The 72,089-nt window shown below is 44.2% G+C and overlaps 1 protein-coding gene across 1 annotated transcript; it reads left to right on the plus strand.

The window, feature by feature from the left end:
- Window positions 1-45,356: 45,356 nt before the first annotated feature.
- SOX11 (SRY-box transcription factor 11) lies at window positions 45,357-50,368 on the plus strand. Its single transcript, XM_075598302.1, has one exon. The coding sequence runs from the start codon at window positions 45,576-45,578 to the stop codon at window positions 46,686-46,688; it is 1,113 nt and encodes a 370-aa protein (XP_075454417.1). The 5' UTR covers window positions 45,357-45,575; the 3' UTR covers window positions 46,689-50,368.
- The last annotated feature ends 21,721 nt before the right edge of the window (window positions 50,369-72,089 follow it).

Here is a 72,089-nt window from a genome sequence, read left to right on the forward strand (position 1 = left end):
CCCTTAGCAGAGGCCGGTCTACTAGTCCTGAGGTCTGTAGCTCTCTCTCCTTGCACAGGCTTGTTCTGGACTCCTGCGCTGAAGCATTGGTTTACCAGTGCTGCCCGGCGGTGTGCCCACTCCGGCCTGCCTACCCTTTCCGGAGACCGGTACCATGGGCCATGGTCACCGCTCGCGCAGAAACCGCTCCCGCCCTGCAGCTACTTTGCTGAAGCGGGACCTAGTTGACTTCCTGTTACCGAAACTCTGCTTTGATAGCGTTCACCCTGATGTCTCATATCCTGACCCTGGCTCGCCCACTGACTATGCTGCTCTCTCCAGTCCCGACCCTGTTATTTACGACTATGAACTACGCATTCTGGATCAGTCTGCGCGGTCTAAGGTCGGTGATTATACAACTCCACCTCAGCCCCGCGGTCTGGTCCTGGTTTGTGGCGAGCACAACCGTGACACTAATGCCCATGAAGACAAGGGTACAGTAAGAGCTTGGGACACTGCTCAACTGCCAAATGGGATTGCAAAGTTTGGACTGCCTGAACAAACACTAGCTAAACCTTCAGCTGTGCAACAGGCAACAAACAAAGGTATGAGTGCAGAATAAAAACCAAAAGAATCCTTATCTGCTGAAAAGATAGGATGTTCTCTGGAAATGGATGTAGAATCTGCTGCTCCTATGTTGAGTATATTGAGTGACATGGAAGAGGAGGTGGCAACATGCCATTCTGCAGGCCTAGAAAACATGGTAATTGCACCAAAGAAAAAAAAACAAGTGACTGGTTGGAGTGAAAAGGTGCTTGGGAAAAAAAGTCTCACCAAGGAGAGCCCATGGGTCCTGCTGGAAGGTGGACCCAGATAAGATTGGATGGAAGGATGAAAATCTCTTCAATTGAAAGTCGAGGAAGAAGAAGTATGGTAGTCCAAATGACTCCCCCGTGGGGCCGAGCTGTTTCCCGAGAAGGGGGGGACGTTTAAATGGCCAAGTGTGCATGGGGCTACACTCTGAGGGGGAGCCTTGTAAGGTAGTCAAGGAGTTAAACTCCCTAGACAGGGCTGGAAACTGCACTGGTGTCAGGTTTCCTACCTGATCTGGGAGGTTGTGGTAATTACACTCCTGATTGAATAGGTATAAAAGACAGGAAATGAGAACCTGTCACTGTCCCTGTTTGGAGTCTGTTAGGAGGATCACAGACAGAGCTCCCGCCCGCAGGGATCCAGGCTGGTTGACATGAGGATTTTGCCTGGCAACCGGGAGGAAATCACAGCCTCGCCCAGCAGAGAAGCCTGTACCAGAGAAGGGCAAAATGACTTATTGGGAGCAGCAAGACTTCAAAGCTTGCAGATAGAGAAATCGGAGACGCCGGCCCAGCATCAATCAGATAAGACTGTATACATTGTTTCCTTGTCTTGCTAATATTGTTTATATGTTTTGGAGTTGGTAACCAGTTTAGTTGGCCAGCTGTCGTTAGAAAGGGCCACAGTAATGTTTTGTTAGTCTCCTGAAAGGATTAGGTGTTTATTTTATGATTTATGTTTGTGCTTAAAGGGGCAGTAACCCAATGATTTGGTTGCTGTTTTTTGGAGAATAAATAAATAAAAGTTTGGTTTACCCTAAAAATTGCATGTGTGGAATCTGATCTGACCTCGCTCACAGGGGGTTTCAGTAAATGACGCTTTAGATCAAGACCAGTATTGCATGCAATACCAATCATTTGATACTGCCATTAACATAATCATGTAATGTGGCAGAAGGGTTTCATTGGCAACATTGGACATAAAAGGGGCATTTAGGCTACTACCACTTTGCCCCGACAGTTTCAGGTACATGAGTGGCTGTTTTGATGGGCTGTACTTCATAGACAAATGCCCCCAGAATGGACTGCACCATATCATGCACCTATTTCGAAGCATTTATCTCTTTTTTACCCTGGTGTATAGTAAGAAAAATGGGCATGTAGGAGATGTGTGCTGAGTATAGACGTTTTAAGAGTAATAAACGTAGGCTTTATTAGCCAGCAGCTTGAAACAAACAGAAACCAGCTTCATATCAGCAAAACAAAATTAGAGCAGAAAACAACAAACAGGCCTAACCCCATGTAGGGAACCGACTAAAAATCAGAAATCCCTCTGAGGGCTGGAAGTCTAGGCTTCTTACAAACTGTTGACACAGTCCAAAGAGAGGGAGCTGTAGCCACAGCACAGACTCTCACTGTGCTACAGATCCCCTGCAGTCTGTGTGCATACTTTTCAGCAGGCTTGATGAGCAAGGTGGAGACTGGTCAATTAACGCCTGCTGAAATTAACCAGCATCCTGCTAGACTCATTAGCTAAAGGCAGGCTTAATTTTGGAAGCATTTTAGACAGGGGAATGCCCTGTTATATATCTCCCCTGTTTGAGGGCAGTTGGGGAACAGCGGTTTGAAAGAGAATGACTGGAGGGAGGGAGCCCTCTGTCATGCTGGGATTGGAGTCCTTCCTCGATGTAACCTTCACTCCTGCCAGTAAACTTTGCTTTCACCTTCAGGCCCTTACTTGGTATTCAGGGAACAAATTACAGAGGGTTGCTCCTCTCGGTCAATTTGTGGCCACTCTATGTACCAAAGTTCTTGTGGCTGGTGTAGAAAACCAGTGTCTCTTCCATTATGTGCTTGAATTCAGCGTGCTTTAGTCACTCATGGAGGAATTTTTCCAAGCACAGTCTTTCCATGATGTGTTTAGCTTCTTCACCTCTGTGGAGGACTCCACGGTTTAGCTCCTTTTTCCATTTTACCCAGTCTTGCTTTATTCGCTTGGCAACTGATTTTTTTTACGTGTTTTACAAACTTTTCTTCCACTTCCCTAGGGTAAACACTGGCATCTGGCTCAGTATCATTGTTCTCAGGCAGTTCAACCTTGGCGGAATTCTTATCAACTCTGTTTGAACCCTGTGGCATATCTGTTTTGTAATTGGTAGACATTGTCATAAGCTCTTCTTTTTTTATGCAGTAATTTATCCATCCTGTCTGCATCTCCCATATGTGGCAGTGTCCCCAAGTGATGTCTGGCAGGGTATCTATGCTATAGTAGCACTGTTTGTAAGCTCCTTCAGTACCAGGGACCCCAGTCTACAGCTTTCTTATCCATCACGGGCTAATCTGCAAAAATCATGACACCCTTACCAGTAGAGAGATAATTTGTGTTGGGTATCCTTCAATTCCAGTACATCCATTTTGTTGTAGTTCTCCTCATATCTAACCATTACCCTTGACCTCTCTTTTTTGCAGTTGGTAAACCTAAAGTCTTATGCTTTTACCCCTTGCAAAGACGAGTAGACAACTAGTGTTGCATCTTTAGGGGTGTGATCACCCATAAAGTCCCATCTCAATCTAGCCAAAGACTGAATCTTTAGATCAGCTGTTTTCATCATGAGGAATCTGGTTTGGGCCACGTGGGAACAGTAGCACGACTGGATTTGTATTGTACTTTTTAGTTCTAATTAGGTTCTTCTTTCCTGGATTTTGTGGAAAGCCGATTGTAGCACTGAGACTGTATTGCGGAAGCGCTTATAGCCAGGGCTCGACAAATGCACTCGTCCGCTCAACACGGGCGACTACATATGGTTTCAGAAGTGGGATAAGAGGTGGCCTTTGAATTTAAAAGGGGCCCCAGATACTGCCAGTGATTTTTTTTGTGCTTTTGCCTGTATACAGTTCCTGCAAACAGCCTGAGCAACAAAACAAAGAATCACGTGCAAAAGTGACCAGATTTTAAAGGCTACACATCCAGACAGGAAAGCTACAACTGCACTGGAAAAGCCACAATGCCACAGTTTGACTGGGAGGCCTGCGACAGATGGTGACCCTCACAAGGGACTGATGCAGTGACCAGAGTCTACCCCACCACTTGTGAAAAAAAATTAACCCCATGGGATTTTCAACCGGCTTCCCAGCTGAAGTCAAATACAAACTCTGCAAGAATGAGGAAAAAAATATGTTCCTGGTGTAAAGAGACCAGCCACACGGAGCAGTGTCCTTTCAGACCTTATTACGATGATGAGGATAATGCCTATGTGGCCCCAAAAAAAGGGCAGCATCCAGGGGAATATTTTCTCAACATGCCAAGAAACTGCAGCAGCAAGCAATGCGCTGTGGTCACAAGGAAGATACAAAAGTTTTACTATAACGGCACATCCAGTATAAATTCTCTGTGATCACGTTAGATTGGTGATGCTAATTTTAGGAACATAACAACATACATACAGGTGTAGATTTGATTAGTCTCTCCTGATTGGTTTCTGGGACTATTTAGTTTATGTACACATCACCAGAACCCATCCCCTGATGAATTCAGCTTGACTGAGGAAACACGTAGGGCTGTGTGCTGCTGAGAAGCAGTGTCGCTTACAACTGAATCACTATGCCGGAGAAGGAGTGTGTACTCTACCCTGAGGATTGGGAACTCCCCTGACTTTAACATTGCCTGCCTGATTTGGGTTGCTGGTGGACTCTCTAAGAGATAACACCTACTGGGAGGACACGTGACTCATGATCGCTGGAGCAGAGCAATACAAATGGATCAGTGTCCTGGTTCACGTTGGGGCATGAGTATTCTCATAGCACGCACTAATAATTCGGATGTTTGTGAGTTTTAAATTCTCTATGTTCAAGTACATTACATTTATATCAATGATATTACACTAGGATCAGGCACTTTTTCTTCTTCTTTTTTTTTCTATTCAGGTCGTGTGATGGTATGTAGTTGTGGTCTGCCTTCCTGTGATAGCATCCCTATGACATCGGAATTTTTATGATTTTTTTATTATTATCTTGGACATTTTATTTGTTGTATATTTTTTCATCCACACATTTGATTAAGCATATCAGAAGCACTCTTGTTGTAGCATTAGCATAGATCCTGGCTTTTATCAATTTATACTGATTTACTAGTTTGTATACGTATCTACTGTATATATATATATATATATACAGTGTTCGACAAACCTATACATTTGCTGGCCCAGGGCGAGTGGATTTAACATCGTGGCGAGCTCCTTTTGGCTGAAGCAGCACACGTGTGGTACTAGGTGGCGAGTAGATTTTATTGTTCGGCGAGTAGATTTTTTGGTGATTTGTCGACCACTGTATATATATATATGTTTAGTTTTTCTGTAATTGAGACAGTTGATATTTGATCATAAATCAATTTCATCTAATACATATTTTTCTCCCTTAGGCATTTGCTTTTGCATATATTGTTTTGTGCTGAACTAAACAAGATAGTAAAACAAATTGTCATGTATTCCATAGAAACAGACGTACACAGTGGATTACAAAATACAGAAGAAAACACACTTACTGGGGGACAGGGCTACAAAACTAGACTTTCCTATTTATTCATAGGTAAAATAAGAAGTAAAACAAAGTTTTTAAGTTGACCGGGACTTGTCCCGAAATTTCCTGGAACACAAATCGGCATGAAGTTCCTGACAACACCGCTGTATCTGCTCCAGTGATGCCGAAATCCCTTGACCGGGAGATAGTACGAAGGTCCTGGTACTCTTTTTGGCTTAGAAAGGAAGGGGGGTGTTATCTATTAGCGCTTATATCTAAACACATTAATTAGTGAAACACAAATGTGAAGTGACTTTGAATCAAGTCTAAGTGAATACACAGTGAATATGTGAATAAATAAATGAAGTGGATACAAACAAATCGGTTGGAATGCAGTTCAACCCAAGATAGGATTACTTTCTTTAATCCAGAAGAAGTCGAAGTCCAAGGTGATCAGGGAGCGCAAAGACCATGAAAAATAAAAAAACATATCCAACATAGTGCAATATGCCTGATGCTAATGTAGAAACATCCAGACCATAGACATCCAATGATTTATATACTCACAGAGTAACCTGTGTTAAGGTGTATGTAAAGGTATCTTTAGGTGATGATGAACTCCCAAATGGAAACTGACTCTGCATGAGTCTTATGGTGTCATCATCGCTTGCATAAGATTAAAAAAGAACAGGCATAGTGTAGACTGCACCCAAACAAGTTTATATGCAGTAGAATGATAAGAAATACACTCACATGGTTTTTCATATGAAGATCGCGGTTAGATCATGTGATCATGAGGTCTGCACCCACAATGGAGGTCCCTGAGCCGTCTCTCCGCTCGATACACCAAACAATCGTGTCTTCCCTCTCCTGCACTTCCGGGTTGGTAACTCGTGCAGGGGGCTCTCGCGGTGTCTCGGGACTGGTAGCTGTACGTCTATGGAACCTCCCTCTTTGATCTGACTGAGATTTCCGTCTCTGGCAAACACTCTACGCATTTCTCCTCATCCGAGGTTTCTTCAGGACTCTTTTTGGCTTGCAATCCCAGCCACGACCGCTACGTTGTATTCTCAGAACTTGGCCATGAAAAGTGGAACATAGAAAATTTCTAGAATTGAAATTTCGAAAGCCGGTTCGCTGCTATTTCTCAAAGAGCATCTTTCGGTGATTTTGAATTTGCCGCTGCAGTCGTGGCGCTTAGAATCTGTGTGAATCTATTTTCCGGAATGACTGAGGGTTTCTTATAGTATTTCAGAGTTCATTCATTAAATACTCCAGCCAATCTGAGCGTGGGAAGAATCCTTCCAGCCTATCAGAGGGCTGCCAGTCTATCTAAGCTGGGCAAGCTCAGATTCTGAATCTTACAAGGGCATGCGCCAACCTGGCACCTCTGCCACTTGTCAGTCAGAAGCCACCCACAGAGTTAGGCTCCTCAAAGTCTGGGCTGGGCAAATGGTGGTCTGATGACTTCCATTCAACCAGGGATTTGAATACTTGAGGCTAACTCTGCTTCCCAAATGGCTTTCACACCTTGGCAACCTCTGAGGCTTTCATGTCTAGGACACAAGCAGACTTGGTGGCACCAAACTTATTAGCCGCATGGTCTCTCGGAACCATGGACCTGGAAGTCCCCAGCTCATAATACCGTGCTCATATATACCTTTAAAACACCATTTAATAAAATATACTTTTCACATATTTTTTCTAAGTCCTTTCGGTAGAATGAAAACACGCACAGGTTCATTTTCACGGCTGTTTTCTCTAAATACTGAAAACCGGACCTAGGTTTCTTAAAATATGGTTGGAGTACCCCCAGAACCTCTATACTGGTTCTGTGTAACCGGGCATTGAACTGGGGATCCCTCTGTTACTGGGGTGACCCCGGTACCATTCAGGGGATACTTTACACCCCTATTCCCCGCTTACCTTTCTGGTCTGTGCTGAAGCAAGTAGTCCTAGAGGTGAGTCGCAAAAGCGTTTCCAGAGCAGGATTTTGACCGGAACCTTGTGCCTACATGTATCCGGGCTGCCCGACCAGACTCCTGGGTACGTTATTGGGGCACCCAGCAAATTTGGACCCCGACTATCTAGGCACAATCTGATAAGACTTTCTCCGCAAAATCCCCCCATAAACTCATAGCCTAGTAATCTCTGCTTGCTGGCACCCCTGGAAAGGTAAAATACATATAAATTCTTTATTGTTGCACAATCACATATATTTCATGTACAACAATTGGGATGACCCCGGTACCATTCAGGGGATACTTTACACCCCTATTCCCTGCTTACCTTTCTGGTCTGTGCTGAAGCAAGTAGTCCTAGAGGTGAGTCGCAAAAGCGTTTCCAGAGCAGGATTTTGACCGAAGCCTTGTGCCTACATGTATCCGGGCTGCCCGACCGGACTCCTGGGTACGTTATTGGGGCGCCCAGCAACTCTGGACCCTGACTATCTAGGCACAATCTGATAAGACTTTCTCCGCAAAATCCCCCCATAAACTCATAGCCTAGCAATCTCTGCTTGCTGGCACCACTGGAAAGGTAAAATACATATAAATTCTTTATTGTTGCACAATCACATATATTTCATGTACAGGTAAATCCCGTTATAGCGCGGTCCTCGGGGTCCACCCCGAGACCACCGCGTTAGTAACGGGGTCGAGCTAATTTTAAAAAAAAATGGCTGCCGCGTGCCTGATCGGGAGTGAGGAGGGAAGGAAGGAAGAGGCCTGCACAACATGCGGCCCGTCTGGCCTCTCTGTGGGGCCCGCAATGACTCTGGCCGGGCGCCAGTTAATTAAATAAATAAATACAAAAAAAGTTAAAAAAACGGTGGCGATTCATCCCTCCTCCCTCCCTCCAGCCCCGTCTCTCCCTCCCTGCCCCCTCCCTCTCCCTCCCAGCCCCCTCCCTCTCAGCCCCCGGCAGCCGTGTGTTTTTTTTCTTCCGGAGAGGTCAGAGCATGAGGGGGCGGGGCTTAGGCTTAGGGGAGAGAGGATGTGCTGAGCTGATCTAAGGTAGGGGGTAGGTGTGTGTGTGTGTGTGTGTGTGTGTGTGTGTGTGTGTGTGTGTGTGTGTGTGTGTGTGTGTGTGTGTGTGTGTGTGTGTGTGTGTGTGTGTGTGTGTGTGTGTGTGTGTGTGTGTGTGTGTAAAACGGGCTGGTGGGGCTGTGTGTGAAAAACAGGCTGGAGGGGGTGTGTGTGTGAAAAACGGGCTGGTGGGGGGTGGGCTGCTGACATGTGAGGGGGGGTGGGCTGCTGACATGTGAGGGGGGGTGAGCTGCTGACATGTGAGGGGGGTGGGCTGCTGACATGTGAGGGGGGGTGGGCTGCTGACATGTGAGGGGGGGTGGGCTGCTGACATGTGAGGTGGGGTGGGCTGCTGACATGTGAGGGGGGGTGGGCTGCTGACATGTGAGGAGGGGGTGGGCTGCAGACATGTGAGGGGAGGTGGGCTGCTGACATGTGAGGGGGGTGGGCTGCTGACTTGTGAGGGGGGGGTGGGCTGCTGACATGTGAGGGGGGGGTGGGCTGCTGACATGTGAGGGGGGGTGAGCTGCTGACATGTGAGGGGGGGGTGGGCTGCTGACATGTGAGGGGGGGTGGGCTGCTGACATGTGAGGGGGGTGGGCTGCTGACATGTGAGGGGGGGTGGGCTGCTGACATGTGTGGGGGGGTGGGCTGCTGACATGTGGGGGGGCGGTGGGGGGCTGCTGACATGTGAGGGGGGTGGGCTGCTGACATGTGAGTGTATTGTGAGAGCTGTGTGCAGTGAGTGTGTGTGCAGTGAGAGTGTGTGCAGTGAGAATGTGTGCAGTGAGTGCTGGGAGTGTCTGATGTGTGCAGTGTGCAGTGGGAGTGTGTGCAGTGGGAGTGTGTGCAGTGGGAGTGTGTGCAGTGGGAGTGTGTGCAGTGGGAGTGTGTGCGTGCAGTGGGAGTGTGTGCGTGCAGTGGGAGTGTGTGCGTGCAGTGGGAGTGTGTGCGTGCAGTGGGAGTGTGTGCAGGCAGTGGGAGTGTGTGCGTGCAGTGTAGAGTGTGTGCGTGCAGTGTAGAGTGTGTGCGTGCAGTGTAGAGTGTGTGCAGTGTGTGCAGTGTAGAGTGTGTGCAGTGTAGAGTGTGTGCAGTGTAGAGTGTGTGCTGGGAGTGTGTGCTGGGAGTGTGTGCAGTGAGTGCTGGGAGTGTGTGTAGTGAGTGCTGGGAGTGTGTGCAGTGTGTTGTGAGCAGTGTGTGTGCAGTGAGCAGTGTAAGTGCAGTGTGTGCAGTGTGTGCAGTGTGTGCAGTGTGTGCAGTGAGAGTGTGTGCAGTGAGAGTGTGTGCAGTGAGAGTGTGTGCAGTGAGAGTGTGTGCAGTGAGAGTGTGTGCAGTGAGAGTGTGAGCAGTGTGTGCAGTGAGCAGTGTGTGCAGTATGTGCAGTGAGCAGTGTGTGCAGTGAGCAGTGTGTGCAGTGATTAGTGTGCAGTGTGTGCAGTGAACAGTGTGTGCAGTGAGCAGTGTGTGCAGTGAGCAGTGTGTGCAGTGAGCAGTGTGTGCAGTGAGCAGTGTGCGCTGTGTGCAGTGAGCAGTGTGGGCAGTGAGAGTGTGCAGTATTTTTTTTTTCTTAAAAACGGGAGCCACGTGAAAACCGCATTATAACCGATTCGCGTTATAACGGGTCGCGTTATAACGGGGTTTACCTGTATAACAATTGGGTCCAAGAGCTGAAACTTTAAACCCTAAAATATGGTTCAGAGGTAACCAGCCGGGCATAATACCTTTATTGATGGCCTGGCTACCCCCTCACCATCAAGTTTATATATGGTTCATCTGCACAAATATTAAAGAAAACAGTTATAAGATCCTATTCATGTTGTACTTGGGTCCCAAAAAGGCTACACACAAATTGTCCAGCACATGCTGAAGGGGCCGTGGGGAAGTGGGCTCCATGTTACATATGTGGTGGAGTCATCCAATAATTTCCCAGACTTGGGTCCATATCGCTAAGAACATCTATGATATTTAAAAGTAAAAATTCACCAAGAACCTAGCATGGTCCTTTTAAATTTAAACATAGATACCCCATACATTCCAAATATTTTAATTATTAATATCTCAAATTCTCACTGCTACCAGGTGTTCAATTGCAAGCAACTGGAAACAGACGAACCCCCCACCAATTCAGATTATTATAAATAGAATTGACAATGCTATGTTAATGGAGAGGCCAGTTATCTCTCAGGAACTTTTGACAGCTTCTGTGAAACCTGGGGTCCTTGGATTAACTCAGCATACGCCTAATTATCTATCAATGTAAACAATCATGCACTTTTCCCCCTGACTTGCAAAACGTATAAAGTTAACTAGGTGGATCCTATTTTTGTATTTAATTAAGTATTTTCTAGTGAAGCGTTCAACCAGATAAACTGACTGTAATATATTAAACACCATTGTACCCCTCTCTTTTTTCTCCTTTCTGTACCCATCCTTTTTTTTTATTGTCCGAGAAAAAGTTCAAATAAAAAGGTATTAAAAAAACAGAGATGCCCTCATGAATATAGTGAAAACAAATTCAAAAATCAATTCTACTTTAGGTCACTATCCCAGTAGCACTTCAATTGACACAAATAAATATATGTAATGTAGTGGGTTTGGAGCTAGCTATAACTCTGTATGTGTAAATGTAAACTGGAAACATTTTTTGGGAAGTCTGTGACCGCTCCTGCTTAGTTTTAAGCTCTCCCGTTCCTCTTTTAATTAGTAGGTCCTGGAACACACATGCGAACGAGCAGTCTATTGAGAGATTTCATCCCCCAGGAGAGAGGTGGAGAGAACATTTGTTGTTGCCACAGGCATGGGAAGTATATATTTTTCCTTGCAGTTGATTTTTTAGATTATTTAATTTCACTATATTCATTGAGGAACTTCTGGTTTCTACCCAGTTTTTTAACTGCACTGAAGCACATACATATCGCATCCAGTGTTTCTTACATTTTAACCCTTTAGGCACTGTACACATGTCACAAATCCCATGCTGTTAGCTATAGTGTTGTTTTGCTTCCTCTTATCTCTATTCAGTGGAACAAATACCAAAGACAGTAAATTATTTGCTAGTGGAGGACCTGCTGAAATGGGTTTACCTGGATGTTGTTGCAGGCTTACAATGTTTTGGCCAACGTATTTAACAAAATGACCCATACTGTAGTTAGGAGATGAAAAAACAGATAGTAAATAATTTGTCATATTGGAGTACTGTCAGCACTGAACTTACCTCAGTGCACCGCTTCTTCGTTTGGCTGTCAGCACTGAAGCCTTATTGTCTATTGTTGTATACTATTTTTATAACACACGACAGCAGAATGTCTGACTTCCTTATTTCACGGGGGAAGGGGGGTGGATCTGGGGATAAAGGGAATGCAGCTGAACAGGCCTAAAATCGACATCATAAGCCCTTTAGAACAGGCAGAGATCCCCAGCATGGAGCCATTGCCCGCATAAGGGCTGGGGGACAGTAGTAGCCTGGCACCAGGTCGGACAGAGCCTTGGTGATCCAACTAGGCGTATTACACCCTGGGGATCTGTCTGGCCATTAGACCTGTATCTGTGCAGAATGGTAAGCTTCTTTGCACATAGCCAGCTGGGAAAAATGACCAGGCCTAAGAGACTTAAAAGAAGTGAGGGTGGCACTAGGCAGTACAGTGAAGTATTTTTGCGGGTTTCAATGTCAAAGCAGGCGGAACTTCCGGGCCAGCAGCATCTAGAATGCAAAACACTAAGCGATTTAGGCGCCGATTGTACAGTCGAGGTCGGCTCTGCCCAAATATCATCTATGTGGACAAGCGGGAACAAGCTGTACAGTTGGAATCTATCAGCCACAGTTAGTTTTAGTAATGGTGCTTAGTTAGAGCATACAAGGGAGGTGAATGGAGTTAACTCCACCACCAGTGCATAGTGGGGGCTAGCCGGCAGTCTCATGGTTTCGCTAATTTGCTGTAAATTAGTAAATAAAGCTGTAACCATTTTTATTACCCATGACAGCAAAATATCTGACTCCATAATTTTTTTTAGTGGGGCGGGTCGTGTAGTAAGATTTGCACCATAAATAACAAAGGGGAAACAAACATTGCAATTGAGGGGATTCTTTCTTTCATAAATCTTGTGCAGTTTTTTGCACTGTTCCTGTCCCAGTTCTGCAGCCAGGAGACTTTAGGTAAAAACTTTAGTTTTTTTTCTGGTGTGTGTGTGTGTGTGTGTGTGTGTGTGTGTGTGTGTGTGTGTGTGTGTGTGTGTGTGTGTGTGTGTGTGTGTGTGTGTGTGTGTGTGTGTGTGTGTGTGTGTGTGTGTGTGTGTGTGTGTCAACATTTACACATCGAGAGCTATAAAAAATTTTTTTTAAAAAGATGAACTTACTTTTCTAATTATATAGGAGGGGTCTTCAGAACACAAAAAAAAATAATAAACGCTCAACCGAGCAAAAATAGAGAAAAACAAGGGCTGGGCAAAAACGGGAAAAATGACAAGGGAAGTGAAAAAGCAAAAATTCACAAATAAATGGAGTGAAAAAAACACTACCAAAAAAAGAGGGTAAAAACACTAAAGGTAAACAAAAGCCATTTTAAAGATCCACTTCCACAGGCCTCTTTTGGACTGGCAATTCCCTTCTAATTACTGTATTTGCAAGAAGTCTTTTAGTCTGGAAATGCTTTAGAAAAACATCCCCCTGTAGCACAGCAATGAATCCTTGAAAGCGCCCCAGTTCTGTAGCCAGGGACTTTAGTAATAAGCAGGTGAAGAGCCCAAACAACCAGGAGGAAAAGAGTACAGCTTGTTGGCAAAAATGAGAGAACCAGAGTGAAGTGCCGATAAAAAGGTAGGTTTTATTTTTTACCCCTATTGGATTTGAAAGTGATTTATCCGGCTGAACATTTGTTCATCTTATTAAAGGGGCACTATTTCTCAGAATATTTATAGGTAACACATACTCACTAAAGCACCAAGAATGAAAATAATCAAGTTCCCTTTCATATCATAAAGATGGGCATATCTACTATATCTGTGAAGATGTTGCTGTAGGTTGTGAAGCATTAGTCTTCACTCTGACTTTAGTAATAAGATCCTAAGGCCTCGCATATAGTAGGTGCGCGTGACCGCGCGCCTGTACGAGAAACGATCTGTGGCCTGTAGGACTCCTATAGTGCGATACGGGGAGTCGTGGCAGAGGCATGGCTGTGACTTCACGTGAGCAGCTCACCCTCATTGGCTGAACCGCGCACATGACCCGACCGTCGCCCGACACAATTAAAAAATGTCGTCTCGCAAAAAAAAATTCGGCCGCTCCGTCGCTCTCCATCGCGCGCTCTCCATCTATGGCCTGCCTCATTAATGTCTGGCCTTTTATTCACGCCACGCGTGACATTGCACACTCGGTCACGTGGAATATATTCGTGGCCTTAGAATTTTTGTGCTCCTTCTCACATAAGCACCTATTTGTGTTTCACTATGATCTGATAACTATCAACAAGAGAAAATAAGAGGCAGGATAAATGGGCCCAAAAAATATATATATAAAAAAATTCCGCATTTACACCTCTAGAGATATATAATTTAAAAAAAAGTTGAACTTACTTTTGAAATCATTTTGTAACTGAAATCAGCAGGACTAGTTCTTTATTGCAGATGTCAATGTTTTATACAGATCTGAGTGTATATTTTAAAAAGTTATGGGGTTTCATGTTCTTGAGGTTTTAATATTCATTTTCATAGTCAAGTATCATATAATGAAAGCAACAATAGATTGAATTTGTTGCATTCAATAAGAAACACCAAGTGCAATATTAAAGGGAACATGTGGCCATGTAATATCTTCTGAATGAGTCAGACTTGCAAATCATAACATAATCAAGACAAGGTATCTTCAGGTCACTGCAAGGAAGCGGTTAAATGCATGTCTAGTCTAAAAACAACCCCACTTCTTTGAGAAGAGTGCTGTATAAAAATAATCACTTCTGGTTTCTTTTTAGCACAGCTGCATAAACCGTACGTTCACAACGCCCTCTTATGCCATTTTACTGTCAGAACACCGTTGTTTCATTGTAGGAGAACAAGAATTCAGCAGCCGCCTAAATGGTCTGAACCTGAACGTAAATGTGGATGTTAGTTCTTTTATCTGATAAAGATATGTAATCTCAAATTACTGACAAGTGTTGTCACTTAGAAAAGTCACTACTGTCACGTGAATGAGTATTACAAAGATCAAAAAAATATCTCTCGCAATTAGTAAATAAGTTATGACATTTTAGAACAAGCAATAGCTGAAATGTGATTCCTCTTCAGCACAACTTAGGCATGTTTTATAGGTTGTCACGTGATTGCTAACCTTTAATTTTCCCTAGGAACAGGAACCTCTTGGGAAATGTAATAAGAAGCATCTTGAAAAGGAATATGTTTACCTTTTCTTCCAAAATGACAAATAATACTAAACATTATTTGTACTATAGTACAAATTAACATTAATCCAACCAAAAGATATGGAAGAAAGAAAATGTATAAGGCAAGTATATAGTCATGGTAGGTGATTTTAAGGACATCTGTTCGTATAAATGTTCTTCACTTACAGTAGGTGGCAACTGATAACATAAATTAATAGATCTTTGCTGAATTCATGGATACATAGGATAATTATTCCTGTAATTTACAAAATGTAGTCATCACGTTGAATATTCTCCAGCCATAGAAGTACATAACTCAAATAAGCAGCTTTACATAACAGGTAAATAAATGAACAATGTATCTGTGTTATTTGTTTCATTTGAAAAATTCACCCTTAATGTGAAACTTGTACATTCTTGTCTCAAGTTAGATGGATACATTTTGATTTTCACTGGGTCCTCTGAAAAGCATATGTTTATTCTTAAGGCTGCGTTTCTAGAAGGAGCGCATGGCGTTGTGTGCGCCTGTCGCTTGAGCGATCTCTGTACTGTGATCCAAGGTGAGGGGGAGGTGTGGCGGAGGCGTGGTAGAGGTGCGGCCATGACGTCATGAGGCCGGTTCGCCCTCTTTGGCTGAACCACTCACGTGACCCGGCCATCGCGACAAAATCAAATTTTTCTGTCTGCTCAAAGTTCTGCCGAGTGGTCGCTCTTCATCGCGCGCTCGCGCTTGGGCTCACTATGGCCGGCCCTATGGCCCAATGGCCCTCTAGTGCCACTATGGCCCTGCACTTTGTTCGCACCACGCACACCCTATACACAGGGCCTTATGGTCCTGCAGAGGCACTGCTTAAAAGAGATGTACGAACATGTCGAGATTCACTTCACCGCTCTTTCTTTCAAACTTTCCAAATGGTTTGAACTGCCCACTAAAATTTAGATTTTACTTTTGGCATCAAAAGTTGTTGCGAAAAAGACCAAATTTTCTATTAACTTTTCAGTGGCGAATTAGCAGCCCGGCAAATTTTATTGTTGTTTTTGAATCGAAAGTAATTGCAATTAATCAAATATCCAATGCACATTGACGTTGAAGCGTTATTTGTACTGTACATGCTGCAATTTTTGGGTTCGAACCAAAAAAAATTGTTGAAACTAAAAGGGTAACATTTTCAAAGTTCTCTAATGCGTGCAAAAAGTTCACACATTTTAGGATGATGTTTTACAGATAAGTGATCTTCCATGTTCTTCTCACTTAAGTATAGATGTCTGACAAAATAGATGTGTTCATTACCATGTTGTTCTCACTTACCTCAATAGGTCAACAGTGTAAAACGCAACAGTCCCGTTACACCCCATTTTTTTTAACATAATATTTTACAGTAGAAAGCCCATGCACATCTATAAAATATATTAAAAATAATCAAAGAAAGAAAATTGCAATCAACAAAAAAGCCATCTTCAATGCCAAAGCCTGGTAACAAAAAAATATTTCTGAAAAACTTTATGTTTAATTAATATAATGTGCAAAATTAAGGCAAATGCTATTCGCCCCTAATTGGTCTGCACATTGCTATGATTGCTAAATAATTAGTAACCTTATTTAAAGAAGTTTGTACACAGAAAATAACAGAAGACAGAATATACAATAAAAATATATTTTTTGGGAAATGTGTAATATCAAATATATGAAATATCTTAACTACTCCATGATTTGGCAGGACCAACATTCTTGAAATTGTTCTAGCTACTTCTGTATTCTCAATTGTATTCCCTTGATAAAAAAACTGCACATTAAATACTTCTATTTTGACAACATCTCTATTGCAGTTTGCTAGTTACCAGAATAGGGAAATGCAGTAGCAGAATATATCTATGCGTGGGATGCAATTCTAGTTCATCTTGCTCCTATCCCAGTATGAATTAAGTAGAAATAGCTGTCTTAGTCCAGTTGTGATAGTCCTATCCCAGTTAAACACAGGTGGTGTTCTAAAACAAGAGAGGAATGCAGACTCCGGAGGAAGCTGTATATTCCATAAACTGTGAGTATCTTCGCTGAAGCGTGTAACTACAACACTACTACAATTGATTTCAAGATAGTTACTCTTTGAAATAATATCTGTATTGTCACTGTTTGATACGTTTGACTCCCCCCAACCCCCCCCCAACCCCGCTTTAAAATAAAATATATAAATAAAATACATTTAATAAATTCCTTCCTAGTCAGAACAACATTCGTTTTTGACATAAATGTATTTATTGTATTACATTATACTACAATTAGTCCTTGTTACGTGTGTGTGTGTGTGTGTGTGTGTGCGTGCGTGCGTGCGTGTGTGTGTGTGTGTGTAAGTAAATGTTGGATCTAGAAATAAAAGCCAGATGTGAATGACTAGTTTCCTGAACCCCTTAACTAGTGTCTGGATGCCCCCGCTTCACAATATCTAAAGCAGCAATCCCACCTGGGATCTTACCTGATCCAAAGTCCCTCAATGTCCAGGTTCCCGCATTCCCGCAATGTTATACATTGGAGGGGTTGTGTTCCTTACCTGTCTTCTGGGTTAGGGGGGGTTCCGATGTTTCCTGTGTGAAGCTTGAGTCAGATCTGGAAGAAAGCAGTATAAGTTATGTCGGTGTAGTATAGGGCAGTTAAGATATCCAAATCCAGAGTGTGAGACAAAGAGAGTGTGAGACAGAGAGAGAGAGTGTGAGACAGAGAGAGAGAGTGTGAGACAGAGAGTGTGAGACAGAGACAGAGAGAGAGAGTGTGAGACAGAGAGAGTGTGAGACAGAGACAGAGAGTGTGAGACAGAGACAGAGAGTGTGAGACAGAGAGAGAGAGAGTGTGAGACAGAGACAGACACACAGAGAGAGAGAGAGACAGAGAGTGTGAAACAGAGACAGAGAGAGAGAGTGAGACAGAGAGACAGAGTGTGAGACAGAGAGACAGAGTGTGAGACAGAGAGAGAGAGTGTGAGGCAGAGACAGAGAGAGAGAGTGTGAGGCAGAGACAGAGAGAGAGAGTGTGAGGCAGAGACAAAGAGAGAGAGTGTGAGGCAGAGACAGAGAGAGAGAGTGTGAGACAGAGACAGAAAGAGAGTGTGAGACAGAGAGAGAGAGAGTGTGAGACAGAGACAGACAGAGAGAGAGAGACAGAGAGAGAGAGACAGACAGAGAGAGAGACAGACAGAGAGAGACACAGCGAGTGTGGGCGAGAGACAGAGAGAGTGTGGACGAGAGACAGAGAGAGTGTGGGCGAGAGACAGAGAGATGTGGGCGAGAGACAGAGAGATTGTGGGCGAGAGACAGAGAGAGTGTGGGCGAGAGACAGAGAGAGTGTGGGCGAGGGACAGAGAGAGTGTAGGCGAGAGACAGGAGAGAGTGTGGGCGAGAGACAGGAGACAGTGTGGCCGAGAGACAGGAGAGAGTGTGGGTGAGAGAGACAGGGAGGGGAGAGAGACAGGGAGGAGAGAGAGACAGGGAGGAGAGACAGGGAGGAGAGAGAGAGACAGGGAGGAGAGAGAGACAGGGAGGAGAGAGAGACAGGGAGGAGAGAGACAGGGAGGAGAGAGAGACAGGGAGGAGAGAGAGACTGATGGGGGGGAACTGGGTGGGGAGATGGTGACTGACTGGGTGACTTTAACTGACTAGGTGGGGGTGGTGACTGATTGGGGGGTACCTCTGGTGTCCTACACACACACCCACACACACTCCCCCATATACACACACACCCACACACACTCCCCCATATACACACACACACACACACACACACACACACAGACACACACACACACACACACACACACACACACACACACACACACACACACACACACACACACACACACACACACACACACACACACACACACACACACTCCCCCATATACACACACACACTCCCCCATATACACACACACACTCCCCCATATACACACACACACTCCCCCATATACACACACACACTCCCCCATAAACACACACACACACTCCCCCATATACACACACACTCCCCCATATACAGACACACACTCCCCCATATACACACACACACTCCCCCATATACACACACACACTCCCCCATATACACACACACACTCCCCCATACACACACACACACACTCCCCTATACACACACACACTCCCCTATACACACACAGTCCCCTATACACACACACACACTCCCCTATACACACACACACTCCCATATACACACACTCCCATATACACACACTCCCATAAATACACACACTCCCATATACACACACACACTCCCATATACACACACACACTCCCATATACACACACACACTCCCATATACACACACACACACGCACTCCCATATACACACACACACACACACTCCCATATATACACACACACACACACTCACTCATACATACATATACACACACACACACTCCCCCATATACACACACACACTCCCCCATATATACACACACACTCCCCCATATACACACACACACTCCCCCATATACACACAAACAATCCCCCATATACAAACACACATTCCCCCATATACACACACGGACTCCCCCATATACACACACACACTCCCCTATATACACACACACTCCACCATATACACACACTCCCCCATATACACACACACACTCCCCCATATACACACACACACACTCCCCTATACACACACACACTCCCCTATACACACACACTCCGCTATACACACACAGACAGGGAGGAGAGAGAGACAGGGAGGAGAGAGAGACTGATGGGGGGGAACTGGGTGGGGAGATGGTGACTGACTGGGTGACTTTAACTGACTAGGTGGGGGTGGTGACTGCTTGGGGGGTACCTCTGGTGTCCTACACACACATCCACACACACTCCCCCATATACACACACACCCACACACACTCCCCCATATACACACACACACACACACACACACACACACACACACACACACACACACACACACACACACACACACACACACACACACACACACACACACACACACTCCCCCATATACACACACACACTCCCCCATATACACACACACACTCCCCCATATACACACACACACTCCCCCATATACACACACACACTCCCCCATAAACACACACACACACTCCCCCATATACACACACACTCCCCCATATACAGACACACACTCCCCCATATACACACACACACTCCCCCATATACACACACACACTCCCCCATATACACACACACTCCCCCATATACACACACACACACACTCCCCTATACACACACACACTCCCCTATACACACACAGTCCCCTATACACACACACACACTCCCCTATACACACACACACACTCCCCTATACACACACACACTCCCATATACACACACTCCCATAAATACACACACTCCCATATACACACACACACTCCCATATACACACACACACACTCCCATATACACACACACACACACTCCCATATACACACACACACACACACACACACTCCCATATATACACACACACACACACACTCACTCATACATACATATACACACACACACACTCCCCCATATACACACACACACTCCCCCATATATACACACACACTCCCCCATATACACACACACACTCCCCTATACACACACACACTCCCCTATACACACACAGTCCCCTATACACACACACACACTCCCCTATACACACACTCCCATATACACACACACACTCCCATATACACACACTCCCATAAATACACACACTCCCATATACACACACACACTCCCATATACACACACACACTCCCATATACACACACACACACACACACACACACACACACACACACACACTCCCATATACACACACACACTCCCATATACACACACACACACACACACACTCCCATATATACACACACACACACACTCACTCATACATACATATACACACACACACTCCCCCATATACACACACACACTCCCCCATATATACACACACACTCCCCCATATACACACACACACTCCCCCATATACACACAAACAATCCCCCATATACACACACACATTCCCCCATATACACACACGGACTCCCCCATATACACACACACACTCCCCTATATACACACACACTCCCCCATATACACACACTCCCCCATATACACACACACACACTCCCCCATATACACACACACACACACTCCCCTATACACACACACACTCCCCTATACACACACACTCCCCTATACACACACAGACAGGGAGGAGAGAGAGACAGGGAGGAGAGAGAGACTGATGGGGGGGAAATGGGTGGGGAGATGGTGACTGACTGGGTGACTTTAACTGACTAGGTGGGGGTGGTGACTGATTGGGGGGTACCTCTGGTGTCCTACACACACACCCACACACACTCCCCCATATACACACACACCCACACACACTCCCCCATATATACACACACACACACACACACAGACACACACACACACACACACACACACACACACACACACACACACACACACACACACACACACACACACACACACACACACACACACACACACACACACACACACACACACACACACACACACACACTACCCCATATACACACACACACTCCCCCATATACACACACACACTCCCCCATATACACACACACACTCCCCCATATACACACACACACTCCCCCATAAACACACACACACACTCCCCCATATACACACACACTCCCCCATATACAGACACACACTCCCCCATATACACACACACACTCCCCCATATACACACACACACTCCCCCATATACACACACACTCCCCCATATACACACACTCCCCCATATACACACACACTCCCCCATATACACACACACACACACTCCCCTATACACACACACACTCCCCTATACACACACAGTCCCCTATACACACACACACTCCCCTATACACACACACATACTCCCATATACACACACACACTCCCATATACACACACTCCCATAAATACACACACTCCCATATACACACACACACTCCCATATACACACACACACTCCCATATACACACACACACTCCCATATACACACACACACACACACTCCCATATACACACACACACACACACACACTCCCATATATACACACACACACACTCACTCATACATACATATACACACACACACACTCCCCCATATATACACACACACTCCCCCATATACACACACACACTCCCCCATATACACACAAACAATCCCCCATATACACACACACATTCCCCCATATACACACACGGACTCCCCCATATACACACACACACTCCCCTATAAACACACACACACACACACACACACACACACACACACACACACACACACACACACACACACACACACACACACACACACACACACACACACACACACACACTCCCCCATATACACACACACACTCCCCTATACACACTCCCCTATACACACACACACTCCCCTATACACACACACAGTCCCATAGACACACACACACACTCCCATATACACACACACACCCCCATATACACACACTCCCATACACACACACTCCCATACACACACACACACACTCCCATATATACACACACACACTCCCATATACACACACACACACTCCCATATATACACACACACACTCCCATACACACACACACACACACACACACACACACACACACACACACACACACACACACACACACACACACACACACACACACACACACACACTCACACATACATATACACACACACTCACTCTACACACACACAGGGGTGGGTCGGAAGAGAGGAAAGGCCGCGACCAGCACCACCACCCCGCTCCCCCTCCCCCACGGCAATCTCCTGCCCTGCGCAGGCAGCGGGAGTGCCGGGCATGTGGGGGGGAAGAACCCCCCCCCCCCGCTACCACCTCCATGCAGGCAGCGGGACCGCAGGGGACCATGGTGAAGCGGGACCTGAGGGACATCCCCGCTCCAATCTCCCGGCCCCACGGGATGACACGGAGATCGGGGTGAAGCGGGGACCTGAGGGACATCCCCGCTCCAATGTCCCGGCCCCGCGGGCTGACACGGGGACCGGGGTGAAGCGGGGACGTGAGGGACATCCCCGCTCCAATCTCCCGGCCCCGCAGGCTGACACGGGGATCGGGGTGAAGCGGGGACCTGAGGGACATCCCTGCTCCAATCTCCCGGCCCCGCGGGCTGACACGGTGGGAAGCGGGGAAAGGAGAACAACCCCGCTACCACCTCCATAACTGCGGGCAGCGGGAGCGCCGGGGACAGGTGGAAGGCACAGATAGTACTTACTGTGTCCTCCATGGGAAAAGAATGGCTGCTCGTTGGGGGCAGGCTCATATAGAGCCTGGCCTCGCACCCACAAAGCCTGGGAGCGCGCGCCAATCAGCTGTCAGGCAGGGGGAGTTTTTTTTTTTTTTTTTTTTCCCAGCGCGAGCAGGGAAAACGTCAGCGCGAGCAGGGAAAATTTAAAAAAACAAACACGTGTGCTGCTTGGGCCAATATTTACTCGTCCGGAGGTTAAATCCTCACACCACGGGCGTGTAAATGTATATGATTGTCGAACACTGTATATATATATATATATATATATATATATATATATATATATATATATATATATATATATATATATATATCCATTTTAATCATGAGGATTGTTTCCGGAGGACGCTAACGACGGCGGTGTTGTTCCCTGAGTTCCTGCTGGACGGAGGCTCAGAAGGGTCCGGACGGACAAGACCAAGAGGCGGAAGAACGGAGGAGCAGAGTTCCAGTGCTGGGGCATGAGTATAATCTCATAACACGCTATTACTCTTTGTTGTTTGTGAGTTTTAATTTGTAGATTTTTGGGAACATTAAATGTATTTTTCGACATATTGCACTAGGATCGGGCGCTTTCTTTTTTCTTTTTGTACAGATTTGCCGTGAATTCGTTGGTTCCATATAGAAGGCTGCCAGTATCCTGTTCAGAGTGTCATTATTCTTGGGAACATCTATTCAAGTGGACTATATCAACTTATGGTTTTTTTTGGACTCTATACATATGGTTATATATTTGTCCATTCATAATTGTCTTTCACCTAATATTGAATACCCATTCCCAATCTATACATTTGTAGTATTTCATCCCAATTTATACATTTTTACTTATTATTTCATTTTCACATATATTTTTTAATTGATCATAATCAGTCACATGTGTGATTTCATTTGGTCAGACAGTCATTGATAGATTTGTTCACAAACATCATTATTATTTTTTTATACATTAGCAACACACTGTTCTATCAATACTATCTACAATAGAATGCTTATTTAATATTTCTCTGTCTATTTACATCGGAGGTTTATTGGTCAACTAGTTTATTGTAGCCCAGTCGTAAGGGGCATAGAATTAACGCATTAGTGCATTATTTATACCAGACTTATAGGCGCAGTCTTTTTTCTGTCAGTATATATATATATATATATATATATATATATATATATTGTATACTGTATATATATGTATACTGTATATATATATACAGTGGTTGACAAATCACCAAAAAATCTACTCGCCACACAAAAAAATCTACTCGCCACCTAGTACCAAACGTGTGCTGCTTGGGCCAATATTTACTCGCCCGGGGGTTAAATCCACTCACCCGGGGCGAGCAAATGTATAGGTTTGTCGAACACTGTATATATATATATATATATATACCAAAAGACTAGTAGCGCCACAATGACAAGTAATAAATTTGAAGTAAAAACAAATAATATCAAATATAAAACAGGTAAAGCAGTGAATCATAAAAAATAAAAAGATGATACTAATCCACTCATCAGATTGTCCAGTCAGTTGTTGTCGCTTGAATGAGTATGGGGCAGCTTACAGCAGAAGAACCAGTTCCACAAAAATCTATTAGACAGAAGAAGAAAGCGCACAACCCATAGTGTAAAAACATACTTATAGTTTAATAAAAATATATTGAGAGGGAAACAAGAACACTCGCAAACATAGAAAGTAATTAGGCATGTATGAATATAATATCACCACCACGGGAACAGCACGGCAAGATCTCCTGCAGCGTCAGATGAAACAAACACCGCCCGCTTGTGTCCCAAGGTCTCAGACCTCATGGATGACTTGAAATCTTTGGAGTCCTGGGTTGTCAGTCTCTCCACACCAGACCGGATATCAACCGCGCCAATTCTGGGGCTGTGTGCAGCAGGGCTGGAAGCTTGCCACTGCTTCCGACCCTTGTTGATGACGTAGTGTCGGCACTGCTTCCTGACGCGATTCGTCAGACACACTGACTTTTTCAAAGGATATTGCAATATCAGTGGGTGACAGTGACAGTGGCAGTGGGTGACAGTGACTGGGTGGGGTGACTTACCTTGACAGGATTTGTGCAACTTGCCGCCGGACGCTTCCCCCTCCTGTCCCCAATATCCCCACGGGAGGTGGGCTTGGGGAGGGGGCGCGGGATGTGGGCTCGGGGGGGCACGGGAGGTGGGCTCAGGGGGGAGCCACGGGAGGTGGGCTCGGGGGGCATGCGGGAAGCTGGCCGTGGGGGGAAGCAGGCCGCAGGTGGAGCTGGCTGTTACTTCCCCCTCCGTCCCACGTTGGGAGCATGAGGGGGGAGCGGGCCGCAGGAGGAGATGGCTGGTACTTCCTCCTCCGTCCCATGTTGGGAGCGTGGGGGGGGGGGGAGTGGGCCGCAGGAGGAGCTGGATGGTACTTCCCCCTCCGTCCCACATTGGGAGCATGGGGGGGAGCGGGCCACAGGAGGAGCTGGCTGTTACTTCCCCTTCCGTCCCACATTGGGAGCGTGGGGGGGGAGCGGTGGGGATTGGGCACGCGGGAAGCTGGCCGCGGGGGGGAGCGAGCCACAGGAGGAGCTGGCTGGTACTTCCCCCTCCATCCCACGTTGGGAGCGTGGGGGTGGGGAGCGAGCCGCAGGAGGAGCTGGCTGGTACTTCCCCCTCTGTCTCATGTTGGGAGCGGGGGGGAGCGGGCCCTGCTTGCCCTGCGCATGTGCGCTGTGACCGCGGGGAATCGCCGCCATTTTTTTCTTTTATTATTTATTTCATTAACTGGCGCCCGGCCGCGCAGGGGGCCCGGGTGGCCGGGCCCCCCTGACCCACAGGGCCCGGGACGCCAGTGCCGTTTGTTCCCCCCTGTTGGCGGCCCTGGTTATATGCTATACGGTGGAGGTTTCTTGTCGCCTTTTTCACCCATCATAACTTAAAGTGTGTGTGTGTGTGTTTGTGTGTGTGTGTGTTTTTACATACACACACACAAACACATACACTTTGTTTGTTTAAGGAATGTATTTAGCCTTTTACACACCAGTATTTTGTGTTTCTGCTACTCATGGTAAGTACCGTATTCTTTAAGACATTTCATGACTATTTTCTGCATCTGCATGTTCATTATGAATATATTAAGAGTAATCAAGAGCTAACACCTCATTGTATATACTTTATTTTTTATTTATCTAGATTTATTTGTATACACTCTATTCACTATCTACACCTTCTATGCATGTTGTGTTCATGATTTAGTATCAATATACACCTTATAGGTGAAGCTGTTAGGATTTTAACTTTCATCATCTGTAAGTTTTTTCCATCGGCTTATAGGAACTATTATATATATATATATATATATATATATATATATATATATATATATATATATATATATATAGTTAAGTTATGGTGAGTAATAAAAGTGACAAAAACCCTCCACAGCAAAGCAAATATGCAAATGTAAATACAACTGTATGCTCATCTGCATGTCTTAGGCAGGTCTGCAACCCCGCCTTTCCCCATTATCACCCAGCACACAGCACTTCCACTGCAGCAAGGGATTCTGGGAAATGACATGTAAATGAGCACACAGTGCCACTTTTTGCTTCAAAAACCATTTTTAACATGGTTCCCTATAGGCTTAAGCTTGCTGCATGGTCACAGCTTTGAGCACAGCCAGGGTTAAGGTGCATACCCAAAAAACCACCCACAGACAGCTGTTTCGACCATAATGGGTCTCATCAGTGTGGGGTTGATTAACTGGGTATGCAAAGAAGCTAAAGGATGGGCCAACCATAATACTGAGTTAAGTTATGGTGAATAAAAAAAGTGACAAAAACCCTCCACAGCAAAGGGGTGTTTAGTCCTCCTCCTCAGAACCGTCAAAGATGGAATAGTCCTTGAGCAGGCTGTGGAGCAGCCTGCGACAGTCCTGTACCGACATCCTCTTCTTCCCCTTGGTCAAACGTTCCCTGGCGAATAGTAAAACGTCTTTGAAACAGCACATTAGACGCCAACCGGCTTCGATTGCGTCCTCTGTGTGTGTTCCTGTGAAAAGTCAGTGGAAAACCGAGTAGTACGTGACGCACTTCCTTGGTATACAATCCTTTAAGTCAGTGTCCAGTGCACGCAGCAAGGCCTGCGCAAAAGGGGCAGTTCCAGAAGAGGTGCATGATGCTTTCCTCCACTGGGTTGCACCTGGGGCAGTGTCTCACGAGGCTGAGTTTGCTCTGGTACTTGTCCGCATTCACAGGAAGGCCCCCGTGTATGGCCTGCCAAGCAATGTCCTTGTGTTTGTTCATTAGTCTTTTCGATGCCACATTCCTTCACACCGTTCCAAAGGTGTTGGGGTGGAGACCTGGGACCGATTCCATGATGTCTTTAGGGACGCTGGTCCAGATGAGCAGACAAATATATATATATATATATATATATATATATATATATATATATATATATATATATATATATGCAGAAAACAAGAAGAAAAAACAGGCGCACTCCTAGTGTGATAAAGTATAAAACAGTATTTATGGGATTGTAAAATATAAAAAGCGCACTCACAAACAGAGTAAAAATAATACTGCACCGACACACTTTATTCGAGCAAATACCCAGTATGTACCTGGCAGATACCTGGAATGCGCCGCTCCTCACCTCTGACAAGCCCCGTTGCGTTTGCCTTCCCAGCCTGGGTTCATGCCTGGCTGACGTGCGGCTGATCTGTTAAATGATAATGATTAGGATTTAATAGGCTGCAATGCTTCGCGTGTCTACCAGATGGCATAAATTCATGAATTGTAATGCAGTATATATATATATACTGTGCAGTATTGCAGCCAGCGGGAATAAAATGCTTCAATCCCTGCTTGGAAAATACCTCAATGCACTCGGGCAGAAAACAGTCACAAACCTCAATACACCCGGGTATACCCGAATTCGTGGGACTAGCCGAGCTCGAATAAAGTGTGTCGCCAGTGTAGCATTTATGAGATATACTCAATCGCCTTGAAGCTGTGAATGGAATATATCAGCCTGTCCCGTTGGTGCCACCTCTGGTGTATCCGTTGGTTCAGCAAGGTGCACTGGAGCCACTGCAGCCGGATGATGTAATAATCAGCAACACGGTCAAAGACTCCCTCCAGATACACCTCCCACAGCTCTCACTGCTCACCAGCAGGCAACTGCAAAACTGGAAGCGACAGCAGTCCCAAGCAAAATAGCAACAGCTCCAAGGTACTCTCTCCGTTCGTGCAGTAATGTCAGCCACAAACTCGCCTCTTTGGGAAACGCCCTACGCGTTTCGTCAATAAGGACTTCGTCAGGGGTTGAATTCAATGGTCCCAGGCGTTCCTGACCCATGTTAACCAGGCTACCCCCTAAGGCATCATACGACTAGCTGCCTCAAGGGACTAGAACAGCTATAGCCTTGTCTCCAGACCTACTTTGCTCCATTCAAGGCCCTAGGGTGTACTTTGCGAGCGACCGTAAACTCCTGACTACCCCTAGCTCCCGTCCATTCCACAGCACTCCTGGCAGCATACATTCCCTGTTTTCCAGTTAGCCTAGCAAAAGCCTGTCCTGATGACATCTCAGCATCGCCTCCAAAAATGTAACAGTATGAGGTCTACCCAATCTCATATTGGCCCCTATGTGCATAATCTGCCCCCAGTTACATCTCCGTGTAGTGTGGTGCACCTGCTGGCTCACAGGTATCCTGAGTCTCCCGCTCGTTGGTAGTGGGGATTTCACCATGACAGGCGTATGAAGTAGTGCTGAGTTCTACTCACAGTTGGTACAACGCCTCCATCCCTTCCAGATCCCCATGATAGCAGGGAGGAGTTTCTGGAAGAGAACTCCAGGGTGCATCTTCTTCCTGAATAACTCGTCTCAGGCAAGAAGGGTCTCTTAATCAAGGGCATCTTTATTTGCATCTTGCATGGCAGACTGCCCATCAAAGCGGCCGGTACTTAGCGGCACATCTTGTGGCTGCACCTCATTAGGAAGGTCACTCTTAACTCTTTAATCAGCCATGTATATTTCTGCCACCTCTCCCTTAAGGGAGGGCCACCATCTGTGCCAAAGCCTTGGACACAGTGTGGGGTCTGCTTGTCACTCTCTGCAACTGACACTTGAACTCTGCAGACAGGCTTGAACTCAGGATCACCACTGTTGAACTCTAACTTTAGGAAGTGATGTGTAATATATAGGTTCCAGAAGACCCACCCCTGTGTCACTAACAGTGGACACAGAGCATGCTGTCACTTCCTTTGCTACACCTTACACATCACAAAGGATTGAGGGCAAACCTCCATGATGACTTCTGGCAACCTGCCCTCTTAACAGGAATTACAGCACAGAATGGGACAGGCATGTAACCCAATTTTACACAGGGCTACAAGCTCCCCCTGGTGGAATCCAATGACCAAGCTTGGAACCTAAATTTGAGGGTGGTCTAACTTTGCCACAACCCCTTTTACCTCCGGCCCATAGCCAGGCTGCAACAGTGGGGCTCTTAACTGAGAGTCCCCTTGCTGCTCCGCCAGGGTAATGGGGAATCCTGACTGCCCTACAAGCTTCCCTTCCTTCCCCTCCCCTGGTGCCCCTATCTCCTGCCACCCCCCAGTCACCCCTAGAGTGAAACAACAGGATACAGTCATAGGGAAAAATAAGTCAGGGTCAGTCTGCGACTGGGTCTGGCTTACCTCGCTGGTCCCCGCAGAGACCGCCGCCTTCGTTGGTCCCAATTGCAGGGGGACTGGAGTGGCCGCCGCCGGCAACATCTGGGCTGGTAAGCAACGGGTCACCGCCGCAGCAGCGCCCGGGGTTGGCACAGGGGAAACGATGCAGGACCGGGTTCCCAGGTCTTTGTGGAGAAACACAGCTCCATGCAAACCAGGTAACAAAACCCCCTCCTGCAATCCCTGTCCCTCCCCCCACTCAGAAATGGCTCCGGCACTTTGCCGGAATCGCGGCTCTTCTGCCGCCGCCGCCGTCATGGGCGAGCCCCGGGTAGCTGCTGCAGCAGTACCCGGCAGTGATGCAGGGTCGCCGGCGTGGTTTGTGGGGCTACGGTCATCGCTGGGAATCGCTGACTCCGCCAAACAATGTGAAACACCCACCTCCCGCACACCCCAACCCTCCCCCCAAATAAAATTGCCGCCGGCAGGATGCCGGAGTGGCAGCTTCTTCTCCGCCGCCGCCGCCGGTTCTCCGCCGGGATCAGGGGGATGGCCGCTGCTCTCCGCCGCTGTTGCTGATGCAGCCCGTCCAGGTTCTCCAGGAGACGTCCCGAGGAGGGTTTTCACCCTTGCTGGGCGGGAGCCATCAGAGGATGCCGCTAACTGGGTCATCTTTTCCTCAGCTCGTGAGCGCTGGCCCTGAGGGGCTTCTTCGCCCGACCGCGCACGGTCAGGGCACTGGGCATTATTATGGCCCATTTGTTCGCAGTGCTTCTCCGCCACCGGTGGACTAACCCCAGCAAGGGGCAACGGAGTCCAGAGCGGAGTTGCTGGAGCGCCGGGCTTCGGGAGGGGATAAGCGGGTCGGTGTGGTACCGACGCCAGGAACTGGGTCCACTTCGCCGGGAACCACGTCTTGCCCAATGCACACACCAGTGCTAGCTCTTTCAGGGAAAATGGACGGGCCACCGCAACGGCCGTTACCTCTCCTGGTGCAAGACTTCTGTGGTCCCCGAGACCACCCTCTCCCTCCACAAGTCTCTGCCATCCCGGAGCTGGGTCCCTTCCCTGCTCTCCAGGCGGTTTGATGGTTACAGCAGCTGCGGATCTTTGCTCAGCCTGCCAGGTTTCATGCTCACCCATTGCTGTCTCTCTCTCAGCCTTGCTGGCTGCTGGTCCCCGTACCGACTTGATGCACTCCTCCGGTCTTGGTGCCCGGCTCCAGTCAGACGGATGGCCGGCACTTTGGTTCTGGAGGCAATGCTTCTCACAAGTAGGGGAACAGTGAGGAGGTGCCATATCTTGTGTTATATGTTGTACACTGTGTGTTCAATATCTTTGGTCCCAGGAACTCGCAATTACCATCAAATTCCTGCTAGATCACAGTACCCCTCAGAATACTGTAATCTAGGTCCAGTTCAATCCCGACGCTGCCACCAGTTATTATACAAGCCTGTCACGGTGAGATTATGGCAGGCTGTATAAGTCACACATAAATATATATAACAGTTGATATATATTTATCACTGGGTCTGAACTGGGACGAGACTTAGATTTGATAAAATATAATTTATTCCTTGATAAAGGTGAACACACAAAAATGTACAAATAACAGGCAAAATATAGACACTTACTTAAAATGGAAATGATGAAGCAGTCATATCTGGACTGGCAGTTCATACAGCACTCTTCATTGTCATCAAGACACCAAAGACATGAAAAGACCTCTGGCAGGAAGACAGTGCATTGCGTTTCTCTCAGCAATCAAGATGGTATAGAACAGACTGAATACTTGAAGAACTTGAAGAACATGAACAACCATGGATAAGGGCTTGAACACAGAGTGTATACCTTTTGTGGCCCTATCTTTAACCTTAAGTACAGGTGATTGGTTTTCAATTACCTCCAGCCACTCACTAGCCTGGGAACACATTTTAATTCATGCCCCCCTGCTTGTTGGGACATGCGCAGTAGAGCTCTGGGGTCTCATTTCTGAAGCCCCACATTTGCATCAGGAATGCCAGCCAGTCTATCCATTTGGAGTTCTGGCAGGAAAACCTTTGTTGAAAGGTGTGAAGTGGGACACTTAAAGACTGCTCTGGTTTGAGCCTCCTCCGCCCTTAGGTAAACAGGGAGGGTGACAAAACCCTTTGAACAATACTTAAGTCCTAGACATTGGGTCGCCTCTAGGGCCATCTGCTATCCTGGTATGCAAAAGAATTTCCTCTGGGTCTTTGTCCATACCTTGGGACCCAGTATTAAACATAAAACATAAACGTATTAAAATATCCGGTTCCGTTGGCTCTAGCAGGTCCAAGCTTCCCAGTTCTCATTGTCAGAACTGGGACACCATATTGTCCAAAAAGAGACTTGCTATGACCTTCGGAACCGGAGATATACAAATGCCCATTAAATCATTTTTCACTTTAATACAAAAATCTCCGCTAAAAGAAATCTCAGCTTTTCACTAAATCCCCATTGAAAACAACGGGCTCTGCCGCCATGGGTTTCAATGGAGCAACTCCGCCGTTGTAGTCAATGGAGTTTCCTACCATAGACTTTCAATGGAGAACCGCCGCCATTGAAGTCTATGAGAAAATCCACAAATCTTTACAGTCGTCCATACTCCGTCTGGTTGGTCTGAGGGGGCTGGAAATGGGCATGCATTAAAGCCGGAACCTTGGCTACATGTCACCCAAATCCCATCCCTCTGGGCATTCCCGAACCGGAGATATGGACTTACACATTTCAACATTTTACACTTAGTCATTTTTTCACCATGCGGCTTTTCCCCCATTAGAATCAATGGTAAAAGTCCCGAACTTTCAAGGGGGTCCATACTCCGTCGGGTTGGTCCAAGAGGGTCAAGGATGGTTCTGCAGTGATGCCGGAGCAGTGACTACAGATACCCCAAACCTTGATCCTCTGCTCCCTCCGGAACCGGAGATATGGATTCCTAAATTACAGCATTTCACACTTAGTCATTTTTCGGAGCTGTTTCTGCCGCCGCCATTGAAGCCTATGGCGCGACCCGCTCTTCTCGGTTCGACCCTTATCGGGGGTCCAGGATTCGGGGACCCGGTTGTGGTCGAGTGGAGGGAAGCCTAGGAACTAGGGGCAAAAGGAATTTTATTTCTAGGTGCTCTAGAACTGTTTATTCCCACGCCAATTAACGTTGAACTTGACTCAAGTGATTTTAACTCTTTTAAAGGACATTGTATCCGCTTTGCGGTTTGCGGTCTGGACGGCAGCCAACTCGTTCTTCGAAAGGTATCTCGAGGAATCTTCATTGAAGTCAATGGGCCCATTGACTTTCAATGGGAAACCGCCGCTCTCCCTCTCGGACGCCACCTGCTGGTCTTTACAGGAAACAGGACTAAAACAGCACAATTCTCTATTGAAATGCATTGAGCCCTAATGGCGGCCAATGGGGACCTGCAAAATGGTGCCTGAAAAGGCGGGAAAGTTACACAAAGGGCTATAATCACTATAGCACTATTAACCATTGTGCTCCCATATGGATCCCAGTGTGTGTGTGATGCAGACACTGATTAACAATAAAACATGGGGGAACAGGGAATATACATTTTCAGGTTATGACAAGGGTTAAATCACACGTCTGGGCCTCAGCCCAGTTAACCCCTTGTCTCCCTGGTGAGGTAAGAGGGTGTAACCCCTTTGGGGTGTAACCCCTTTAATCCCGGGCCAAATCCTCTCCATCGTCACAGTCCCCCACCGGAACCTCTTCCTCCAGTTCGACATCCGGCGCCGGATACGATGGTTCGCTCCTCAGCTCCGCTTGGGCCTTGGCAGGGCCTTTCTTCTCCGCTGCCTCCATCGGAGCATGTGGGATGTAAGAGGGTGTCTCACCACTCTGCTGGCTTGCGATAAGGTCCTTTTCTGCTTTCACGCTGGGAGTTGCCACGGCCGTGGGACTCTTCCGCTGCTCCGGCCGCACCAGCGCAGGTTGTCGTGGGATCTCGAGGCTCAGCTCCGCCAGGTCACCAGTAAGTTGCTTGCCTTTTTGTCTTTTTCAGCACCGCTGTAGTGGCCCACCGGTAGGTGCATCACCACCGATTTCGGGCTTCCATGCTCGTTGTCAGACGAGGCAGACTACGATGCCAGTAAGGGTACCTCCGCAGGGGGCCGACAGTGAGGTTCCGGGTTCTCGCTGCAGTTACATGCCCCAGCTTCACTTTTTCCAGGTGCCACCATCAGCAGTGATCCCCATTCTCCGGGACCGGCCTTCTCCTGCTTCACTTTGGGCGAGGCTCCAGCCATCAGCTTGGCTGTCTCTCCCCCCGCCTCCACGGTGTGCCCAGGCACGAACGACTCCACGGTCCATAGGTAGTGTATGCCGCATTGTGGGTATCGCGCCGTGGTGCTGGCTTCTTTGGACAGACTAGTGCAGAATGGCGGCGACGGCTGCTTCCGGTCGGCTCCGCAGTGGCCACCAGAAGTGACGTCATCGATCTCGCGAGATGAGCCGTCATCTTGGGTGGGGTCCCCCACCGGAACCTCTTCCTCCAGTTCGACATCCGGCGCCGGATACAATGGTTCGCTCCTCAGCTCCGCTTGGGCCTTGGCAGGGCCTTTCTTCTCCGCCACCTCCATCGGAGCCTGTGGGAAGTAAGAGGGTGTCTCACCACTCCGCTGGCTTGCGATGAGGTCCTCTTCTGCTTTCACGTTGGGAGTCGCCACGGCCGTGGGACTCTTCCGCTGCTCCAGCCGCACCAGCGCAGGTTGTTGCGGGATCTCGAGGCTCAGCTCTGCCAGGTCACCGGTAAGTTGCTTGTCTTTTTGTCTTTTTCAGCACCGCTGTAGTGGCCCACCGGTAGGCGCATCACCACCGAAGTCGAGCTTCCCTGCTCGTTGTCGGACGAGGCAGACTCCGATGCCGGTAAGGGTACCTGCGCAGGGGACCGACAGTGAGGTTCTGCGTTCTCATTGCGGTTACATGCCCCAGCTTCACTTTTTCCAGGTGCCACCATCAGCAGCGATCCCCATTCTCCGGGACCGGCCTTCTCCTGCTTCACTTTGGGCGAGGCTCCAGCCATCAGCTTGGCTGTCTCTCCCCCTGCCTTCACGGCATGCCCAGACACGAACGACTCCACGGCGCATAGGTAGTGTATGCCGCATTGTGGGCATCGCGCCGTGGTGCTGGCTTCTCCGCCAGGCAACCTGCACTGCATGCACAGGCACCGCAGAGTCTCTTTTCCACCCGCCTTCACTACCAGGAAGCCTCCTGGCAGTTGGTAGGGGTGTATGGTAATGTCCATAGCACAATTTGTAGTGGTGTTTGACAAGGGAGCAATACGGCACAGCAGTCTCTCTTGTTCACCAGTTCCTCGCAACTGAGAGACAGGAAGCGCACATCCAGCTCCTCCCTCAGTCAGCTATGGATTTCGCAAAAGTCTCTTCTGCATACAGCCCACGCGATCTCCCAGGGAAGTGGGTGCCGCCATTTTGGATCACGCTGCAATCCATATTAGCAGCAGGGGTTACTAGCTTAGTGATCACGGTCTGGCAATCAGATACTCCATTATTTACACAAGTGATTACAATGTCCCCACAACTTTCCCCCAGGGTGGCACCCGGGCTCCTAGGCAGGATAAAAACGGTGCAGCCACAGCCTTGGCGCCACTCCATAGTAAACTAGCAAAAGTCCCTTCTGTAGGTGGTACCTCTGTGGTACACACTCCACGTGCGCTCTCTCCATAAGGCGCGAGCCGCCATCTTGGACTCTCCGAACCGCGCGGGACATCATTACTTGCGGTCGCCATTTTTACTTGCTTTTTGCAATCGCACATGGTGCTCCTCTCTGCTGGGCAGACGCCATTTTGATGCAATAAAGAATGCCAGTGCACCTCTACATGTATCTCATGTGTGTCTTACTCATGTATGCACTACCTCAGGCTAGGCTAACTCTCTCACTGTATACTGTACTACACACTATCCTCCAGTATGTGCTCTGTGGTAAGTAGTCTGGTTACTGGCTAGAGTACTCTGGCTTCTCCCATGCAGTACTAGGGCGTCACCTACTTTTGGCTACACCTAGCGCAGACCCTCCCACGCGTTCCTGACCCATGTTAACCAGGCTATCCCCTAAGGCATCATACGACTAGCTGCCTCAAGGGACTAGAACAGCTATAGCCTTGTCTCCAGACCTACTTTACTCCATTCAAGGCCCTAGGTGTACTTTGCGAGCGACCGTCAACTCCTGACTACCCCTAGCTCCCGTCCATTCCACAGCACTTCCTGGCAGCATACATTCCCTGTTTCCCAGTTAGCCTAGCAAAAGCCTACCCAATCTCATATTGGCCCCTATGTGCATAATCTGCCCCCAGTTACATCTCTGTGTAGTGTGGTGCACCTGCTGGCTCACAGGACTCCTGAGTCTCCCGCTCATTGGTAGTGGGGATTTCACCATGACAGGCGTATGAAGTAGTGCTGAGTTCTACTCACAGTTGGTACAGCGCCTCCATCTCTTCCAGATCCCCATGATAGCAGGGAGGAGTTTCTGGAAGAGAACTCCTGGGTGCATCTTCTTCCTGAATAACTCCAGTCTCAGGCAAGAAGGGTCTCTTAATCAAGGGCATCTTTATTTGCATCTTGCATGGCAGACTGCCCATCATAGCGGCCGGTACTTAGCCGCACATCTTGTGGCTGCACCTCATTAGGAAGGTCCCTCCTAACTCTTTAATCAGCCAGGTATATTTCTGCCACCTCTCCCTTAAGGTAGGTCCACCATCTGTGCCAGAGCCCTGGACACAGTGTGGGGTCTGCTTGTCACTCTCTGCAACTGACACTTGAACTCTGCAGACAGGCTTGAACTCAGGATCACCACTCTTGAACTCTAACTTTAGGAAGTGATGCATAATATATAGGTTCCAGAAGACCCACCCCTGTGTCACTAACAGTGGACACAGAGCATGCTGTCACTTCCTTTGCTACACCTTACACATCACAAGGGGGTTGAGGGCAAACCTCCATGATGACTTCTGGCAACCTGCCCTCTTAACAGGAATTACAGCCCAGAATGGGACAGGCATGTAACCCCATTTTCCACAGGGCTACATATATATATATATATATATATATATATATATATATATATATATATATATATATATATATATATACAGTGTTCGACAATCCTATACATTTGCACGCCCGGGGCGAGTGGGTTTAACCTCTGGGTGAGTACTTATTAGCCCAAGCAGCACACGTGTTTGTTTTTTAAAATTTTCCTGCTCGCGCTGAAATTTTCCCTGCTCGCGCTGGCTGAAAAAAAAAAAACCTCCCCCTACCTGACTGCTGTTTTGCGCGTGCTCCCAGGCTTTGTGGGCGCATGGCCAGGCTCTATATGAGCCCGCCCCAACGAGCGGCCATTCTTTTTCCAGATCGTTGGACACGGTAAATATTCTCTGTCTCCGTCCTGCTGCCTCCCCATGCCCCCTGCACTCACCCCCGTGGCCCCTCTGCCTCCGTCCTGCTGCCTCCCCATGCCCCCTGCACTCAGCCCCGTGGCCCCTCTGCCTCCGTCCTGCTGCCTCCCGAACTCACACCCGCGGCCCCCTCTGCCTCCATCCTGCTGCCTCCCGAACTCACACCCGCGGCCCCCTCTGCCTCCATCCTGCTGCCTCTAGCCGTTCTGATGCTCCCCTGTCCGGTCAGGTCCCCGCTTCCCCCCATGTCAGACGGCGGGGCGGGAGATGGGAGCGGGGATGTCCCCCAAGGTCCCCGCTTCCCCCCCGGTCCCGCGAGCGGGAGATGGGCGCAGGGGGGTGGAGGGGGGGGAGCATGGTGGTGATGGTGCTGGTCGCGGCCTTTCCCCCCCCCCATGTGTGTAGAGAGAGAGAGAGAGTGTGTGTGTGTGTATATATATGGGAGTGTGTGTGTGTGTGTGTGTGTGTATATATGGGAGAATGTGTGGGTGTGTGGGTGTATATATGGGAGAATGTGTGGGTGTGTGGGTGTATATATGGGAGAATGTGTGGGTGTGTGTATATATGGGAGTGTGTGTGGGTGTGTGTGTGTGTGTGTGTGTGTGTGTGTGTGTGTGTGTGTGTGTGTGTGTGTGTGTGTGTGTGTGTGTGTGTGTGTGTGTGTGTGTGTGTATATGGGAGAATGTGTGTGTGTGTGTGTGTGTGTGTGTGTGTGTGTGTGTGTGTGTGTGTGTGTGTGTGTGTGTGTGTGTGTGTGTGTGTGTGTGTGTGTGTGTGTGTGTGTGTGTGTGTGTGTGTGTGTATGTGTGTATGTGCGTGACACCAGAGGTACCCCCCCAATCAGTCACCCCCCCAGTCAGTCACCCCTGCCCCAGTAAGTCAGTCTGTCACCCCTGCCCTGCCCCAGTCAGTCAGTCTGTCACCCCTGCCCCAGTTAGTCAGTCAGTCACCCCTGCCCCAGTCAGTCAGTCACCCCTGCCCCAGTCAGTCAGTCACCCCTGCCCCAGTCAGTAAGTCAGTCACCCCTGCCTCAGTCAGTCAGTCAGTCACCCCTGCCCCAGTCAGTCAGTCACCCCTGCCCCAGTCAGTCAGTCACCCCTGCCCCAGTCAGTCACCCGCCCTCTCTCCCCTCCCCCCTCTCTGTCTCTCCCCCCCTCTCTGTCTCTACCCCCTCTCTCTCTCCCCCCTCTCTGTCTCTCTCTCTCCCCCACTCTCTCTCTCCCCCACTCTCTCTCTCTCTCTCTCTCTCTCTCTCCTCACTCTCTGTCTCTCTCCCCCACTCTCTGTCTCTCTCTCCCTCCCCCACACTCTCCCCTCTCTGTATCTGGATATCTTATTTACCCTATATATCTTAACTGTCCTATACTACACCGAAATAACCTATACTGCTTTCTTCCAGATCTGACTCAAGCTTTACACGGGAGACATCGGAACCCCCCCTAACCCAGAAGACAGGTAGGGAACACATCTCCTCCAATGTATAACATTGCGGGATTGAGGGTACTGGACATTGAGGGACTGCGGATCAGGTAAGATCCCAGGCGGGATTGCTGCTTTAGATATTGTGAAGCGGGACGTCCAGACACTGGTTACGGGGTTCAGGAAACTAGTCATTCACACCTGGCTTTTATTTCTAGATCCGACATTTACACACACACACACAGGTAACAAGGACTAATTGTAGTATAACGTAATGCAATAAATACATTTATGTCAAAAACGAATGTTGTTCTGACTAGGAATTTATTAAATGTATTTTATTTATATATTTTATTTTAAAGCGGGGTTGGGGGCGGGACTAGGCTTGGGGGCGGGATTAGGGGTGGGGTTGGGGGCGGGATTAGGGGTGGGGTTGGGGGCGGTACTAAGTGGCGAGTAGATTTTTTTTGTGCGGCGAGTAGATTTTTGGGTGATTTGTCGAACACTGTATATATATATATATATATCCAATAAAGAATATCAGATGTATATAACGGGTAAATCAATGATTAACCCACCAGGCGCTAAGAAATGGTACAGTCCTGCTGATTAAATTAATATATTCATGGGAAAAAAGCACGGTCAACCCCAGACAGAATAAGTATAATGTGCGTGATATCTCTTCCAGCAACTGGCTCACTGCGAGCACCAAAAGAGTTGAGATAAAAAGACTCACGTGGCTGACTTTGGGGTTTTTGACACTGTGCCTGTCCTCTCTGGAATGATGTAGCTGCTCCTGCTAGCAGATCTCGGCTTGATGTAGCATAAATGTTGGGACAGATGTGGCGCCCCAGCACTGTGGAACGCCAATGTCCTCTTCATTGCCAACCCTGCATCCGCTCCGGCGCGGTGGGCGGTCACCTGACCGGCGGCATCAGCAAGGCTTCCGGGTTCATCCACAGGAACAGCAAGTGATCTCCAGCAGCTCGGCGTGCAGGCAATGTAGACAGCACTGCACAAATCCTCCCAAGATCACTCTTTGAAAAAGGCCTTGCAGGCTGAAACGCGTTAGTGGATTCGCTTGCACCGTGTGAGAATAAAGCTTTTTCTACATTCACACATCAGCCTTCATTGATTTATTGCGGCTGTGGGGCGATCATACCCCCCTTGGGAGGATTTCTGCAATAAAGAATATCAGTGTGAGAACATTCACATGTTTTAGACAGGTCTGCAACCCTGCCTTTCAACCATTATCACCTAGCATACAGTGCTCCCACTGCAGCAAGGGATTCTGGGAAATGACATTCAAATGAGCACACAATGTGCCGTTTTCACCCACCATAACTTAAAATTGGATATTTCAGGGCAAGTATAAACCAACCTCACACTGATGATCAGGGCCGCCAACAGAAATCGTGGGGCCCGGGACAAACATTTTAAGCAGGGCCCCCCCCCCGTGTCGGCGGTATTGCTTGCCCCCCCCCCATTTCACACCCCACGAGCCCCCTCTCTTTCCCCCCCATCCCATGTATTTCTCTCCCTTCCGTCTCACCCCATCTCACTCTCCCGCCTCGCATGTATTTCTCTCCCCTGCTTCTCAATCTTACTCGTCCCTTTTCCTCACTCACCCCCTCTCCTCTGCCTCCGTCAATTACTTCACGCTCACTCATTCCGTCCCCCCACACACAATTCCCCTCACAAGATACTGTATATACAAAAAAACTTCAAACCCCAAATACTTTAAAAAAAAATCCCCACCCTCCAAGTATATACAACCCCTCCCCAAATGCAAACAAAAACCCCACCTACCCAAAATATATATATATATCCAATCCATATAACAAATACCCCAAGCCCCCCAATCCATGTAACAAATACCCCAAGCCCCCCAATCCATATAACAAATACCCCAAGCCCCCCAATCCATATAACAAATACCCCAAGCCCCCCAATCCATATAACATATCCCCCAAGCCCCCCAATCCATATAACAAATACCCCAAGGCCCCCAATCCATATAACAAATATCCCAAGCCCCCCCAATCCATATAACAAATACCCCAACACCCCAATCCATATAACAAATACCCCAACACCCCCAATACATATGAAAAAATACCACAACACCCCCAATACATATAAAAAATACCACAATACATATACATATATATATAAAAAATCAGACTTACCTGCAGGGGGGGGGGCGGGCGGCGTTCCGGTGCCTGCGGGTGGTGGTGGCGGTGCTGGGGGGGCGGGGCGATGCTGCGGGGGCCGATGCTGGGGGAGGTCGGTACAGGGGTGTCAGGCGGCTGCTTGGGGGTGTCCGGTGGCTGCGTGGGGGTGTCCAGCGGCTGCGGGGGGGTGGCGGTACAGCGGGGGCCCGGCAGCTGGTCACACGCCACGTGTGTGCTGCGGGGGTGGGGCCGATGTTAGCCCGATGCTGCGAGGTGGGGATGTCGGGAAGGCCTGGTGGGGAGGGTGGGGGGTAGCGTGACGGCGGCGGGGGGGGAGGAGATGGCAGTGCTGCGAGGGGCCCGGCGGCTGGTAACAGCAGTTGCCGCCGGCCCCACTGCACCTGTCACCCAATGCTGCTCCCGCGCGCCGGGCCTCCCTCTCACACAGGCGCGCCGGAAGCTTTAACCCACCCTATTTCCGGTGCTGCCAACAGTGAGACCCGGCGCCGCAGAGTTTTTTTTTTTTTTAATTAACTGGCGTCCGGCCGCGGGGCCCGGGACGCCAGTGCCCTTTGTCCCCCGCTGTTGGCGGCCCTGCTGATGATACCCATCATGGTTGAAACATGTCTGTGAGTGGTTTGTACTTGCTTTGCTAGTCCCATGCTGTGCTTAAAAGTTGTGTTAACGGCGATGCATCTGCTTAAATGGCTCCATGTGAATGGATATTACAGGCGACACATTGTGTGCTCATTTGCATGTTATTTCCCAGAATCCCTTGCTGCAGTGGGAGCACTATATGCTAGGTGATAATGGTTAAAGGCAGGGTTGCAGACCTGTCTAAGACATGTGAATGTGCTCACAAGTGATATTCTTTATTGGCTATATGCTAACGGTGGAGGTTTTTTGTTGCCTTTTTCACCCACAATAACTTAAAAAAATTTTTTTTTAAATATATATGTATTGCATTATTTACTGTTTGACTGTGTGATATGCCCATTTTTTTGGTCCTTTGTGATTGATTAAAGATATCTACCTTATTTAACCCACTAGTAACTGGTTTCAGTTATGACAAGGGAGTGCTGGGAATGCGTTGTTTCTCATACAGTAGGTGGAGTGTTAACATTATTGGTACAATTATTTGCAGTGGCCTTGACAAGCAACCTACTTGATGTGTTGGGTTGCAAAAACTATAGAAATATGTTTCTTAGTATACTCTTAAATGTAAATGCCAACACATTCAAGCTAATTTGTACAGGTAGAGTACATTGGACATAACACCTACACTCTCAAACCATAATGGGGTCAGATCTCTGGCTGGACCATACTTCAACCTGATCTATGCTCCACCCCACAATGAGCAGCCACTTTATCTTTTGTTTCAACATTGCACCTTATTCCCTCTAGATTATGCTTTCATGAGCAGGGCTCATAACCTCTTTGTATCTGTTTGTGCTTATTTATATGTAACTCTGCTTATGTAATGATCAAACCTCTGTACCCCAATTGTACTGTGGTGTAGAATATGTTGGTATTTGACAAATAAACAAGAAGAAGAAGATACAGGCAGTTCTCGGTTATCCAACACAATGCGTTACTCAAAATGGCGTTGGATAGCGAAACGTCTTAAAGCGAAACACGTTTTCCCATAGGAACACTGTTTAAATGAAAGGTTCTGTTCCTGAAGGCATTTTTAATGCTAAAATACACAAAATATTTTACTCCGGCAATAAGATATGCAGCATAAATTATATAATTTATTTTTTTTATATAATTTTTATAATTTATAATTTATATAATTATAAATTATATAGTGTATATACTGTATTATATATATAATATAACATAATATATCATGTAATTTAATAATATAATATATTATAAAGTATAATATCATATTATATTATATGATATATATATATATTATATACACATAAACAACTTTGCAAAGCATCGTAAGAGCGTTGGATAAGCCGTTTTGGCGTTGTAAAAATGAATATACAGTAGGTATGCATTGCATAGCGTTGGATAAGCCATTCGTTGTAAAGCGAAGCGTTGTAAAACGAGGACTGCCTGTACAGTAAATGCTGATTGAGTCAGGAACTCATATTTGGTCTTGCAGAGAGAAAATTAATTACTCTATCGTGATCAAATGTTTTGTCCTTACTGTGAATATGGATTTCCTACATGGGGCATTGGTTTATGAAAAGGAATAGATACTGAAAACAGACTTACTCTTTGAAGCAGTTGAAATGTGATGCCTGAAAAGAATTGTTTTGCAAAGTAAAGACTAAGCAGGGATAGCAAGATGGAGAGGTGTGTGGGTGGTTAATGGAATAATAATTAAATAAGTACTCAATGGGGGTAGGGAATCTTGCTCTTATCATTACCCAAGAATAGAATAAAATGAACTATAGCCATCTGGACAAGCAGCCCCATCAAACTGTAGCCGTGCAGCAAACTACAAAGCTTCTCCAAGTATGAAGGAGTTAAAAACAGTTGGTACTCTGCATCTCTTCACTGCATACACTTACAGTAACCTTCTGGTTTGTCAACAGTATTTTAATTTAAACCATTTCACTGCATAACTGTAAACTAGTTTAAAAGTAGTAGTTTCCCATTCTTTCCTTCAAAATATGAAAACACTTAAAACTGAATCATTCCTAAAATATAACGCAGAGGATTCTATATTTTGCTCTCTTTTGTTCTACCATGAAATTGTAGAAAAATAAAAAACATTTTGTTTGTGTCTTTTTCATTTGAGAGAGGTAGCACAATATACTCTAAGTAACAAGAATGGGTTAAGGATGATGACATGTTTTACTGAATTTTAATGTTCTTTCATCTTGTGTTTTTTTTCTCTTCAACACTCCAATATATAAAATATTAAATATATTACAATTACTATATGTACTGGATGATGGGAGAGGGAGTATAAATATAAAAAAAAAGAAAGTGTGTGCTTTCTTTTCTTTTAGGTTCCCCTTCGGATGTGGTTCGTCCCATTGGATGGAGCTGTGACTGCTTTCATCTGCTGGGATTTCATCAAGGAAGAAAACCTATTTTTTACTATATGGGACTTTTGTTGTTGTTGTTTGTTTTTGATATATTTATATATTCTATTACTTTAACTGGTGTTGTTCATATTCACTTGCACAAATAAATGTATTCACTTAATAGGCACTATCTGTGTCCATATACCTAAGGCTGCGTCCCTGCTAGCGCTGAGTGGTCGGCGCTTGCCGAGTTCACTTTGTGCAAAGTGAATTCTCACGTCCCCGCTCACGCGGCGCGGGCATGCAAGCTCTCCCAAGCTTGGCGCTTGGGAAGTAAAAAAAAGAGTGTTCGAAGCACGCTCAATAGGCCCCCCATGCAACCCCTCCCCCCCTCCCCCCGTGCTCGCAAAATTCGCAGGACACCCGCGCTCATGCATGAAGAGTTGGTGACGTCACCACTCAAGCATGAGCGCGGTCAGCGCCAGCGGGGCCGCAGCCTAATATTATAATATCACTATATTTCACAAATCAATTGTGTAGCATTCTTTATATTTATAACTCTGTGCCCAGGACATACTTGAAATTGAGAGGTAACTCTCAATGTATTACTTCCTGGTAAAACATTTTATAAATAAATAAATTATATTTGGTTTGGCGTTAAGAAATATGTGAGTGTGTGAGTGTGTGTTCTTGTTGGTATGTTTGTAATGCATTCACGCAGATCAGTAGCAAACCCAGCGCCTTGAATAACCAATGTAGAGACCCGGAACACATTGATGGATAGTGCTGCTGCTTAGATTATCACACCTTCCCTCGCCAGCTGCTTGCCTTCCAAGCCAAGACTCCTGATGGGCAGATGCTTTACAGAAAACTCCTTCTGGGGCTAAACCTTCAATGGCCTCCATGGTGCTCAGCTGCATTATGAAAGCACCACCCCCTCCAGTGTTGAGGTGAATTACTCACACCATGTATTGTTATCAGCCAGGTCAGAGAGGGCATGTAGACAGAATTTCAAGAGACTCTCTGTGTCAAACATTTGGATCAGTGCCATCATTTCTGTGACCAAGCTAAATGCATTGTACGCTCTTCTGTCCCGAGTAAAGTACACTTCACTTTATTTCAAAGCGAAATACAAAATAAAACTATTAATTTATTAATGTGTACCAAAATATATTTAACCTTCTTCACCAAGACGACCATTATGTAAAACGTGTGGGTATTAACGGCTAAAATATTGTACACTTAAAAGAGCACCCTTATTTTACATTTAATATAGATTTTGTTTTCCCCTTTACATAATTTTGCCACAACATACGGCCCCATCAGATGCTAAGTTGCAGGTCATGAAAACCCCTTAACTGCATAGTGGTCGAGGTTATCAGTGCAATGCGTTACAGGTCTACGCCAGCAGGGAAGGAGTTAAGAGATACAAACGCTGAGACTCGCCTGTGGTTAGTATTTTTTTGAGCCGCCAATATCCCTCCCACTATGAGATTTTGGCTCCAATGGAAGCAGGTGGGTGTGAGAGTACATGGAGCATGGCAGGGATGGGAGGGGCCGCTGGGATGCGATTGGTTTGCCGGCAGTGATGTAATCCATATGAAACCTCTAATAACTAGTTCAGATCCCAAGCCTGGAAGTTTTGCAGAAGGGAAGCACTCGCAGACTGGCTGGAGATTGCAAGGCAGGAGATTGCAGGGCTGACTTCCAGCTTTCTATGTAACCACTCTATGTAGCCACTCAGACTAAAAAAAGCCAAGTGCAGCATCAGAATAAAGTCACACATAGGAAACGTTGAAATAAAGCAAAAGAAAAAAAAAGTGACATCATGGTGCAGCAAACGGATAACATAGACACGGATAGCAGCAGCCAGCCCACAGAGGCAACAGATACAGAGGAAGGGGAGTTTATGGCTTGCAGTCCAGTAGCCTTGGATGAAAGTGACCCGGACTGGTGTAAAACGGCTACTGGTCACATCAAGCGACCCATGAACGCTTTCATGGTCTGGTCCAAGATAGAAAGGAGAAAGATCATGGAGCAGTCGCCGGACATGCACAACGCAGAGATCTCCAAGAGGCTGGGGAAGCGGTGGAAAATGCTGATTGACAGCGAGAAGATCCCCTTTATCAGGGAAGCCGAGAGGCTGCGACTCAAACACATGGCGGATTATCCCGATTACAAATACCGGCCCAGGAAAAAACCCAAAATGGACCCATCTTCCAAGCAGACACTGGGTCAGTCTCCGGAGAAGAGCCCCAGCACCAGCGGAAAGAGCACCAAGAGCTCGGGCAAGCGATGTCCCAAGCTGAAAGCCAGCAAGCCCGGGCTCAAGTCCCCGCATGAGTATGGGGATGACTGTGTGTTTGGCAACCTCAAGGTGAGCAAAGCTGTTAAATGTGTGTTTATGGATGAGGACGAGGAAGAGGACGAGGACGAAGAAGACGAGCTGCAGCTGAGGATAAAGCAAGAAGAGGACGATGAGCAGCTCCAGCAGTACAATGTGGCCAAAGTGCCGGCCAGTCCCACCTTGAGCTCCTCAGCAGAGTCTACAGAGGGAGCCAGCATGTATGAAGATGTGAGCAACGCTACATCTAACAGCAGACTGTACTACAACTTTAAAAACATCACCAAGTCCAGCTCAGCACAACCCACTGTTACCCTGGCTCCATCCCGACCTGGTTCTACCTCACCCAGCGATAAAGATGATCTCCTGTTTGATCTGAGCTTAAACTTCACACAGAACCCTCAGGCATTCGAGCTGGGAAACTCCAACTCAGGGAACCTGTCTCTCTCTCTAGTGGACAAAGATTTGGATTCGTTTAGCGAGGGCAGTTTGGGCTCTCACTTCGATTTCCCAGATTACTGCACCCCCGAACTCAGCGAAATGATCGCAGGGGACTGGTTGGAAGCGAACTTTTCGGACTTGGTATTCACGTACTGACTTTTTTTTTTTATTATTTGTATTAATATAATTTTGGGGATTTTATCAAAGAAGCCAGACATGGGCGAAAATGAAGACGATTCTGGGATCTCTCTTTTTTTTTTTTTTTTTTTAACATGATGAGGCGAATGTCACGATAAGAGGAAAATGAAGAAGAAGAAAGGCGCTGTTTGAAGATCAACGGTCTGGAAGATGGTCTCCAGAAATATATATTTCTTGGCAGCACAACTACTCAAGGGGGTCATTGGATTTTATTTTTAATTCTAAGATCTTAAACTGTTGGGACCATTGCTAATGATTTTCGTTTGATTTTTTTTTTTTTTTTTTGGGGAGGGAGAAAACTGATCTCTTCTATGCATCTGATTCTTTAAACTGCAGGGAGCTGAAACATGCAGATTGGACATGCTACATAAAACTGTGAACTGATTCAGATCAAAGTTTACTTTTACAGATCAACAAAAAAAAATTGTATGGTTTCACAATGTGATTTCTTGCCAACTTTTTTCTTTTTTTTGTAAATTGTTCCCTTATACCTCCTTGAATTCCAGACAACCCAGACCTCAGTACAAAAAAAATAAGGTATTGAAACATTTTTGATACATAGCAGACCTCAGTCTTTTTTAAAAATTAAAATATTTTCAAGCGTATTTTTGTACAGTTTAAAGGGAACATTCCTGCTGTCAATTTTTTTTTCTTTTTTTTTCAGTGAGACTTTCAGGCACTTCTATCTCTTCTCTGTTTTAGCATGCAAGTATGTTTTAACGTTAATGTCCTGGTAAAAGGATTAAAAAAAAAAAAAATGAAAAAATCCTTGCATCTAAAAGGCCTTGTGGTTTTAAACACTTTTTGTACAGCTATAGTTCAGATTTGTTCAATATTTGTAGTTAAAGATTTATTGAAAATGGTGATATAGACCTCAGAGCTGTTAGCTTAAAGATTGTATATGTTCTGTATTATAGTAGGAATCTATGTATATCATATGCTGTGATATTGTGGATGGGCCCTGATGGAAGGTATGAAACTGGATACTGCATTTTTAGCAAAGGCACATAATAAAGGTTTCTAATAATGTGCAATATAATCTGAAAAGAAACTAATACAGACCATCTGCATATTTTGTAGCAAATGATGGAAAAGCAGACTTGTGCACTGTCAACATCATTGCCTGTTTTCCTAATGCTGAAAGTCTGTATCTTGATGATTTTAATAAATCAGCTGGAACTGATAGAAACTGGTATCGCTGTCAATGTGTCTCTGGAAGAAGGATTGGTTAAAGGTGTTTATGCTGGTAAATAAGGGGTGAAAATATTACTTCTACAATAAACCAAAAACAGATAACGCTATTCATTTGTGATTAGGTATAAGGATATTGTATGCTGTTTTATACCTGGCTAGGCGATTTAAAAATATATATCAGGAATTTACTACTGTATATTGGTAAGTGCTTGATTTTTTTTAAACTTGATTAGCCAGGTATCGCTCAAAATGTATAGAAAGGGTATGTATATTTTACTCACCCTTTCTGTGGTGAGGAGGCTAGAGGCTACATGAAAAGACTGTGGGGGAAGGGCACATTTGGGAGGGTCTTGGAGATAAGAGCTAAAACTCCAGCTTGTGCAGTCTATGACTTTGTTACTTGGAAACATGACACCGGGTTATTGCTTTGTATGCAGTCAGAGTATGTATCCTGTCTTTAGGAACCTCTTGCCTTACCCCTACATATCTACATCATTTCACTTATATTAGACTGTTGGTCCAAACTGCTGCAGATCAAACCAAACTTGAAGATCTGGGGTGGGAAATGTGTCCATGGAATAAACCTAACATGCCACACATACAGCAGACTTGAAATGTAATATTTAGTGGCTAGAGCAGTGTTAATTATTCAAATACCTGGGGGAGGGCTGATCTAGTATACTGTGCAGACCATCTAGTCTGCCTGGATTGTAATTTCATACACTTCTCGTTACATTTATTTAAGATGAGGCTCAAGCTACTCTGGCGGTGTTCACTTTACCCAGGTGTATTGACCTCATTCTTGGAAAAGAAAAAAACATCATACAATGTTCACTAAGTGTCTCTGTGCTGAGCTCATGTTGCATGTATTCCCTTTGAACATTTAAAAATCAAATCAGAGAACCAATAGCACACTATTACATTCAATGCATGTTCCAGAACAGAAGGGGTTACATCATGTGTGCAGGCAAAGAATGATAAATGACCCAAAAAGGGGAATGTAATCCCGAATGTCATTGTTTTACTGTAAAATGTCACCTACGAATGAAACTGTAAAATCAATGGTGATATGTTTTATATCCTGCATTAAAGGCGGAGGGATGCAGAGTGATTTTCTGAGACCAGTTTTTGTATGATGCCCTGCCAAATATGAGCCAGATGAGGCAAGTCGCTGAAAGAGGTGGGCAGGGTTGATGTGGGTAGATCAATGCACCAAACTGACCGAGATCATGGGGTCACAACCATCAATAAAGTGGAAACAGCGGGGTTTTTTTTTGTTGCTCCTACAGAAAATACATTTGATTTGAGAAAGAGAAAACACACGATTTGCCTGTGCTTCCCAAGAAACCAGGCTCCTGCCAAATCATTAGGGAGAAGACGGCTATGTGATGGTCTTAAGGACATTATTCTACAACCACAATAAAACCTTGCATCTGTTTGGAAAGAAAGGCAAATGAAGATCTGCCTGGAACATTTTCTTTTTCTTTCAGTAAATGCCTGCACCCTCGGGGCTTTCCGCTCGTGGTGCCTATAGCAGGCACAGGAGGGGGGTTAGACAGCATCCATCAATAGCACTCCCCTCCCCCTTCAGACAGCTCTGCGTCTGCTACCTACTGAGAGGCGCTGGAAGGATCCACTAAGGGAAGAGGGAAACGTGTTGGCAAATAAAACCACTATACCGTTTTTATGACTATAAAGATCACTGACTTTATAAAGACTGCACCTTTCAATGTAGATTACGAGTTTATATTATCATGGGATTGTTCTAGGGGAAATACACCTTTAAAAATGATGTCATATTGTAGCCTCATATCCCCACACTTTGCAAATGCATTACGCCTTAGGGTCTGAATTCTATAATTGGTTTCTGCAAGACATACTTCCAGGCAAGTCAGTCTGCAGCCGGTCTGCTTCTCCTCCAGGTGGGGGAGGGGAGAAAAGGTGACATACATGGAGAGAAAAAAAAAAATTACACATCATTCCTGTTAACTTACATATGGACTCAGATATATGCTGTTATATTCGAATTCCATTTCTGGGATTACATGTTTTTGATCACACACGTGTCCTGGCAAAGGTCTGGGAAACATGTCCAAGTCACTGAACATCAGTTAACCATTTACTTGCTTGCCATCAAGCTTTCTATCCTGGGGGGATTTAACAGTTACTCAAGTATATATCCCCAATCAAAGTTATCTACCAAATGGGTAAAAACAGCAAATGGACAAGGTCTAACTAATCAGCTTGGACATCAGAACACCATTAAAGGAAAATATACACACAATACTCAGCAATTATACATTTAATTGTGGTTGAGTTACAAATGTGAAAAAGTTATTTCGAAAGAAGCACTTATTGTGCCAAGCAGTGGAATCTTGTAGCGTGAACCCTGATTTCCATGAATACTCTTTATCATCTGCTGCAAATAAATTGGTATTTTAATATATTGCTATTGTAAGGCTTCTTGTGTTGAAGGTCCAAAGCTGTATGCATTGATGCCTTAGCTGAGAATGTCGGGTTTAAAAAGTAAAATTATCTTTAGCTTTTCATCTGTTAAAAGAAACTGATTGATATGAGCTTAGTTCAGTCCTAAGGGTAATTATTATTAACCCACAAATAAAGGAGCCATCTGCTAACAATTACAATTCACTCTGCTTGTAATTTAAGAAGAAACTACTTCAAGACTTGTTTTAGATGAAAATCCAACATGTACAAATTGAGAAAGGCATAGAGAAGTGAATAATCTAAGACAGCAATATGTATTTTTAGTCAATCTTGTAAATAATGTCTTACAATTCATGTGAGCCAGTTAAAACATTTAACCAGCAAAGCTATTTATTTAGACGGAATTACTTTTGGCATGTTTATTTGTGAGACAGGAGAATTGTAGTGCCATTTTTTAAATATAGAATATTATTGTGTAAGCTAATTACATATTTATTCCTTGATCAAGAATCAAACATTACTTTGATTCATAGAAAAGTATATACTAGTATTGCCAAACTGTTAAATGTAGGCACATTATAGGCAATTAATTACATTGAAGAAAACCTTAGATCTTTTTTTCGATAAAATCAAAAAGCTTTGAAGTGCCCTTCTCTTTAGCCACTGGGTGTCATGCTGTGCTGTTGAAATCAGTTCACAGCAATAAGATGATAGGGTGAGGTGACTGAATTACCATCTTTTAGACTTAAGCCAAAGCATCAGGGTATATCTTTAGGGCACCCCTAGGGAATTTATGGTAGTATGCTCTAATTCTTTCTTTATTGCACTGTCTCCTCCTTTCCCTCACCAGAAAACCAATTCACTGGTATAAATACGTAATGAAAACAGCTAAGTCACAGTTTTATTAAAATCCGAATATAAAAACACCCAAACTGGTTTCTTTCTCCATCATGTACTTTCAATAGCCGTTGAGACTTCTGTTCACAATGCAGATACACTTGATATAGTAGAAAATTATGTTTAAATGCACTAAGATACCTTAATGGGATGTTTACTTAGAACAACAATGTAACTTAAGTAAAACATAATAAGTATTTGGTTTGTGATCTGAAATGTTAATGTACAATGAGTAAATGTATTATTCAAGTCATACATCCAAAAAACTAATTTGATTTTTCTTTATGACAAATTAATTTCAATACACTAAACCTATTTTTCATACAAACACAATTCCCCATATTGTAAAACTCATAGTTTAGTACTCAGTTGTGTTTATCCACACAGACAAGTTGCAAGACATTTTTTTTTCTTTACCAGCAAGAATGTTGACTCAAAAAACAGATTGTGTTGGCCATTAATTTGTTTAGTAAAACCCAACTCCAATCCTTCCAAAGCCTCTCACCTTACTTATCCCCATGTGGTACTTATCATGTAACCATGCTGAAAGGCTTCTCATATATTCTACCCCCTCCTTTTACATCCACTTTCATGTTCTGTATTTTAATACTCAAAGTTTCTGGTTAGCCACCTGATTAAGAGATTACTACTTTGGAATATAAATGAGCTCTTCAATCAAAGAACTTCCCATTTTAACTGTGTCTATAGTTGATGAAATATTGCTTATTTCTCATGTCTAGCACCTGGGTTTGTTATAAATGTCTTTATACAGAGAGACAAAAATCAATATTTTATTTTAATAGGACCACATATATTTTATCCAAATTAATATTTACTTAATATATGTCTAATTCAAATAATTTTTAAATGTTGCATATACCTCTATGTTGCAATGTTTCGTCTAATTTAGACTATGCTTATGGTATCCATTATCAGTTTATTACTGTTTTTAAATTAATCATAATTTTTGATGTTGCATCTGATCTCACTGCCCAATTCTGGTTCTTTTTTTTATGATTACTTTGTTCAAATCACCATCCGATTACCTGGTCTCATTAAAGATTTTAGCTTTTGATATAAAAGGAAATGTTGAGGACCATACTATTTAATTATTATTAGATTTAAAAAGATTATGTGGTTTATCAGCTTGTAATATATATTTATAGGGGCAGATAATTTAAGTCACTTGCTCTGTTTGTTTGGCCCACCTACCAGACATGACATCCTAATTGTGACTCATATTCAGTGACATTTAATATTACAGTGCTTTGAATTATTTTAGTGTTAGTATACACATGAGGCAGTAAGCCCTCAGGTCTAAGCATGTGGAAAATATTAATACATCTGAATCATTTGAGGTGATATATTATTATTTTTTTTTAGCTATTTCTAAATTGTCTTTTTAATAATGATTTCTGTATAACACTACCTGTGTTCATGAGTGGGCCATTTTTCTGAAATAACACAAGTGCAGATGAGGTATTTTTAGACATGTATATCATGTACTGTACACACCTTCTTGAAGGAGATGCTATTTCAATTGTTATTATTATATTACCCTCTCATCATAAGCCTTAATTGAAACACAAGTACATTCTGTGTCAGTATTTAAATATTTAACATTGTATTTTTTAACAAACATACAGAAAAACACTAATGTTGGTGAAGGCCCTGCGTAACTAAGGTATGTAAGAGATTAGACCGGGTTGTATGTGTGACTGTTTGGTATGTGTATGGTTTAGGATGGAAGCAGCTGTTTAGGGGCAGGCTTGGTTGGAGATCCGGGAGCTTCAGTCTTTCTTCTTTTAATGTGTCATATACTGTGTATGTAACTGGGAACACAGAGTAAAGGTGCAGTTCTACTTAGAATTGTATGTTGGGCTTTCTTAAATGTAAAGAACACCACACAGAATAGTGTCTGTCATGTAAACATTTAATCACTCAATATGCTGTGAAGCTACTTCCCAGTTCTGGTGAAGATTTTAGTCTCATTCACTTCAATAGGGTTAAAATGTTCTCCAGCCCTTGAAAATGGCTTCATGTCATGTTAATTAGAAGCCTTCCTGTACAGATCTAAATATCATAGAGCATACTGCTTTTCTCAGGGACTTTTACATAGCTAAAGAAAAAAAATGTGTCAGTTATTCCAAAGGCAATGAGGCACATGTTATAAGGGTTTTCTTAACAAAAAAAAAAAGAACCACATTGTCTGCAGTTTCAAGTGAAGGAAAGAATCTTGGGAGAGATAAAGGGGCATATTTACTAATTGATGTTCCGTTATTAGTAGAGATGGGTGAACCAGACCAAATCCGTTCACGGATTAGGCACTAAAAAATCCATGCAGATCAAGCAAAATCCACCATTGGATACAATCCAGGGGGATTTTTAAGAATCCGATCCACGGATTCCACAATTCATGGGCCGATTGTAAAAAATCCACACATGGATAAATCTGCAGAGAGCTATTCCCTCGGCGGATTAATCCGTGTCCGTATTTTGAACAATCCGACCACGTATTACAGATTGCTTTCTAAAACAAAATATAAAATCGGAAACTGCTGGTTTGCCTTTTTGAGACTGATCCGCGAACCAAACGAACCAGCCGATCCGAGCCGGATCCAAATTCACAAATAACATGTGCCCATCTCTAGTCATTAGACACCTTTCCCCCATTGGAATATACCTTCACTTGAATGGGCCACAAGGTATCTTTCACTGCCACTGTATTATGGAATAGCCCCACTTAGTAAATATGGTTCACAATGTAATAAAGCGTATTACCATGTACAATGAAGGTACCTATACACAGTTATAAACCATTCTAATGCACTTGACATTTGTATAGCTTCTAAGTATTCAGGTTTAAGATTTGTAATATTTGAGTGTGTACAACACGCACAACAAATAGAGTTCTTTGTGTTCAAAAACCTAAATGCTTAAACCAAAATGCATTATTATGCTCTATAGTGGTTGTTGCAAATTGTACTATTTATATATTAGCACTGAAAAAGTATCACACATTGCTGGGACACCACACGGGCGCACACACGGGCATACACACTATTTAAGTTATGATGGGGGGAAAAGGCAACAAGAAACCTCCACCGTTAGCATTAAGCCAATAAAGAATATCTCTTGTGAGCACATTCACGTGTCTTAGACAGGTCTGCACCCCTGCATTTCACCATTATCATCTAGCATACAGTGCTCCCACTGCAGCAAAGGATTCTGGGAAATGACATGCAAATGGGCACATAACGTGTCACCTTTTGTCTGAAATCCATTTTTACATGGAACCCTTAAAAGCAAATGCCCCGCTGTTCACACAACTTTTAAGCACAGCACAGCACTGTATATACACACACACACACATACACATATGTTACACTAACCTTCCTATACATTTCTGTTTATTTTAATAATCTATATAACACAGACTATACAGTACTGACACATACACCCCCTCATATAGATACAGGGGCGATACTCTACTAATGTTATAAAAAGGGAATAAGGTGAAAAATATATGAGCTATGTAAATGAAGTGGAGACATATATGTAACATTGTGAGAGTGACTTAGCATTGGTATTGAATTGTTTGCTGAAAAATAATGTGTACAATTGTTCCCTTTGGCATTAGAATGCACTTCACCTGAGTGGATATACAGAATAAATCAGACTGTAACTGTCTGACCTGGCAGGATTGTATATTTCCCTACATCAATCAGTCCCACTAACACTTAGCCAGGCAGTCAACAAATGTTTCACCCACCTAGCCACATGCTCTCACCAGGGCACTATACAATAATTTCTGTCATACTTTACTGAGACACATGGTTCCCTTAAATGCTTGCAAACTTTATCCCCTTACTTGAAAGGAGACTCCAAACAAGTTGGCCTTTCTGTCCCCCTCCCCCCACCCCCTTTAATGGCCATGATTTATATACCTGAAATGAAAAGTAATTCTGCACTGAGCAGTTATTTTTTTCTGTCTACACCAGTGAAATGTCTGTTTGTAAGTACTGTACTGTAGTGCAAACTGGTTTTTGGAAAAACCTGCCACCCGTAGAAGCCTGAAAAAGGAAATCCATAGTGGAGCCAAAAAGTCTGCTAGATGTATAAGGTACACTGAAGGGACAATGTGGCATTTTGGTGTTTTGACAGCAGAAAATAAAACCTGGTGAAATATCAAAATGATACAATTGTAAACGTGTTTACCAAAAGTGTTTTTTGTTCAGTCCATAAAATTCTTAAAGCAGCAGTTCCAGTTGGTGTTTTGTTTTTTTGTATTATTATTTTTATTTTCCCCTTTAATATGTGCATCAATACAATCCACACATTAAGTAATTAGCTAAGTTGCTGATCGATCCGTTCTCCTGCGACCGATCAGCGAAGATTCAGCTCGAGGGTTCACTAAATGGCTGCACAGGAGTATTGACTTCGTATCTGTGACTTTGTAAATTGTTGCTATAGAAACCAAAAATGCTTGTTACATTATAGTACTTTAAACATTTCATTCGGTTGTTTTAAAAAAGAAAATGCTACAAGTATTTTCTCATATTTGAGAAGTGATTTATAAAATTAAAAAAAAAACCACATGTAGTATAATGCTTGGTCAGCAGCTTTAAGACACTTAGTACACTTCAGGGGACCTATGTACTAATATATGAAGATAATGGGTGCTCTAACAGTCCAGAAAAAAATATTGTATTCTTTTATAATCATCAATAATAGGAATGACACATATAGCTCAATTGTGGAGTGGGTAAACTACTAGGTGAGTGTAGTATCACACTGGAGGCATAAGTATCCGGAAGGCAACAGAAAAAATATGTAAAAACACACTTCGCTGTACCTCACTGGAAATCACTGCATAATAAATCCAGCACTCACCCCAATACGTAGTAAGGAAGATGATCCATAATCATGAAGTATCAAAAGATCTTACCCACTCCTAGAGCTTGTTGTAATCCAGGTTGGCGTGTCCAGCCGCTTGTAGAGTTTCAAACAGTCCAGAAAATATACAAAAAAATGCACAAAGCAGCGCACTGCCCAGGGACACAGGTGTAGAAAAATGAAAAAAGTAATTTATTGTTGGTCAGACATGACAAACAGGAAGGTAAGTACACATGTAGGATAATGCTTGGTCCGCAGCTTTAAGACACTTAGTACACTTCAGGGGACCTATGTACTAAGATTAGACTTACATTTCTTGTATGCGTCAAAATGTGAGTGCTAAGAAGTAATAGAAACCTTCATAGAATATGCATCTATGCAGACTTCATAAATATGACACCTTGTTTGTTTTTTTTGAATGATGAATACTCGATTAATACAATTTAAATTAAAAATAATTATGTGTATTTTATTTACAACTGGTATTAGTACATATACATTATTAGTGTGATAAATTATGATAGGCATATTGTGAAAATATATTTTGGTAATCTACTGTATATAACCAAAGATCTGTGCTGCATAACATTTTGGGGTTAATAATTAGCAACTTAATTATGTGCTAAAACTATTAGCATACTTTTTAGGGATTGTGCCAGGTACAACTCAGAGGATAATTTGGACGCACTTTCACTATTTCTTTTGCTCACAGAAACAACCCGCAAAGATTAAATAAAAAAAAAATTTTTATGCTGCTGGCGCAGATGGAGATATTTCATTTTAGTATATATATGGGTGCATAAGCACAATTTAAATTAAATTTTCTGTGCATCAATTTTGCACTATAAAAAATAAAAACCATTTGTGACACTTAGTAGATAGGTCTTGAGGAGTGAAAAAAACTGATTAAAATGTATGCTGAGTATATACTGTAATATGGTATACATGAGAAAGCACAAGCAAAAGCTAAATTATATTTTAGAATAAATGAATATATGCGGCCTCTTTTTTTTGTGTTGCATCAGCGCACCATAGATTGTGTTTGTTTGTTTTTAACCTACTAAACTTATTATATGCTTTTCAAACATGCATTCATGTGGAAAATATGCCGATGTATATCATATCACCCTGCTGTACATTGCTTTATGTGCAAGTTTTAATATACGTGCACAAGAAGACTTACGGTCAATAGCTCCAGTATTGGTTTTTCAGCAGTTAGCACCCTGAGGGATGTTATTTCTTTTTAAAATGATAGTACCTTATAGAAACTTAGCTTTACAGCTTCTTATTCAAATGTAAACCAGTGGAGGGAGGCATAAGATTAACCTTTCATGTGTTAATGTTGAATGCAATATGAGGAGGGACATTTAAATGTTTAAATGAATTAGATTTGTTTGTAAATGTTTTGCACTTCTAAAGCGTACTGCTGGTTGTACAAGTGGCAATCTCGAGTTTGGTGTCCTGGGATAGATGACCTTATAATTACAAAAAAAATCACACATTTACGGCTTCTACGTAGCAATGCTGAAAGGGTTAACTCAACTTCCCTTGCTTTAGTGCCTCATCAGAACATACTATATATAGTAGATACAAAAAAAAAATCGTTGGTGTCTGCACTGCATGCCAAATCTGTCAGAAATGTTGTCACCATTCATATGCAATTTTATTATTTTGTATATCTCCCACACTACTGAAGTTTGGTTGGCATCTGATTATCACTAAAGAGCATTTAATAAACACGGCTTGCTGTCTGATGGAAAACCAATTCTAATATGCTAGTAAAAAGAGAGAAATGTTTCACAGTAGAGTTTAGACAATAACATGGAATCTTTGTAAGGCTTAGTACATTTAGGTATCAATGAAACACAAATTTTTGAAATTGGTCAAGCGACGCCACAGACAGTTATATTGAATATAATACTTAATGCTTTCACCACATATTTATATTTGAATAAGTATGGGCTTGTGCAGCATAAGCCATATGTCATCAATTGAGACATAATGCCGTATTATTGGGGTATGAGTATCAAAGCATGGTACTCCTAAGGGCAAAAACATGGCTCCAGATGTATCAAAGAACAAAATCCCAATTTAATCAATAGGATGATTTTCTTTGATAGGCTACATCCAGGGCATTTCTTCCCCCTTCCCCGCACCCTCCAGAATTGCACCACTTTTGCCTTCATAGATAAGCCTTTATATAATTAGTTAAATTAATGTTATCCTGTATTAGAATACACATTTTTACATAGCGATGAAATCACTATTTACACACAATTGTTTAATTTGTTATTTACGTAGAAAATGTTTTACCAGAAAGTAATACATTAAGAGTTACCTATCGTTTTCAAGTATGTCCTGGGCATAGAGTTATGAGGACAATACGTGGTTACATTAAATGAACAGATGTTATACATTATATTTAAAGATATTTCATGAACAGTTAAAGATAATATATGTCATAGGCATATGTAACAGTTACAGACAAGATTAAAATGTGAGACAGCAGAATTCTTGAATGAACTGGTTGTGGCAGTGAGAGTCTCAGGTAGATTGTTCCAGATGTGATGTGCATGGTAAGGAGGAGTGGCTGGATACTTTGTTGGCCCTTGGGGCCGTGAACAGTCTTTTGGTGATAAAAGCTGCATGTTGTAGGGGTGAGGAGCCTGTTCAGATTGCTGGGTAGGGTAATTAAATAATGCACAGTGGTCGTGTAACCTAATTTTTGCTACCCAAGGCTCAAGTAGATAAAGGGTCATATTTACAGAAACATGCTACTCCATAAAATACATTCCATCCTGCAAGACACCTTATGGTCCATTTAAGTGAATGGACCATAAAGGGTCATATTTAATAAATGGTGTTATCCCATAAAAAAAACATTCCATGCCTAAAGACATCTTACTAATTATTCACTCAAAATGACTCAAAGAGGCCATATTTACCAAACTGCACTAGAAGATATCTTATGTGCAGCATGACTTAATAAACATGGCCAATAATGACTTGCCCAGAGCCCGAATGAGCTGATACTTGGTTACAAAACGTAGTGAGCTATGTTTTAATGTCTCCCAGATACAAGACTGGAGCAAATCTGGGTTTAAAAATAGCAGCATATTTATCAAAGCCCCCAAAAATCCTGTTGTATCCTTATGCAACCTTTTTTCTAATACATTTATTACAGTCTTTTTGTTCCAGTTTTGCCCCAATATAGCTGTTAGAAGACTTTGATACATACAGTAACCTCCTTTCCCACTTTAAGGCCTGTGCTATTAGCTCCAGAAATGTGCAGAGATGTAGCAGTTAACTTAGAGAAATATTGTGTAAATGAAGTACGTTTATAACCAGTTTTAACTGCACACATAGCACATACAGTGCTACTAAATTTTAACTCATTAAGGTACCACATACATGTCATGCATCCCATGCTATTGGCTATATCATTGTGTTTGTTTCCTATTTTCTCTATGCAGTGTAAGGCTGAGTCCATGGTGACAGCAGCCGTGCGGAGGCGCGCTGAGGCTGAGGGAAAGCGGGTGCATTCCCTGGCCTTAATTCCCGCGCCATCCGGGGGCGTGTCGGGGGGCAGGCCAGTGACGTCACGGAGCTGGTTTGCCCTCATTTGGCGAACCGCTCACGTGACCGGCCCTGCGCTCCCGTGAGCACTCAAACTAAAAAAAAATTAACAGCTACGCCTCCGCACGCCTGGGGACGAGTGTGCGTGCCCCTGCTAAAGCCGCTCTCATTGCGGCTACAGGGGCTCACTGACAAGCGTCAGCGCGCCTCAGCACGGGTCAGCGCCTGGACTCAGCCTAAGAAATACAAAATACACAGTATTATTTATTTATTTATAAAATGTTTTACCAGGAAGTGATACATTGAGCGTTACCTCTCGTTTTCAAGTATGTCCTGGGCAGAGTTAAAATGACAAATAATACATGGTTACAAGTACAGTTACATAAATGAACAGGGTATACATTATATACAATACATTGCATGCACAGCATAATATTGGTACTGTAATGTAGGACATACTGAGGGGTCTACCTTGATGTGGTTGCAGGGATTAAATGTTTTGGTCAAAGGACAAAATGAAGAAAAAACAGATAGTAATCAACTATATCATTTGTCACATTGGATGTGGCATTGGGGCTTCTTCGTCTATTATTGAAAATCTATTATGCAATTTTCAAGAGTTTTGTACATCTTTAGTTTGTGCCATCCTACCTCCTTAAATATAGTTCTTTTAGTTTGAGATAATAACATGGTACCTCGCATAGGGTTAGGCAATATACCTGTATGTTAGTAATACCACAATAATAAAAATGGTCGGTATATTGGTACCTACCATTGTTTATTACTGTGGTATTACTGTCTGCCCTGCCGGCATCTGCTTATGGCCTTAGTCCATAGTGATCGTGACCGCGTGCGCGGCGTGAACAAAGATGTTCTTCTATGAAGCAGGTCATAGAGCGCGTAAACGCACGTGCGAGAAAGTGCTATCGGGCGAGTGATTTACCAGCAGACAAAAAGATTTCTTTTAGTTGCGCGACGGCTGGGTCACAAGAGCGGTTTAGCCAATGAGGGCTAACCAGCTCTGTGACGTCATGGCCACGCCTCCGACACGCCTCCCCGTTGTGCGCGTCATAGACATTTTACAGGCCACGGATCGCTCAAGCAACAGGCGCGCGCGGCACCATGCGCTCCGTCGTGTGCACGCCTGCACTATGACTTGGCCTAAAGCTGCAGCGTGTCCCGGAGCTTCCAGCAGCACTCCCCCTCACCCCTCCCTTCCGGTTGCTTCTACAGAGAGGGGAGGGGGCAGAGCCAACAAAGACAGAGGGAAGTAAGCTGAGCTGTGAGCTCTGTTACAAAGCTGCAGCATGTAAACAGGCTCATAGGAATCCTGCTGGTAATCTCCCTCCTTCTTAACCCCCCCCCCCCACAACCAGTGTCTCTCTGTCACCTCTTCCTCCCCCACAATCGCTCTTAAAACCCTTCCTCCACCCAATATCTCTCTTAACCCCTTCAGCCCCAATGACTATTAACCCCTTCCTCCCCCACAATGTAGAGAAATTGGGGGAGAAGAATGGGTTAAGAGACATTGTGATGACTTTACATGTTATGTTTTATATTGGGCATTTATCGTGATACATATCATTATCAATATAAATAATTTAAGCATTTAATACCATTATCATGGGCATTTTTTTTGTTATCACCCAATCCTAACGTGGCAGTAACATCTCTATAAAACCCTCCCTCACAATGAAAGTAAGGTTCCATTTGGTATTAAGGGTCACTCTGGCTGTGATGTTCTCACAGGGGAAGGATTTAGGTGCTTATTCAATAATAACTTCATTTAAATGGGAGTTTTCCACGATCGGACGCTTCAGGCCTCATTGAATAAGCCCCTTACAAGGAATCACAGGCAATAGGTGCAGTCACTAGGGATTTAGTGGGAAACTCCTAGCAATTATTTCATGTAAAATTACAAAGAGAATATTTTGCTGCTTGTAAAACAACGCAATTTTAAGAATGGAAATCTTTTAATCTGGTGATATACCACAAGAAGTGGATAGTTTCACATTTGCAGGCACTGTATAAATGAGGCAGATTATCACACAGCTTCTGTTTATGCCTTGGACATAGTTCCAGGCTCTAGCTCAATGTAGAAGCGGGTTTGAAACTAATAAAATTACAAGGACAGTTTTGCTAGTATATATTGCAATTATGTGACGGTAGGGGGAAACCAGGCTCTCAAATAAAGGTTAAGCCCCATTTGGTTGCCCCTGTTCTGTTTATAAAGGTTCAAGAGAGTTAGCTCTTGAGCCCAGTAACATTGTATGTTTCAACTGTACTTTGGTAATAAAAGTATTTTATGTGTTTTTCCCTTTCCGGGCATGCCAGCGAGCAGGGATTGCTAGGGTATGAGTTTCAAGGGGTTTTTGCAGAGGAATTGTTGTCAGAATGTGCCTAGGTAGTTGGGGTCCACAGTTGTTGGTTCCCCTAAAAATGTACCCGGGAATCAGGCCTGATTACCGGATACATGTTGGCACATTGTCCCGGCAATATCTCCCCTTGAATACGCAAGCACGACTCACCACTAGGGTACCCTGCTTTAGCATAGTCCAGAAAGGTGAATGGGGCACAGGGATGAACAAGTGTTCCTGTAGCTGAGGGGATCCATAGGTTAAGGGTGGTACCCCAACTAGTGCCCAGGGGACCCAGAACCTGTATTGGGTTTATGGGTGCCCCAACTGTATATAAGATTATGGGGGGACTCTCAGAGTCCAGACTAAGACCCACAAAATAGTGTAAGGGGAATAAGGCTGATAGGAATAAAAGTACATATTTTCTATTCTATTCCCCATACCCAGAGAAATATATTAGAACCATGCTTTATTAAATGTCATATAAAGTAATGTGCTTGGGACTTTCGGAAACCGATGCCCAAACAGACTGCCAGGGCTAAACCATAGGCACCAGTAAGTCTCTGGACATTGGAGTTCAATGTAGCCAGAGATGCCAAAGGTGTGAAAAGCATTTGGGCAGCAGGGAAGGGCTCAAGTACCCATGTCCGGGGAACAATGACAGTCGTCCGGGCTGCCATTTGCTCTGCCAGATGTAGTGTCGCCTGACCCAGCAGGTAGCATTGAGATAGCCAGGGACGGAGGTGGCAAACTTGCGCATGTCCCTTGGCAATTTCATATGTCCCGCTGACCTGGCTTTTCACAACGGCTTGGCTCTGATTGGCTGCTGATAAAGTTCTCACACGATAATTGGCTGCTGAGTTTCCTTAATGAAACTCAGAATACTATAAAGAACATGTGAGCCAATGAGATTCGAGTTCTCCGGTAGGAAGAGCGCGGGCGCACTTTTCAAAGCTGCTATTGCGCGAATCACAGAGCAACCGGCTTCGATTTCAAGCCAGAAAAGCCTACCTGCCTGATTCTAAGTCCCGACTTTTACGTCCAAGTTCTCAAAATCAACCGTAGTGGACGCGGCTGGGATTTGATGCCGATTTCGGTTGCAGAGGATTGGTGGTAGCCCGTGGTCAAGAAAGTCCATGTTCTCAGAAGAGAAGGGAGCGGTGGCGTGTGGATCTTCATGCCGATTAGAGTCCTGGTCCGGCCAAAACTCTTATTTAGAGTTCCTTGCACCTAGGAAAATCTAGTTTTTTACCCCAGACACCAAGTAAGTGTATCTTTTTGTCTGTATTTTGTGTTTCATTGTGTGTAAGCGTATTTGTGCGAATAAACTTCAATTTATTTCATTACCTTGTTTTGCTCAGTGAATGAACCCGGTTAAAAAGGTGTAAATTGCCTGGTCTCCCGTGACAGCAATAAAAGCAGAATATCAAGCAAATTCATGTAACACACTTCCTCCCCCTCCCCCCCCAAGGGAGATAGAAGTTGGATATGTGTTCGTGGTGCTCGCCTGCAGGTACCCAGGAGCCTTGCCTCCGCAGGGCAGGGAGCTTGGAGGGTAGATATTCTCTTTCACAGAATAGGGTGCTGCACCTGTACCTGAAAGGGCTCTGTCAGAGGCAGGGGTGACCCCTTGCAGGAATTTGGAGATCAGTAACTTATCACAGACTGCCAGGAACTTTGCAAACTGTTTGAGGTTTATTGTCAGCAGGATAAGCATGAACAAACAGCAACAATCAGGACAAGTTTTAGCTAGCTGTAGGTCATCAGAACTAGCTCCTCACACTACCCCTTCCACGTGTAGGCTGGCTTCACCTCCCTCCCACATTAGGGTAGATGCTCTTGGTCGCCTAGCTCCAGGACTCCACAGTAAGGAATCTCCCACCTCTATGCTCTGTGCAAGGAGAAAGGCTTCCCCTTTATTCTCCTGCCTGATGATATGGCTTGCTGCTCTGCTTGCCTTCCCTGGGGTCTATACTCTGGCACAACTGGGCCCCACTTAACCCAGCTCACCTTCTCAGGCCTCTCTTCACCCAGGACACACCAGGACACACCTAATTCTAAAGGGCAGTTCCCCAATTTACCCTGGGGTTGTGAACCTTTCCTTCCCAAGTCTCTGGGCAAAACAAAGTGTTGCACAGCATCACATCACTGGTCACATTGTAGGCTAGCTCTCATGCAAGACTAAGGCTGAGCTCACGGTGCCAGCTTAGCGACATGGAGTGCACGCGTCCTTGTTTGCACGCGTCCGTCTGCTGGGCGATATGTGCTCTTCCCAGCAGACTGAATAACGTGACTTGTTAGCGCGTCAGGAAGACGTCACATCCTCTTCCTCTTTTCATTGAAAAACAAGATGGAGCTGTCGAGGGAGCAAATACTGGAATTGTTCCTCCTAATGGTCAATATTTATCTGAAATTGGCTGTTTCATTTAGTCGACAGACAAAACGCCACCAATCAATCGAAATAGAGCAAAAATGGGTGAATTTGCCACTTTATACGAAAATCTGCGCCAGCATAAATGCTAATTTTTTGAATACATGAGAATGACGCCCCAAAAATTTGATTATATTTTGGCGAATATAAAGGACAAAATAAACCCTTTTCAGACCAATTTTAGTGAGACAATTAGCGCAGAAGAAAGGCTCATGTTAACATTGAGATTTGTTTCATTACTTTTTATTGTTATATGTTTTGAGATGTATTTACTGTATATGTAATGCTATAAATATGGATATATTAATATTATAATATATAACGTATGTGACATACCATATGAAGAATGAACAATTTCATTGTTATTTTATTTTATGATGTGCAGATTTGAAAACCATTTAACCCCCAAATTTTTAATTTTAATCTGCTTTGCAACCATGGTTCCGCGAGCACACATCGGGTTCCACATCCGCCACAGGGGGAGAGCTCACTTAAAGACACAGTGGGGACGAGGGGGAGAGAGAGCCTGTGTGTCTATCTGTACGTGTACATGTGTATGTCTATCTGTACGTGTATCTGTGTCTGTCTATCTGTGTCTGTTTATCTGTACGTTTATCTGTGTGTCTATCTGTGTGTCTATCTGTATGTGTACCTGTATCTGTGTGTGTATTATTCTGCGTGTATCTGTGTGTGTCTATCTGTACGTGTACCTGTATGTGTATCTGTGTGTGTGTCTATCTGTACGTGTACCTGTATATGTATCTGTGTGTGTCTATCTGTGCATGTCTACCTGTACAGTACATGTACTGTATGTGTCTGTCTATCTGTCCGTGTATCTGTGCATGTCTATCTGTGCGTGTATATCTGTGCTTGTGTGTTTATGTAGAGGAGGGGACGGGAGAGTGGGAGATATACTGGGGCACTACGAGTATAACAGTGGGGGAGTTGGAGCATAAGGGGGGGAAAGTGAGGGGGTGAAAGTGAGGGGGGAGAGACATGAAAGACGGGGTTGAGGAGGAGAGAGACAGGGTACGGTGATTTGGGTTCTCTAGAATTTAACAAATGAATTCTGGGGTTCCACAAACACAAAAAATGGACAAAACCACTTATCTATGTAATCATGATGTTGATTTTCCGTGATCCTTTCATTAACCAGGTTTAATTTTTTGTTTTTACAGGTTTCTATCTACTGGAACCTCATTTCGCAGACTGGCATTTTCTTTTATGATGGGTAGCTCAACAGTGGGAAAATTGTATATGATACTTGTGATGCTATTCACAATGCTTTCCAAGCAGTACATATGCCATTTCCCACCATAGAAAGCTTGAGTACAGTGTCCAAAGATTACTATAGCTCCTGGAATTATCCAAATTGTGTTGGTTGTATCGATGGTAAACACATCCACGTTAAAAATTCCAAAAATGCAGGGACTATGTATTTCAATTATAAACACTTCCATTCTGTAGTCTTGCAAGCTGTTGCAGATGCAAAATATAAATTATTAGCAATTGAAGTGGGAGCTTTTGAAACTATAGTGATGGTGGTGTTTTTGGACCTTCGTCATTGTATCAACTAATAGAAAACAAGACTTTGCGGCTCCCTTTGGACCACATTTTGCCATTGAATACAACAAGCATCATGTTGCCACATGTACTGTTAGTGGATGAGGCCTATCCATTGCTCACGTACATCACGAAGCCCTACAGCAGACAAGGACTATCCAAAGAAGAAGAAATATTTCATTATAGACTTTCCTAAGCTCGGGGTGTGGCGAGTGTGCCTTCGGCATAATGACAGCAAAATGGAGAATACTGCTGAAAGCTATCGAAATCAATGTGCATAATGCTAAGAGAATTGTTAAATGTGTGGCTATACTACGTAACATTGACATAGATTTGGAAGGCAGGTCATGAAGTGTCAGGACCATCTAGTGTGCCTCATTCTGCTAACCATCTTCTCAGAAGCAGGGCAAACAATTCTACCAGTGCTATGGCTAAAAACATTCGCCATTCATTTAAAGATTATTTTAATGGTGATGGCGCAGTACCATGGTAAAATAATATTTAAATACATTTCGGTTAACCTTTGCATGTGCAAGTGAAAAAAGACTGATCTGTGCAGGCTATTTGTGACAGCGACATAAAGTATATCTGCTGATAATATAAAATATAATTATTAATCTTCTTATCGTCCACAGAATACATTAAATGTAATGTTTATTTACTGTATGCGTCCATGAATCTTTAGGATTTGAGATTGATCTTACGTTATGGAGTATGAGTGAATACAACTCACACAACAGCAAAGATGTCCCACTAAATGTGTGTAGTTCTTTCATGTTCTATACGTTACATTTCAGCTGCAGAAGTTTTGCTAATAGATTTACATTATTATGAAGGTCAAGTGAACTGTTATACAATTTAATTATCTGTTATGCATATTCCATTTGCAGTGCTATGTTGCCTTATTTTTTTAGAAATAATACATACACAATCTGTTAAAATGTAATATTAAGAAAGTTGAGTATCCTTACAGTTAATAAATTAGGTAGGGTATAAGTACATTGAATCTGTGCGTGGCATATGTGATTGTTTGAACTGTACAAATATAGTTGTTTTTGTACAGAGAAACAACAGGGAGGGGATAGGGAGTGATCACAGGACCATACTAATTGAATGATGTAATTAATACATAGTGAGGTAATTAAATTATGGGTGCAAACTGTGAACTGAAAAGTGAATCAGAAAAAGAGGGAAGGGAAACACAAATTGATTGTGCCCCTATATTGGGGTATATAGCCTAGGATTGCAACTAGATTGAATCTTAGTAGCTTTTGAATTGTTTATTTAGCAAGTTTGAGCGCGAGCGCAGTGCGCATGCGCAACAGCTGTTAGCTATTGATTTTTCAATCACGGCACGGTAAGGGTATAAAAGGGTTAAGCCTTTTCTCCCCCAGTAAATTTTGTCCCTGAAGAAGCTCCTTTGCTGGAGGGAAACGCGCGTTGGACGCGCAATGTTGTCAGTCTCCTACTTGGAGCTGTTTTAATTTAGTGTTTGTAGTCTCCTGGTTCACTGTGTATAGATCTCAGTATTTGGTTAGTTAATCCTATCTCCAGTCAGTGAGCTTGCTATCTCTGCTCTCCATGACATGTGTGCTCACAGAGTTTAGGCTGTGAACTCACCAGTTACATTGCTGTGAGTGTGAGTTCCATCTAGTGTTAACTTACCAGTATTTTTACTGTGAGTGTTAACGTTATCACTCTGAGTACTTGTACTTCATCACACTGACTACTTATTATTGAAATAGTCAATGGTAATAATTGCAGCAGGTTTGCTGGATACTTACTCACTCAATCGCTCGCTGACTTGTATATACATACACATACCATTGAGTCTCACAGTTGTCCCAGAGGGGTTTAATGCCCTGACTTAGAGCATCTTGTGTCCTCTACTTCCCATCATCATTAGGTTGTACTGGGATAGTATAATTATATATTTGATGACATGGGTGCTTGATATTATTGATTTAATCCATTTTTAAATTCACTTTACACAATTCTTTGGTAATATATGTTTTAAGTAAATATATTAAAAGTTAACTTTTACACGTTGTAGGTGTGCAGTTTTGTGAATTCTTTTAGGGGCACAATCAATTTTTGTTTCCCTTCCCTTTTTTCTGTTTTTGTACAGATTGCAAAAATGTACTAAAAGTGTTGTATTCTTTCTTTTTTTTTTTTTTAAGTGACACTTCTTTGCTGGCACCTACAGAGTTTTGACAGGAAAAATCCCTTGTGTTGTAACAAAATTCCATAACGGAAGTGACGTCACTGCTGGCAGAAGAGGCTTTCAGTTACGTCGGGGGAGGGAGAGGAAAGACACTGACACACGCACAGAAGGAATTCACAGTTACTATAAATATAGCAGTGCAAATAGCTAAAAACGCGTTATAAGTCAAACTTCTTTGCGTTTTAGCACTGAAATTGTGTTTTTAGATTTAATTAAAACCAACACAATCACAAATACAATTTCAGTGACAAAATAATGAAAAAAGACAAAGAAGTTTCACTTAAAATGCACATGCTTGGCACAAACAACCTTTTTTTAAATTAATTTTTATTGATTAAATAGAAATTTCATCTTAACATTTTGATTGCAATTTATACATACTTAACACATTTTGATTGGAAAGGAAATTGCACATACACATAGCCAAATATAAAATTATTTATTAACACGTTACAAATAGTAATTCAAACTTTGAACTTTTCTCTCAAAAAACATAAAACACCTTTTTAACTTTGCGTGCTTAAAAACACACACAAACAGCACAGGGAAAATAACTACTCCTCTTCTTCTACTGCCCTCAAGACACTGGTTTGCAATTCCTGTCTGAGTCTCACATTTCTGCAAGGAGTCAGGTTCTTTAAAAAAGGTAAGAGGCTTTTAAGAAAATCCATGTTTGAATCTGACGTGCCATGGAACACATTGGTCATCATTTTAACCTTCTCTGACTCCAGAGCGATCATGTCCTTGTTGAAATCGCTGACACCTTTTTTCTTCTTTGCCGGTAACTCGCTTCAGGCCACCATTTCGAATACAGCGTCATCCACATCGACCGCAACACACATGTCCAAGGATGTTTGTGAATACATAAATGAATCCTGCTCCACTTCAGAAGCATCTTCAATGCCCTGGGAAGGAGTTGACGGAGTATGCACAGATGGTATATAATGGTGTATAATGATGGCTGTATAACTTTGGGGCGCTGGTGACGTTGCTGGCCGTTCTAGATTTGAATCTGCTGGTGTCATAAGTTTCTTAAGGAACAGCATGCTGGAAAAAAAATGGCCATGTAGATGGACGATCCATGATGCTGGGAACTGCATCCCCAAATCACACTGGCCTGATTTTTTTCAATTCACGCCGGAAGAATCACGCAGATTCTTCCACTTGGACTTTAAAATGTCACCTACAGCAAAGAAAACTAAATAAATACCGGACAGGGTTGAACACTATTTGACAGAAAACAGTATTCGAAACTGTATTCATTGTTTTGAACACAGTATTAAATTTACATTCCATTTAACATTTGAGATTAGACAATATATAATCATTGTTGCCAGGTGTCCTGTTTTGAAGCGGGCAGCCCAGTATTTTGGTCCTGTGTCTGGTATAACATGAAAGGTTATACTGGACACATATGTGTCAAGTATTATCTCTCAGAATGCTGGGTGAATGCGGGGGGCCTGGCGGCAGGTCACAGCAGTTGCTGCCGGCCCAGGCTCTCCCTCGCTGCAGGCTTCTCCCTCACTGTCTGTTGCACGTTGAGGTGTCTGATGCTGACGTCACATGCACCGTACCTTCCTCTTACGCTGGCGCACACCGGCAGCTTAGCCCAACTTACTTCCGGCGCTGAGGTCAGAGAGACCCATCCCACAGCCACCGTCCCCTCAACCCCCCATCATGCAGCCACCAGCCCACCAGCAACCACTGGGCCCGACCAGATACCACCCCAGGGTAAATCTGATTGTGATGCCTATTGGGGGTGTGGGAATATTTTTATTGGGCATCTTTTATCATTGTGTCCAGAATTTTTGGACAAGCCACCTGCCAACAATATGTAACGGTCAGACCCCCACCCAATCTCATATTGGCCCCTGTGGGTGTAATCTGCTCCCAATTACATGTATGTGTGTTGTGGTGCACCTGCTGGCAACAGGACTCCTGAGTCTCCCGCTGGTTGGTAATGGGAAATATCACCATGACAGGCATTTGAGGTAGTGTGCTGAGTCCTACTCACATTTAGTACAGCGCCTCCACCCCATTAGGATCCCTACGACAGCAGGGAGGAGTATCTGACAGGGAACTCCTAGGTGCATCTTCTTGTGGAATAACTCCAGACTCACACAGGAAGGGTATCTTGAACCAGGGCATCTTTAATTGCAGGTTACTTGGCAGACTGCCCATCATAGCGGCCGTACTTAGCCGCACATTTCCATGAGGTACTCCATGCAGAAGGTTCCTCCTCTCTTAATTGAGTTGCTCTCCCACCTCTTCCCTAAGGGAGATCACCAGCTGTGCCAGGTCCCTGGACACAGTGTGTATTCAGCTTGTCACTTGCCACTGACCAGCAGAGCTTAACCTTGAACATCACACTCTTAGACTACTTGGACACTTAAACCGACTGACTAACTTTAGGCAGTGCTGTGTAATATATAGACACCAGAAAGACCCACCTCTGTGTCACTAACAGTGGACACAAAGCATGCTGTCACTTCCTTTGCTACATATGACACTTCACCAGGGATTGAGGGCAAACCTCCATGATAGTTACTGTCAACCCTGCCTTCTTACCAGGATTACTGCCAGCATGAGAGAGATCAGTACACCAATTTTACACATGGCTACAAATATATATATATAATCAATAAATAATATATAGACTTTCTTTGGATGGACAAAATCTCTGCAATCTCTCTTCACAATTTATCATGGATATAATGATCATGGTACTCCTGACTGCACTAGTTCCACAACGCATCGCGCTGATATATCTCTGAAATCTATTGCGCGATAGCAGAATTATCCATTGTACTAATGAATTTTACAGAAAATATGAAATATTTTTATTTCAATAAAAAATATGATTTTTTATAAAAAATTAATAGATATATACTTTATTAACAATAATACAATGTATATATATAAAACGTAAAATAATTGTTTTTATATTTATATATATATATATATATATATATATATATATATATATATATATATCAATTGATTGCTCAAGTGAAAATAATGCTGCTTCTCAAACCAATTGATCACCAACGTGTCAAACTTTATTAAGGGACACGTGTTGGCATGAGTAGTGTGTTTCTGTGTTTACATTTAACTGTAATTTCATTGGCTGGTGAAATACATGGCTTATGGTTTGACTCCCACTTAACATTCAGAATGCACATTGTTACCCTGACAACCAAGACCTATGCCAAACTAGGGGTACTTTACAGGAACAAATCCTCCCTAAGTCTCCTGGTCAGAAAGCGTATCGCACAGCAGATGCTAATGCCAATTATTGACTATGGAGACATAGTATATGGCACGGCACCTCAAACCCACCTTAGCAAACTTGACACCCTCTACAATTCAATTTGTCGTTTTGTTCTCCAATGCAACTACAACACACATCACTGCAAAATGCTCAAAGAACTAGATTGGTCATCACTAGAGTCTAGGCGCAAAGTTCACCTTTCCTGTCTTGCCTTTAAATTCTTTATGGGCAAGCTACCCAGCTACCTGAACAAGCTCCTCACCTCTACCACATGCAGCACCTATCACCTGAGATCTGACTCCAAAAGACTGTTCATGGTCCCAAGGCTCAACAAAGTATCCGGACGCTCGTCCTTCTCTTACCGTGCATCCCAAAACTGGAACAACCTACCAGAGACTCTCACATCCACCACCAGTTTAAGTTCTTTCTGATCTAAGGCTGTCTCACATTTTAATCTGGTCTGTAACTGTTACATACGCCCATAACATATATTTTCTTTAACTGT

This window comes from Ascaphus truei, chromosome 4, assembly GCF_040206685.1.
Source record: "Ascaphus truei isolate aAscTru1 chromosome 4, aAscTru1.hap1, whole genome shotgun sequence".
NCBI lineage: Eukaryota > Metazoa > Chordata > Amphibia > Anura > Ascaphidae > Ascaphus > Ascaphus truei.

What these genes read in the sequence shown, in the direction of transcription:
- SOX11 (XM_075598302.1), top strand. Translation starts at nt 45,576, where the DNA reads ATGGTGCAGCAAACGGATAACATAGACACGGATAGCAGCAGCCAGCCC.